This window comes from Euphorbia lathyris, chromosome 9 (genome assembly GCF_963576675.1).
Source record: "Euphorbia lathyris chromosome 9, ddEupLath1.1, whole genome shotgun sequence".
NCBI classification, from domain to species: Eukaryota; Viridiplantae; Streptophyta; class Magnoliopsida; order Malpighiales; family Euphorbiaceae; genus Euphorbia; species Euphorbia lathyris.
The window spans coordinates 80,428,391-80,500,479 of NC_088918.1; the positions used below are offsets into that span (position 1 = coordinate 80,428,391).

At 34.3% G+C, this 72,089-nt stretch overlaps 3 protein-coding genes and 1 non-coding gene across 5 annotated transcripts; 2 read left to right on the forward strand and 2 right to left on the reverse strand.

Annotated features, from left to right (window-relative positions):
* Window positions 1–3,936: 3,936 nt before the first annotated feature.
* Window positions 3,937–4,043, reverse strand: LOC136207562 (small nucleolar RNA R71). Its single transcript, XR_010676698.1, has one exon. It is a non-coding gene; the product is annotated as a small nucleolar RNA R71 (small nucleolar RNA).
* A 22,498-nt stretch (window positions 4,044–26,541) lies between these two features.
* On the forward strand, window positions 26,542–33,121 carry LOC136206109 (DEK domain-containing chromatin-associated protein 4-like). The gene is made up of 4 exons (XM_065997034.1): window positions 26,542–26,658; window positions 26,850–29,501; window positions 31,654–31,850; window positions 32,996–33,121. Exons 2-4 carry the CDS (start codon window positions 27,324–27,326, stop codon window positions 33,111–33,113), a joined length of 2,493 nt encoding a protein of 830 aa, XP_065853106.1. The 5' UTR covers window positions 26,542–26,658; window positions 26,850–27,323; the 3' UTR covers window positions 33,114–33,121.
* A 2,813-nt stretch (window positions 33,122–35,934) lies between these two features.
* Window positions 35,935–43,441, forward strand: LOC136205649 (uncharacterized). 2 transcript variants are annotated; one of them, XM_065996331.1, is made up of 7 exons: window positions 35,935–36,145; window positions 37,064–37,131; window positions 37,215–38,364; window positions 39,014–40,306; window positions 41,205–41,241; window positions 41,772–41,830; window positions 42,289–43,441. In XM_065996331.1, the coding sequence occupies exons 1-7, from the start codon at window positions 36,016–36,018 to the stop codon at window positions 43,320–43,322; spliced, it is 3,771 nt and encodes a 1,256-aa protein (XP_065852403.1). In that variant the 5' UTR covers window positions 35,935–36,015; the 3' UTR covers window positions 43,323–43,441. The 2 variants fall into 2 exon arrangements, with proteins under 2 accessions (XP_065852403.1, XP_065852404.1); XM_065996332.1 differs by having other exon boundaries at window positions 42,298–43,441.
* Window positions 43,442–57,015: 13,574 nt separating this feature from the next.
* LOC136205336 (uncharacterized) lies at window positions 57,016–62,971 on the reverse strand. Its single transcript, XM_065995881.1, has 7 exons — window positions 62,812–62,971; window positions 62,498–62,565; window positions 61,796–62,414; window positions 60,006–61,196; window positions 59,269–59,305; window positions 58,689–58,747; window positions 57,016–58,175 (listed from the first exon to the last, which is right to left on the reverse strand). The coding sequence occupies exons 1-7, from the start codon at window positions 62,939–62,941 to the stop codon at window positions 57,124–57,126; spliced, it is 3,156 nt and encodes a 1,051-aa protein (XP_065851953.1). The 5' UTR covers window positions 62,942–62,971; the 3' UTR covers window positions 57,016–57,123.
* Window positions 62,972–72,089: the final 9,118 nt, after the last annotated feature.

Sequence of the window (72,089 nt, forward strand, 5' to 3'; positions counted from 1 at the left end):
TGCTGTTAACTATTTTTGTTTTCTAATCCAATTAACACTAGAATCTATTGAATCTATGTGTTACGAGTCGCTCTCGTATAACTAACTATGTGATTGTTCATACTCTTTTCCTCTGTTATTGGTGCATAACTCAAGCTCATGCTTATTAACTGCATATATATTTTAGCCTAGAACCTTTACTGATCTAGCAATGTTCATGTGATGACTCAATGTTCATAGGGGGGAGAGAACGTTGATTTTCACACATTGGCATTTGAATTCCGGTTTTGATCATATGGACCTTAATGACCATGAAGTATTTGGTCATTCACTGTTCGATCTAGATTTATTAGAATCATAGATTTATTAGAATGATTCTAAGTCAATTTCCTTATGTAGTTAGTGTGACTGACTGGTTTTCTTTTCATTAGTTTCTTTCTGCAACAATTGATTTGGTCATTTCGAATTTCAATAATGTGAGCTATAAAACGATTTCAATGTCATTAATTTTGGGTTTTTCTTTTTGGAAGTGTTTTTGTATATGCAGGCAGCATGTCCTTTGTTATTTTCTCTTTGCTTTATTTGCATATTCGTAATGTAGGTTGTTGAATTTCTATTTTGTTACATGAAAAAATCCTAGATTTGATAAGTGTGACTGACTTGTTGTGATCTTCATAAAATAAAAAACCCTGATTGTATTTCGCTGTTTTGAATTGAGTTTTCCTATTTGTGGAATTCTAACTGAATGTCTGTATATATTTTGGAAGCTGAAAGAAATGCCTTTGCCGGTGATAGATTGAACTAGGGATTTATTTATTTTAGGGTCAATTTTGGATTCATGAAGCTTTCAAGTTTGATATCATATGCAAGTTTTGCTGCTTTGTTTTTATTGTTTGGTAGATATATATTGTATTCTTCATGCACTGCTGGTTTGATCTCGACTCAGACATCTTGAGTTGCTTCATTTTACTTGCTGTCAAAACACTTGTAGCTTTTCTAAGTAAGTAAACTGAATTGTAATGCATTTGCTTACTTGACTTGTAGCAGCTCTGCAATTTACATATGCTGCTGCTAATCTAAAAGTGAAACCTGCTTGCTGCTGGCTAAGCATTATTGATTTTTGGTTTCTAATCCAATTAACACCTCAATCTATTTGAATCAGGTTTCTTATGCAAAATAAAATTATTCATGAACTTAATATCTGTTTTGGAGTCCATTATGGGGGATAGCAGAAATTGTCTCCTCTTGTGGCTTCTAATGAAGATTGGTTAGATATAGACTCTTTAAACAACCACACAAGTAAAAGCCTCATCATCTTGTAAAATATCAGGTGGTTTAGATACACAATTTCTACATACAAGTCTGTATTACCATTCTGATGATCAAATTCTGAGAGACTCTTTAAACAACTTAATAGAGAGACGAATTAAAAAACAACAACATTATGGCCCTATTTGGTAAAGAGCGTTTTGGGATAAAAAGAGCGGTTTTAACCAATTTTAGCGGTTTGACCACTGAAACCGCTGATTGGAGTGTTTGGTAGAGAGAGTTTTGGGATGAAAACGCTAATTTAGAAAAAGCTCCTTTTATGAGCTTTTTCAATTAGCGTTTTGCAATATTAAAATTAATGGACTTCTTTAACAAACCGCTATTATCAATCAGTTAGTTTTTACCAAACAGGTCTACACAAACAGCTAGTCAAATCAGCTATGTAATCAGCTAACAGCTAATTCCCAAAACATGACCTATATTCCTAAAAAAAAAAAAAAAAAAAACAACATTATTTTTCTTTGACCAATCCATGCAACCCTTCTCGTAATCATTCATATTATCATACTCTCTATTTTTATTTTTATTTTGTATTTTTTTTTGTGACTAAAGAAAATCGTATTTTTAATGGCTTTTTAAATGAAAACAATAAAAACCGTGCGAAAATCAGAAAATTGTAGAATTGGAGATTGCAGATTTAGACCACATTCAGAAAATTGCAGATTGCAGAGTTAGCCAATTCGAACACACAGAATCATCCAAACAAAGAGAATCCCATAAATAAGTTGAACTTGCAATCAATTTGAAAATTCATTAATGCTACTTAAAGTCATAAAACTATATTTTCATCCAACAGCTAAGAGCTAACAAAATATGATAAAAGAATACCTTAAATTAAATTTTGGGGATGTCTATCAACTTCATTTTACGCCCAAAATATAAGATTAAAAGTTAGAAGTATACACAACAACATACTAGTAAAAACTTTTGAACATTTCAACATATTTGACATCCTAGTAGCTACTCAGAATATAACTCAACAATGACATAGTGGGAACATCGTGGGAAGCTTGACACTTTCTGTAAAACAGTAAATGCTAAATCTTTTCCTCCATATTTTGATATCATCAAAACCAATTTTTCTAGCACTCTTGCATTCTTAAGTAGGAATTCAATAAATTTAAGCACAGACTTACAATTAACATCTTGTTTCGAGAGGCCAATAATCTCAACAGTTTTCAAATGCAACAGCAAACAATTGAACATTCATGAAAATAATCTCAACAGGTGAGCTACGAAGTGCACACAGAATTCCAGGAAGGTGCTCAAAATTAGGAGCATCCATAGTCAATATTTGTTGTTAGACCATGGATAAGATAAACCTTTCGTCTCTACATATGATAGAATCTTCAAGCATAATGAAAATGAAAATTTTCAGAAATAAAACTAAAAAACATAATTAGCTCTCAAATATTTGTCTATTTTACCTTGATAAAGTAACTTCCTATTGATAGTTCCCTAACATTTTTAAGCTGCGCAAGGATCTGCTCATCCATATGTTCACGACGCCTCTTCAGGTGTGGAGGAATCTCAAAATCAAGATCAAGAGCAGCACAAATTAAAGATGGAAAATTCACCACTTTAAATATGCCATTACCCAAAGCATACAAGTATAATTCCTCAAGGTTTGGACATGAAATTTCAATTGAACTTCTTTGAATGACTTATCTTAAGCTTAACTTTTTCAAAGACTTTGAAGCAATAATAAGGCAATCAAAGTTACAATTCTCTAATTCTAACGAACGCAGCAACCGACAACCATATACAACATTTACAATTGTTTCATCAGCTAAACAACCATTAAAATCCGCCTTGACAGATAATTCCTCAAGATTTGGGCATAAAATTTCAATACAACTTTCATTCTCTACTGCAATAATCAATATTTTCAATGATTTGGAAACAAATAAATAGTCACCTCCACCTCCTCCCCTATTGAGGTTTATTTCCAACAATTCAAGTGAACGAGTGCCCAATAAAACATTTAGAACCAACTTCCCACAAGTATAACCTTCAATCTTTAAAGCCTTGAGAGATCCCCAATTTACAGGGCAATCATCGTCAAAAACACAGTTAATCATCTCCAATTTAATCAAAGTATCATTGTGCAAAGGGAATTTCGGCAGCATGTAAGTAAATCCCGAATCAGACCAACAATCCAAAATTAGCTCCTCCACATGTTTTCTTGTTGCAAATCGATTAGATGAAAAATTAGTATCCCTTTCAGAGTCATAAGTAAGATGTAATTTCTTAATCTTCGAGCAGTCATGGTGAAGTAAGGTACTGTCAATTAATTTAGCAAATTCTTCATCGAAGTAATCAGAGTACATACCAGGATTGGAAATGAGAACGGGAACACAAGTCCATTGATTCTGCCACCGTTTTGATAAAATGCCAGTTTGAATAGCTTGTTTGGTTGAAGTAAAAAACGAGAGGATATGCTGAAGGATTGAATCCCATAAATCACTGATGCCTGATTTGATGAGTAAATATGTCTGAAACCTAGGATCTACTTTGAAGGATAAAGCCAAAGCTTGGTTGAATTCATTGCCACCAGGATCTATTACAATTTGGGATCAATTGGCACAATCATTTTTATCCAAGTATTTTCCTTTGGCAAAAACAACCAAGTTGATAAAGGAAATTACTACATTTACACAATTTGATTCTGAATCATTATATGAAGCATGGGAACGCTTTAAGGATTTGCAGTGGAGTTGCCCCCATCATAACCTTCCACGAGAGTTACTTATGCAGATTTTCTACAATGGAGTTAATCCAGCCACTAGAGGTACTATTGATTCAACATCTGGAGGATCACTTATGAGGAAAACTACTACTGATGCCTATGATTTATTGGAAGAAATGGCTACTAACAATTGCACGTGGCCAAGTGAGAGAGCAAAGGAATCATCTTCTCAGCCTATGAAAGGAATTATTACTACTGACCCAATGACTGTTTTGCAGGCACAAATTTCAGCATTAACTAATAAGATTGAGAAAATGAGTATGGATAATCAACCAACTTGTACAATGTGTGGACAAAGTGGACATTATGAACTTGAATGTCCATTGGGACAACCAAGTACAAAGGAGCAAGTTAATTATGTCCAAGGACAAGCACGCGGAAATCCATATCTTAATAATTACAGTTCTAGTTGGAGGCATAATCAAAATTTCTCATGGTCAAATAATCCAAACGGTGGGCAAAATATCCAACAACCACAAGATCGGTTCGGATTACTTGAAATGAAGATGGATAAATTCTTAGAGGGAATTAATAAAAAAATAAATTCCCAAGATGAGATCACTAAAAGCCTGGAATCCAAGTCTGATCAAATTGCAAAGAACCATTCATCATCTATTCATAATCTGGAGGTCCAACTTGGGCAACTAGCCAATGCTATTCCATCTCGAAACCAAGGAAATCTCCCAAGCAACACTGAAGGAAATCCAAGGGACTTGAAAGCTGTTACTTTAAGATTCGGTAATCAATATATATTTCACAATAATTCAAATGATATATTGCCAGATGATTCAAATGAGAAAACACAAATTCAGTCACCAAGTTCTAGTGAAGATACAGGGAATTCTGAAATTCTCAAAGTGACTACTAAAAAAGGGGCTGAAAATGTTATATCATAACCACATCAATTCATCAACCTCAACCACCTTTTCCTCAAAGGCTCAACAAGAAGAATATGGATAAGCAATTTCTAACTTTTCTTGATAAACTGAAAATTTTGAATATTAATTTATCTTTTATTGAAGCTATCACACAAATTCCAAATTACACCAAGTTTTTAAAAGACTTGATTTCAAAGAAGCGTAATTGGGAAGATGTATCTACTATCTCCCTAACGAAAGATTGTAGTTCCATTATCACAAGTGTTATGTCAACAAAACTTAAAGATCCTGGGAGTTTCATTATCCCGTGCAAATTAGGAAATATAGAATTCCCTAGATGCTTATGTGATCTAGAGGCAAATATCAACCTGATGCCCCTTTCTATTTTTAAAAAACTTGGTTTGGAAGATGTTAAACCAACTTCTATGGTTCTTCAACTAGCGGACCAGTCAATTAAGAAACCTTACGGCATAGTTGAAGATGTACTTGTGAAAGTGGACAAGTTTATTTTTCCTGCAGATTTTGTGATTCTGGATTTTTCTTTTGATGCTAATTGTCCACTGATTTTGGGTAGACCATTTATGAACACTGGAAGAGCATTAATTGATGTCTCTGAAGGAAAATTGATTTTGAGGATTGGTGAGGATACTGTGGAATTTCATATAAACAAAGCTCTAAAATATCCCATGGATGAAAATGTGTGTATGAAAGTAGATGCGGTTGACAACTGTGTGAAAGAGGTATTTGAAATTAGCACACAAGAAAATGTTCCTAATGAAAGTGAAGGCATTGAAGAAGATGGTGAAGTTAGTCTAAAGCCAGAAGTTCTACACCGGAATGAAGCCCCAATTCCACCATCCATTGTAAGTCCACCTGTTGTTGAATTAAAACCATTACCATCCCATCTGAGGTATGCATTTCTTGGTCCTAACGATACTCTTCCTATCATCATTTCTAACAAACTTAGTAAAGATCAAGAATTGAAACTTTTAAAAGTTGTTAAAAAAAGAATAAAGAGTATAGGTTGGCAAATTTCAGATTTAAGAGGAATAAGTCCTAATATAGTAATGCATAGGATTCATATGGAAGAAAAACACCAATCTAAAGTGGATAGGCAAAGAAGACTAAATCCAAACATGAAGGAAGTAGTTAAAAAAGAAATAATTAAACTACTTGATGTTGGCATAATATATCCCATATCAGATAGTGAATGGGTTAGTCCAGTGCAATGTGTACCAAAAAAGGGTGGGATAACAGTTGTAAAAAATGATAAAGGAGAGTTGGTATCTACACGAACCACGACTGGATGGATGGTTTGTATAGATTATAGAAAATTAAACTCAGCAACTAGGAAAGACCATTTTCCCTTACCATTTATTGACCAAATGCTAGAACGAATTGCTTGTCATGCATTTTATTATTTCTTAGATGGCTTTTCTGGGTACTTCCAAATCTTTATATATCCAAATAACCAAGAAAAAACAACCTTTACATATCCCTACAGTACCTTTTCCTATAGGAGAATGTCGTTTGGATTATGTAATGCAACTTTTCAAAGGTGCATGACTTCAATATTTGGGGATATGATAGAGCATATTATGGAGGTGTTTATGGATGATTTTTTTGTCTATGGTGATTCATTTGACTCATGTTTGTCTAATTTAGCTAAAGTATTGGCTAGGTGTGAAAAAACCAATTTGGTCCTTAATTGGGAAAAATGACATTTTATGGTTGAAGAAGGGATTGTGTTGGGACATAAAATATCAACCAAAGGCATAGAAGTTGATAAGGATAAAACAGATATGATAGAAAGATTACCCCCACCTAATTCAGTAAAAGGTATCAGAGCATTCCTAGGACATGCCGGATTTTATAGGAGATTCATTAAAAACTTCTCTTTAATAGCAAAACCATTAACAAATCTCTTGGTGAAAGATGCTAAATTTGATTTTGGAGATGATTGTTTGAAGGCCTTTGAGACTTTTATGATTGTTTGAACAACGGTTTCATCATCGCTTTTATTATTGATATAGATAACTGAACAAATGTTTCATCCTGATTATGATTTCAGTTCTTCAGATTTCGATTCTAATTCTTCTGAATATTATCTTAATAGTACCACTCACAACTGTTCATTAGCTGAGAGGCCAAAGATATTGATATCGTTGATTATGATTTTGGTTCTTGTGATTTCAATTCTAAGTTTTGATTCTGATCCCGATTATTATAGGGTTAAGTGCACCATTGATCACTGAACTTATATGGTTGTTTCCAAATGGTCACACAACTTCAATTTATCTTAATAAAATCACTCAACTTTGAGTTTTGTCTCAATTAGGTCACTCTAGCGATTTCAGTGATTAAAAAGTATCGGAATGATGACATACATGACACGTCTGCATGAGTCAACTCAAATCTCTGACTGAAACGACACATGACATCCACGTGTCGGTTATTTTTATGGAAAAAAACTAAATTTTGTTCTTTTATAAAAATAACCGACATGTGATAGCCATGTGACGCATACGTGCATGTCATGTGTTGTTTCGGTTAGAGATTTGAGTTGACTCATGCAGACGTGTCACATTTATCATCATTCTGATGCTTTTTAATCACTGAAATCGCCAGCGTGACCTAATTGAGTCAAAACTCAAAGTTGAGTGATTTTATTGAGACAAATTAAAGTTGAGTGACCATTTTGAGATAACCATGTAAGTTCACTGACCAATGGTACATTTAACCTGATTATTATATATACGAGGTTAATGAGATAGACATTATTATTCTGGGATTGGAGTATGACTTCATTCTGATTTTCAATTAGATACTTACTTTACTCAATTAAGACTTATTAGACGATATTATATACTTTTTGATAACATTGTGATATTATCCCAAACCTTCATAAAAGGTTCACATTCTTAGATACGCCTTTTAGCGGAGCTTCATTCTCCTTAGTTGAGGTTACCATAGCAGGAACAGTGCTGTCAATCACAGCAGTATCAGCTTTGTCACTCGTCTCCTTAGACACATCATCAAAATCTCCTGATTCAAGGTGATAAAAGCACGCCTGGGAGATCAAACGCCCTAAAGGGCATTCTCAGCATTTTAGGGGGGCTTCTGATAACATTGTGATATTATCCCAAGAATCAAAAAGGATATTCGCCAAGGACCTACCACAAGAGACCCGCGGGCGAACCTATGAGGCGAATCTCCATGAACCCTCGATCCGCCATTAGAAACGGCTGGGCCGCCCCGGCAGTAAAGGCCATTAATGAGCTATCAATTAGCTAACCGCCAACTTAAAGGTAACTAGTAACCGCCATTAATGGGACATTAATGGAGACTTTCTAGTTACTACAAGTTACAACTTCATGACTATATATATAGCCTATAAATCAGGCTATCAAGGTACACACATTCACTTACTCTTTGTCAATTCAGTTTGCTCTCTTGTTCTACCTTACTGACTTTGGCATCGGAGCTTCCTCCCGTCGAACCCAACGACGCCCCCACAGAGATGGAATCTAATCTAAAATTCTCCACGAGTTATCACTTTTTTTTTGAAAGAATGAATTGAATTAGATTAAATTTGAAGCAAGAATATCGAAAATGAACAGTGGTGGACATTCACACTTACCAAAATCAGAACTAGAACTAACAGCCTTTGCTAATAAATGAGCTGCTAGGTTCGCTGACCTTTTAACGGATGAGATCGAAACTAGGTTCAAATCTCTTAATAAAGAACAGCTATCATGTATCACATCATAAAAATAGGAAAAATTGAATTTTGATGTTGAATTGCTTGAACTACTTCGTAGCAATCAGATTGGACTTCCACATTAGAAAGATTAAGAGATTTAATCCAACTAAGGGCCCCTTTTACTGCTACCGCCTCAGCTAGCAATGGGTTAATCATGTCCGGGAAACCCACCTTCCGAGCCCAACAACGGTGTCTCCTATGATCTCGGATCAGCATACCAACCGAGCTGAATTTCACCATTACATTCATACATGCATCGACGTTGCAGATTAAGGAATCTTGTTACAGTTTTCTCCATTTTGTATGTGGTTCAACTGGTTTCGTTTGCTGTCCCTCTTTCACTCGAATGACCGACTTCCAATTATTCAGTTTGCTGTATGATGCTGATACCACCGATTCTGCGATACTGTACTTCTTCTCCCATACCGCACGGTTTCAGTTTTTCCACAGCTGCCATAAGATTACTGATATTATCTCAATTGATGCTGGATTTGAGACCAGTAATTGAGTAAACCAACTGAAAAGGTCGCTTATTCCATCCATTCGACCATCAGAAAAGAAATTTCCCAATACCTGTCTAGCAAAGAAACATGTTAAAAAATGCGGGTCTCATCCTCACCCGACTCATTACATAACGGACACCAGTTAGGCGGAGTGTTGTGTCTCGCATTGAGGTTCGACAGAGATGGGAGACAGTGAGATAACACACGCCAGAGGAAATTCTTGATCTTTGGGGCCACCTTGAGGATACACAGCTTCTTCCAACTATCTGCACTTGCTAATACGGTTTCGTCTTCAGTAGCACTACTCATCTGAATATACCCGCTTTTCGCTGAGTACGTCCCGTTGGAGGTATGTTGCCATAGCCATTTATCACCGAACCAAGGTCTACCACCAAGAATTGAGAGAATGAGTCTTTCGTCCCTTTCATTGAAAATTCTGTGAATTAGCAGCTTATTCCAATTGCCCGACAGATCCATCAAATCCTTCACCACCTCAACTGGTTCTTCAAGCGACGGGGCACTAGTAGTATAAGGATTCGTGTTATCTGGCAGCCAAGGGTAGCTCCAGACTTTTGTATTCGAGCATGCTCTGATTTTTCCGACGTAGACCTGATGTCAGCAGCTCGCGGCTTGCGAGGATACTTCTCCAAGTGTATGATGTGTTATGACCTAGCTGTGCTTAGAGAAAGTCTGAATGTGGGTAATACGATGCTTTCAATATTCTTGCAACCAATGAAGACGGATATTTTCTAAAATTTAATAATAGAATTGGATATTAATATTTATAAATTCGACGATATATTTTGAAATTTTTTTTATCCAACTTGTATAAAAGACAATACATTTTTTATTTTATTTTTTAAATTTTTTTCACATCTAATCATATGTTTATGGTCTGTTACTATTGAGTGATAAAATGAATCACATGTGAAATGTAAATGACAAAATTCATTACCAAAAAGACAGCTTGATGAATTATTTTTCAAATTGACCCAACTTGACAAGGTAAGAGATAAAATTGCTTTTGTTTGCCAACGTTAGAGGTAAAATTGCACAATTTTAAACATTAGGGGTCAAATTGTTTCTGGCAGCAAACGCTAGATGTATTTTTTTTTGCACCTTATCCCTTTTTTATTAGACGATGTTTTAGAGATTTACAAAGATAACTCGTTTGACTTTGTTATCATTTTTATTTGTACCGTCATATATAAAATTCTTCTCGCTCCTGAACTTGTCCAAAAAACTCATAACAAAACATGCACACACATCAAGAGACCGATTGATAAATTTTAAGTAAGTCCAAAGAATTATTAAAATACTTTAAAAGTTCATGGGTTAACCAATATTTTTGAACAAGTTCAGAGGCCGGATGATGTATAAGCCTATATAAAATCATGTTAAATATACATATCTGTATCATATAAAACATTATTATGATACACCTGTAATACATAAGTGCTTTCCATTTTCAAGAACATTCATTAGTATGTGACACATTCCAAGTTGATGATATGGAAATCTAGTACCCATGAGCGGTAATTCTACCACCTTTAATCATTACCCGTTAGGGTAATGGGACGGGTATGGGAAGACCCCCTAGGGTACCCGGTACCCGTCATAATTTTTTTATATATTAAAAAATATTATTGCGTTTTAGATGTAAGATGTGAGATTTGAACACCAACTTTTATTTTTCGACCATTAAGTGATACCACTAAGTTACTTTATTTTTATTGACTAAGGTTTAATTTGTTCAATTTCTAGATGGATGATTTATTAAATTTATATTTGTTAAATTTGTAATATGTTTTGTTTTATTTATTAATTTTTAACGAGTAAGGGTATCCATGGGTACCCGTGAATTAAATGGGACGGGTATGGGATGCAAAACATATATATGGGTAATTAAAAATAAACGGGTAAGAGTTTGGGATTGACACTACCCGCGGGTATCCTACCCGTTGCTATCCTTACTTATATGAGCTGGGTTTGTGATTTCATTTTTGGGAAAACTACACAGAAATTCATTTTTGAAAAACTATTTACAACTATGTTAAATCATAATTTTGGATTATGTCAAACTAGTAAAATCATTACTTTTAATATACTTTAAGGATTGAAATTTATAAACTAAAAGTCTAGAATATATTTTTTAGGGTTTATGATTTATAAATTGGAGTCTAGAATTTCTCCAATTTATAAATTACAGTGTAAAGTCATAATATATAGACAATAATGACATATTAAGAATTAAGTTTGGTGATATGATTTAGTTGTAATTTTGTACTTAATTATGATATTCATGTATTTGATCCTTGATTTTTAAATCTGAATCCTGTCTAGACTGAGCCCAACCTGAGCCCATCTAAATAACAATGGGCTGGCTAGACTTGGATTAAGCATTTTTTAGATAAAAGCCCACTGAGTCCCGCCCGAGCCCGGTTGTGAACACTTCTATTTACAACCACAACCCTGCATGTATCGTCGCTGTATTTATTTCTTAACTGTTCCGTATTCACGTACAATTGACGGGGTTCGCCTTTCCCCAATTTATACTTCACTGGTATTTCTTCTCCTTTTCTAATGAACGAGAGTATTGGAGCTGAGGGAAGATGAAATAAAATCAAAAATCAAATTGGAGGAGAAAGAAGACCGAATCAGTGATTTGCCAGATTCAATCCTTCAGCATATCCTCTCGTGTTTGCTTTCAACCAAACAAGCTATTCAAACTGGCATTTTATCGAAACGGTGGCAGAATCGATGGACTCGTGTTCCTGTTCTCGTTTTCAATTCTGGTATGTACTCTGATTACTCCGATGAAGAATTTGCTAAAGTAATTGACAGTACCTTGCTTTAACATGACTGCTCGAAGATTAAGAAATTACATCTTGCTTATGACTTTGAAAGGGATACTAATTTTTCATCGAAGATTCGATTTGCAACTAGAAAACATGTGGAGGAGCTAATTTTGAATTGTTACTCTGATTCAGGATTTACTTACCTACTGTCGAAATTCCTTTTGCACAATGATACTTTGGTTAAATTGGAGATGATTAATTGTGGTTTTGTCGATGATTGCCCTATAAATTGGGGATCTCTCAAGGCTTTAAAGATTGAAGGTTATCCTTATGGGAAGTTGGTTCTACATGCTTTATCGGGCACTCGTTCACTTGAATTGTTGGAAATAAACCCCAATGGGGGAGGAGGTGGAGGTTACTATTTAATTGTTTCCAAACCATTGAAAGTATTGATTATTGTAGTAGAGAATGAAAGTTGTATTCAAATTTCATGTCCAAATCTTGAGAAATTATCTGTCAAGGCGGATTTTAATAGTTGTTTGGTTGATGAAACAATTGCAAATGTTGTAAATGGTTGTCGGTTGCTGCGTTCATTGGAATTAGAGAGTTGTAATTTTGATCGCCTTGTTATTGCTTCAAAGTCTTTGAAAAAGTTAATCTTAAGACCAGTCATTGAAAGAAGTTCAATTGAAATTTCATGTCCAAACCTTGAGGAATTATACTTGTATGCTTTGGGTAATGGTTTATTTAAAGTGAAGTATTTTCCATCTTTAATTTGTGCTGCTCTTGATCTTGATTTTGAGAGTTCTCCATACCTGAAGAGGTGTCGTGAACTAATGGACAAGCGGATCCTTTGGCAGCTTAAAAATGTTAGGTAACTATCAATAGGAAGTTACTTTATCAAGGTAAAATAGACAAATATTTGAGAGCTAATTGTGTTTTTTAGTTTTATTTCTGAAAATTTTCATTTTCATTATGCTATCAGATTCTATCAGATGTAGAGACGAAAGGTCTATCTTATCCATGGTCTAACATCAAATATTGACTATGGATGCTCCTAATTTTGAGCACCTTCCTGGAATTTTGTGTGCACTTCGTAGCTCACCTGTTGAGATTATTTTCATGAATGTTCAATTGTTTGCTGTTGCATTTGAAAACTGTTGAGAATGTTGGCCTCTCGAAGCAAGATGCTAATTGGCCTCTCGAAACAGGAGTATGAAGAGTTGTAACTTACGCTCTTGTGATGGAAAACTTGTTGTGCTTCCTAGAAGAATCTAGAAATACATTGGGCTTCACGACATTTAGCCCAATGTCACAGACAGGGCCATCAGATGCGTATTCATAGGCTATAAGAGAGGCACAAAGGGTTATAAACTATCGAATCTTCTTCCGTTTCTTCTGCTCCCGCTTCTTCTTTTTCTGATTCTTCTTCAATTTCTGATACCAATCGTTAGCGATTTTTGAAGTATCATGTTCAATTTTCCATAGAAATATTATGTTTTTAGCTTATACGTCTATTTTTCTCGTTGGTCTTGCCTCTTTCTTCATCTGTAACAGAAGTAGAAACAGATGAGGATAATTATAAAATGCATTTTGGATAATATAAAATACATTTTTATGAGGATAATTAAATTCAAACACCTACGGGTTATAAAAGAAGGAGAAACATCCTTAGTCTTTCTCTCTCTTTTTCGACCAACTTCTTTTTCCGATTATATATAGATAGTTACAACCACCACTTATATTCCTAATTAATTTCCAATTCCCAGATTCTTATTATCAATTTCAACTTATTTCTTAATTAAATACCTAATTGATGGATTCATCATCCAGAATTCTAAAAATCACAGTTTTATCAGCAGAAAACCTTCATCTAAACGAAAAACTAGTCAGAAAAGATGTCTTCGTCGTCGTAAAAATAGATCACCTCAATTCTAGATCAACCAGAGTAGATCACGAAGGAGGAAGCAATCCTATTTTGGAGAGAAATAACGGACACAGATGAAAAGAGAGGGACAATTTTTTATGAGTTATGTTTTTCCACGTAATTTACTCAACTTTTAAGTTAAGTTGCATATTATCAAACCATTAAACATTTAATAATATATTAAGAGGCCCTTAAAATAATAATAATAAGAGGAAATTACATATGTTAAGAGGAATTTAACAAGTCAGATTTAAGGTTGTTCGAGTCTTGTTGTCAGACAGATTTAAGTTTGGAATTGCTCTTTATTTGTTTATTCTCTAGTTAGAGTTTGTATTTAATGTGTTAACTAAATAGCAATATATATATATATATATATATATTGAAGAAATCTAAATTGCATTATTTTAGACGTTAGAGGTAAAATTGTTCATGTCCGTAAACGTTATGGGTATTTTTGCACCTCATCCATTTAATAAAGGACCAATAAATTGGGATTGATATTACGATTGAACTAAAAGCTCGAGCTGATAGTTAAAGGTCCACTCCATATTAATATCTGATACATCCCCACACGTGAAAGCTCACTTGAGCTTGAAGCGTGACAACGCAGGCCCATATTACTATATTGGCTCTGATACATGCTCGAGCTGATAGTTAAAGATGCGCCCCCATATTAATATTTGACGCCTATTGGTTGCCATCCCTAAACCCTAACAAGATCTTCAATTCAATAATGGCGGCTCTTCCGGAAGAGCTGAGGGAGGAGATACTGTCAAGACTTCCGGTGAGATCTCTTCTCAGATTGAAAATAGTTTGCAAAAAGTGGTACTCCTTAATCTCTACTAATGATGAATTTGCGAAACTTCAATTCAAACAATTATCTGCAGCTAATAACCTAACCTCTACAATTATTCACGTAGAAAAACGTCACTGGTCTTTTCAATCTAGGGATTGCGATGAATCACCCAATTTGGGTTTGGGTACTCGTATTCTCAATTTTCCTAATCCTTTTCAATATGAAATAGGATGCCCTTGTATCGTAGGTTCAGCCCGTGGATTGATCTGTGTAGCCCCAAAAGGCTGTGCTTGCTGTTACATTTGGAATCCCTGCACATGTGATTGCAAAAGAATACAATTAAAACATGGTTTTAGGCTACATGGATTTGGTTATGATTTGTGTGGTGATGATTACAAAATACTTGGAAATTGGGATTCCAAATTCCTAATTTTTTCCTTGAAAACAAATTCATGGAGGATGCTTGAAAACAAGGGGTTTTCTTACAATCTGGCCACATCTGCCCTTTACTCAAATGGAGCTCTCCATTGGTGTTTGTATAGAAAAATTATGGCTTTTGATTTGTCAGATGAGATGTTTTTTGAAATAGGGATGCCGGAAGAAATTATTGATGTCGAATGCTCCCGTCAATTGCTGCTGCTGTTCGACTTCCAAATCTGCTTATGTGTATCACATGGAAGGAAGATGGATGTATGGGTGTGGAAAACAAAATCTTGGACTAAATTGTTTCAGATTTTGCCTCCAATACCTAGGAACCCACTATATATTTCCAGCATTGGCAATGTAGAATGTGCACCTTTCGGAATCGGTGGTGAATGTGTGCACACAGAGTCTCTAATTTCGCCCAACTGTTTTGATAACGAAAAAAACAAATTAATATAATGTTATGTAGTTGAATGATTCTAAGTTATTATTGCATTTTGTATGAACGAACTTATGTGTTCTAAGTTATTATTGCATTTTGTACGAACTTATGGGAAGTTGCAATTGCAATTTCAATTTCCTTATGTAGTTAGTGTGACTGACTGGTTTTCTTTTCATTAGTTTCTTTTTGCAACAATTGATTTGGTCATTTCGAATTTCAATCAGTATTTTATTTTCTATCTGAAATCATCTGGTAAGTTCCTCTCTCTCCATCTGTATTTTATTTTCTATATGCTTAGATCTGCGCGACTGTATCATTATGGTCATTAATATATTAGAAACTGAGAATTTAACTTTAAGATATCATTAGACAATGATATGTTTTTATGGTGTTGCAACCAACATCATGACGTGTATAGTTCAGTTCCTTAACGCATATATAGATATAAACTTGATGCTCTATCTATACCTAGATTACACATTGAAATGTTTGTTTCGGCTTTAGAGCATCCTGCTGTTAAGGTATTTATCTGTTTCGTACGTACCCGATCCTGGTTTATTTATGGTTAGACATAAGTAATACAGCATATGGTTCCTTAATTTTGCTTCCTTAATTTGTTGCCTCCAATAACTAACTGAATTCTATCTAAGAAGCTGATTGAAATATATATATATATATATATATATATATATATATATATGCTAGATATCTGTACACTGCTGGTTTGATCTCGACTTGACATCTTGAGTTGCTTCAATTTACTTGCTGTCAAAACACTTGTATCTTTTCTAAGTAAACTGAGTTGTAATGCATTTGCTGACTTGACTTGTAGCAGCTCTGCAATTTACATATGCTGCTGCTGTTAACTATTTTTGGTTTCTAATCCAATTAACACCAGAATCTATTGAATCTATGTGTTACGAGTCGCTCTCGTATAACTAACTATGTGATTGTTCATACTCTTTTCCTCTGTTATTGGTGCATAACTCAAGCTCATGCTTATTAACTGCATATATATTTTAGCCTAGAACCTTTACTGATCTAGCAATGTTCATGTGACGACTCAATGTTCATAGGGGGGAGAGAACGTTGATTTTCACACATTGGCATTTGAATTCCGGTTTTGATCATATGGACCTTAATGACCATGAAGTATTTGGTCATTCACTGTTCGATCTAGATTTATTAAAATCATAGGGTGGAAATTCAAAACATCATAAGGCATAGATTTAATAAGTCTATATCTAACGGTGAATTAACAAATTCATTTGGTCATTAGAGTGCATGTGAACATGGCTGTTTAAATTCATAAGACTCATGTTTTTACAGTGAATGTTTATTAAGATAAAAGGTCATTTTACTGAATGCTTTTTCTTTGAGAAACTGATTTGCTTATTATATTTAGATTACAATCTACAACGTTCACATAATCAACTAGGACTGAGTTGTTAAATGACTTGAATCATTTTAAGTACCGAGTTAACTCTTTGTTCTCAATGTACATGTATATGAGAATCATTTTTCATTTGATGGCATAAGGTTTATTAGGTCCTGACAAATGTTTTTGTCGGAATTCCGTCCGAAATTACATGGGAAAATCATAGACGAAATTGTGAAATTTTACAGTATTTCTGGAGTAATATTCCCGACCAATGAAAATCGTTTTAACTGTCAATTTGAGAAGTTAGGTAAAGCTGAGTGGTTACCGTTGTTAAAAAGTGTAAAGTTCAGTGGTCATACCGTTAATGTTAAAATGGGTAAATTTCACCAGCCATGGGTGTAATTTACCCTTTATTTTTTAGAACCGATTTTACCAATTCAAAATAATAATAACAATAATAAAATTCCAACAATTTCTACTTATCATTTTGTTGGGTATTTAGTATCGGAGATTAGAAAAGTTTGGACAATGTTCTCAAAATGTCATAAAAGTTTAATTTATCACAATAAAATCATTTAAATTTATTTTTATCCCAATAAAATCACTTTAGACATTTGCTGATACCTTTTTTCACTAGAGTTGATTACGTGACATCTAATCAGATGTCACAACATCATGTGACATAATGAAAAAAATTAACCACATTTAACTTAAATAAATAAGGATTTTCAATTAAAATTTTAATTATAAATTAAGTCACGTCGTATATTGATTGTCAATTAAAATATATAGTTACATTTTTTTAATGTCATGTGGTGTTGGCGTGATGTTGAGATGTCATGTTATCAATTCGGAAAAAAGATAACTAAAAACGTCCAAAGTGAATTTACTGTGACAAAAGCAAATTTAAATGATTTTATTGAGACAAATTAAACTTTTATGATATTTTGGGAATATTAACCAAACCATTGTGACCATCCGTACTAATTACCCTCATTTTGCTTTTCTTTCTTTAAAGATAACTTTAACAAACCATGTTTACGGTTTGCTTTGCTTTGTTTCTTGTTGTTTTTTCTATAATTTTTCGTTTCTCTTTTTAATAAACCGAGTTCTAGTTTTCGGTGGTTGTTTTGAAGGTACCAACCTAATTGGAATTCTCGCAAGTAAAGGTGATAAAAATATTGTTATAGAAAATTATATATATTATGTTAATGAATGGGGTCAGTTTACAACGTCAGTAAATTTTATTTTGTTCCAACGCAATTGTTATGTCACAATTCAAGTGTCTGAAATGGTTTGAGTGACTTTATTGGAAAAAAATAATTCAATAACTTTATTGAAACAAAATGAAATTCCATGACATTTTTAAAACTAACTAAGAACTTTGATTACCATTTATGCAATTAATGCTAAACGTGTCATATAATCCGAGTCTAGAAATTGTGTTTAAAGTACTCCGTTAGTGGATTTATTCTCGATTTTTGCATCTTCCCACAAGTTCGCGTTTTCCAAATACATTTATCTTCCCCTCTCTTTGCAGTCTGTTGGGGAGTTCTCCGTCAAAGCTCGAGCTTCTCTTTTTTCCGTGTCTTTCTACTTCACCCTAGGAATGTTAATTTCTAATGCGACAGCGCGATTTATAAAGACAAATCGTTTAACATGATTTTTCACATAAATTATATATTTTGAACTTCAATTTTTTTAAATAATCAATTAATTGTGTTATTTTATTGAAAATCTGATGATAAAGATGCTAAAAAAATATATCACTTTTATGAGATGATAAAAATATGAACCATACAACTATAAAGTCGCGCCGCGAAAACATTGTTTCAAACAAATTAATGTAAAACGAAAGTTATTCTAAACAAGACGAGGTCGTCAAAAATCGGCTTAAGCAACTTGAGGAGTCGAATATAAAAATCGGGTTAAGCAACTTGACAAGTCGAATACATATTAATTGATTTATCATATCACTTACACATATTGTTATTTATCCAACAAATAATAAATATAAACTTGTGTCAATTAATACCTAAGATGTCCATGAACTTAGCCAGCAAAACTGATTGATTCCCGTATATTTTAGTAGTGTCTCGTGAGTATCCTAAAATTGCTTAAAATATCTCATTAGCCCTCTAAGTCCACATGGTAGAACAAATAGAGATATATACAGTTAAAATGTGTATCACTTTAAACAACTACAGGAGGATAATAGAGCATTGTGACCATTCTAGAGGGGCAAGATATCGTTCTAATAAGCAAGGGGCATCTAGATCATTTTAAACAAGTTAAGGGGCCTAACGTGAAATCTTTAAAGTTCACGGGGCAATCAGCTTTTCTGGCCAAGTTATGGGTATCGTTATGTATTAAGCCAACCTGTGTAATATGAAAGATAAACTATAATATGAACCATAAACCATCTAAACTAATGTTGAATTGGATTAACAAATAAATAAAAATTGCAGATTTATTATGAAGGCATAACACCCATTTTACTCCGTAAATTAAAGCTTCAAAGTCTGTTAGGACCTTAAACTATCAATATCATCAATCATGTCCATGAACTAAGCAAAAATCATCAATTGAGTCTTAACGTTATCCTAAAATTAGAAACTGTGACTATTTGATATGAACTGTAATGATTTCTATGTTTGTTCAGAATGTGTTTGGAGAAAATGATCTAAAACCATTCAACCGAATGATTTTCGATGAGGTCTCAATTGATTATTTTTGCTTAGGGAGACTCAATTGGTGATTTTTGTTTAGTTCAGAGACTAATTGATGATTTTGATAGTTTAAGGTACAGACTAAGTTTGGGGATCTAAACGAGTATTATGTCTATTATGAAAGAAGATATTCATGTACACATAGGCGAAAAAACCCAAATTACAGAACATTATTACTCGCAAGGAGTCGATCCAAACACGTGCTTTAAGGGTCAAACTGGTCCTTAGAAGTTGACAGAACAGTTTAGCCAAAACAAATTTAAGTATCAATTCTGAAGTTGACAAAACTTTGATAAATTAACATAAATTTGACAAACTTTAGATATTAAAACTGATTTTTTGGGGACTACTTTCTCAAATTTTGTCCATTTCATCACTGAGTTGGTATTTAAAATTCGATTTGGACTAAACTCGTCCTCTTAATTCCCAAACACACATAATCATCCAAACAAAGAAAATCAACTAAGTTAAACATACAATCAGTTCACCAATTTAAGGCTTGTAATCACTTAGGTTTCAGATTCAATTCCTAATCTATACAGAAAATCTTAATTGAAAAAACTACCACTTAAAGAGTGAATGTACAACCTCAAACCGATTAATCGGATTAATTAAAACAGAAAAAAAACTTAGATTGAAAATTCATTGATGCCTCAAACCTAGAAAGTTGAAAAATTAAAGTTACTTGAAATATCATTTAATTCTCAAAACTTTTCATTTTGAGGTCGTTATCGTCCAAATATGGCAAAAGTCAACAAAAAATGAAAATTTTACAAACCACCAAGTTCGGTTAGTAATAGAAAAAATGCAAGTACCGATCTGCAAAAACGTGAAACCACAGAGCATTTATTTGAAATTAACTCTAAAAGAATACCTAAACACTATATATATATATATATATATATATATAAGATAAGAAGCACAACAAATAATAACATAAATTGTAAGCTTAGAAGCATACACACACAAAAAAAAAAACATACTAAAACTTTATTTGACATCCCAAGTAGTTACTCAAAAAATAACAACTCACCATATTGGGTAGCTAAACACTGAAAAAAAATTCAATAAAAAATTTCCTTTATCTGGAAAACAAACTGAGAAAAGTGGCCTATCGATAAGATTCAAGAGAGATAAAAACTACTAGAAGCATAAAAAGGCAAGAGCCAACGCTAGACAAGACAGAACGAAGGAACCCCGTCCCCATCCCGTACCGACTTCATCATAACTTATCAATTCTTCCACAAAGAAGCTTGACCTTGAAATCCCTTCCTAAATATTCTACCTTTTCAAATATTGGTTATATGTATGTGACAGTATGCAAACTGCGGTATAGTCAATTTCAAACAGATGGTAGACTTCATGAATATGAACTTTCAGAGCTTTACATTCATCAATCTGATTAACTACTCATTCAGCAGATTGGCAAGAAAAAAGATACGCAAAAAAAAAAAACCAAAATTACAAAATATTACTCGCAAGTAGCCAATCCAAACTAAGAGCATCCCTTAAAATTGCAGATTGCAGAATCCGAAAATTGCAGAATTGCAGATTGCAGATTTAGCCAATCCTAACACACAGAATCATCCAAACAAAGAGAATCCCATAACTAAGTTGAACTAACAATCAATTTGAAAATGCATTAATGCTACCTAAAGTCATGAAACTATATTTTCATCCAACAGCTAAGAGGTAACAAAATATGATAAAAGGGTACCTTAAATTAAAATCTGGGGATGTCTATCAACTTCATTTTACGCTCAACAACATACTAGTAAAAACTTTTGAACATTTCAACATATTTGACATCCTAGTAGCTACTCAGAACATAACTCAACAATGGCATGTTGGGAACATCGTGGGAAGCTTGACACTTTCTGTAAAACGGTAAATGCTAAATCTTTTCCTCCATATTTTGATATCATCAAAACCAACTTTTCTAGCACTCTTGCATTCTTAAGCAGGAACTCAATAAATTTAAGCACAGACTTACATTTAGCATCTTGTTTCGAGAGGCCAATAATCTCAACAGTTTTCAAATGCAACAACAAACAATTGACAACGGTTCCATTTGAATTCCAATAGTTCTCTCCCGAAGCATTCAAATCCGAAAGATCTACAATCGCTCCAACCTAGAGATATAGAACTTAATTAATAATTCTGATTGCAACAAACACCATTGAAGTTAAGATTGGTTCCAACAAATTTTACCTCGAAAACGTTCAACTTTATAACTAATCTCTCAAGCACAGGTGAGCTACGAAGTGCAAACAGAATTCCAGGAAGGTGCTCAAAATTAGGAGAATCCAGAGTCAATATTTTGTTGTTAGACCATGGATAAGATAGACCTTTCATCTCTACATCTGATAGAATCTGATAGCATAATGAAAATGAAAATTTTCAGAAATAAAACTAAAAAACACAATTAGCTCTCAAATATTTGTCTATTTTACCTTGATAAAGTAACTTCCTATTGATAGTTCCCTAACATTTTTAAGCTGCGCAAGGATCTGCTTGTCCATATCCATATGTTCACGACACCTCTTCAGGTATGGAGGAATATCAAAATCAAGATCAAGAGCAGCACAAATTAAAGATGGAAAATTCATCACTTTAAATACGCCATTACCCAAAGCATACAAGTATAATTCTTCAAGGTTTGGACATGAAATTTCAATTGAACTTCTTTGAATGACTGGTCTTAAGAGTAACTTTTTCAAAGACTTTGAAGCAATAACAAGGCGATCAAAATTACAACCCTCTAATTCCAACGAACGCAGCAACGGACAACCATATACAATATTTGCAATTGTTTCATCAGCCAAACAACCATTAAAATCCGCCTTGACAGATAATTCCTCAAGATTTGGGCATAAAATTTCAATACAACTTTCATTCTTTACTGCAATAATCAATATTTTCAATGATTTGGAAACAATTAAATAGTCACCTCCACCTCCTCCCCAATTGGGGTTTATTTCCAACAATTCAAGTGAACGAGTGCCCCCATAAAGCATTTCGAACCAACTTCCCACAAGGATAACCTTCAATCTTTAAAGCCTTGACAGATCCCCAATTTATAGGGCAATCATCGACAAACCCACAATTAATCATCTCCAATTTAACCAAAGTATCATTGTGCAAAAGGAATTTCGGCAGCAGGTAAGTAAATCCCGAATCAGAGTAACAATTCAAAATTAGCTCCTCCACATGTTTCCTAATTGCAAATCGAATCTTCGATGAAAAGTTACTATCTCTTTCAAAGTCATAAGCAAGATGTAATTTCTTAATCTTGAAGCAGTCATGCTGAAGCAAGGTACTGTCAATTAATTTAGCAAATTCTTCATCGGAGTAATCAGAGTACATACCAGAATAAAAAATGAGAACAGGAACACGAGTCCATTGATTCTGCCACCGTTTCGATAAAATGCCAGTTTGAACAGCTTGTTTGGTTGAAGGCAAGAACGAGAGGATATGCTGAAGGATTGAATCCGACAAATCACTGATTCGGTCTTCTTTCTCCTCCAATTTGATTTTCTTTCTTCTTCCCTCTGCTCCAATACTCCCGCTCATTAGAAAAGGAGAAGAAATACCAGTGAAGTATAAATTGGGGAAAGACGAACCCCGTCAATTGTACGTAGATACGGAAAAGTTAAGAAATAAATACGACGACGATACATGTAGGGTTGTAAACAGACATGTTCATGGCCGGGGTGGGCCTAGATTTTATCTAAAAATGTTGAACTCAAATCCAGTGCAGCTCGCTGTTAGTTTAGACGTTCAGGTCGGGTTCGGACCTGGCCGGATTCGGATTTAAAAATCAAATTCCAAGTCGAGTCCATATAAACCCATCTAAATATATGTATAATTTTTTATGATAAAAAATAAATTTATACTTAAAAATAAATATTAATATATAATTTTTTTAATTAATATTAATAGGCAGGTCAGGCTGGACCGGCCCGTACTATCTTTATAAATCATAATTCCGTTTAAAAGAAGAGACGGGCTACCTAAAAATAAATTTTCATGTACAAACTCAGCCCAAGGAACACGGGTCTAGGTGGGTATCCGCGTCCGTGAACATGCCTAGTTGTAAATGACCCTAGTTCATGAACACGATTTAGAAGCTCGATTTGTAAACGAGTTGAGTTTGAGCATGATAAAACCCGGCTCGAAAGCTCGTGAGTAGGCTCGGTTACAGGCTCGTTAACTAGTTTATGAACAAGCTTAATTATAATATTCACGAACAACTTCGATAGAGGCTAGTGAATAAGCTCGGTAGAAGCTCGTGAATAGTATCAAATATTATTTATATTTAGTAATTATAATTAGATATATGGCTCATTCAAAAATTCTTTTATTTGATATTATAGTAAAATATAAATTAGATTAGAAAGATAGGGAAGAGATTTAGGTTTTTTTTTTGAAACATTGTCAGATAAACGAGCACCTCGCGAGCTAAGTTCGTGAACAAGATAAATGAGTTGGTTCATGGACAACTCGTGAACAAACGAGCTTCAAAATGAGCCGAGCTCAAACACAAATTTGAGTTCGAACAGAGCTCGAAGCTCGGCACGAGCTTGTTAATATTATGACGAGCTGAGCCATAGTAGACCAAAGCTCCGCTCGACTCGACTACGGTCCTGAATATCTGATAACATTGTGATATTATCCCAAGGATCAAAAGGGATATTCGCCTAGAACGCCACGTGTTGATCATCTGATACCGGAGTATCACGGCGTATTGAGCAAAGAGATCCGACAGGCGGATCACCAACACCTCACCACCAGAGATCTGCGGGCGAACCTATGAGGCGAACCGCCATAACCGCCCAATCCGCTATTGAAACAGCTGAGCCGATCCCGCAATAAAGACCATTAATAAGCAATCAATTTCCTAACGGACATGCTTAAAGGAAATCAGTAACCGCCATTAATGGAGCATTAATGGAGACTTTCTAGTTACTAAAGGTTATAACTTCATGACTATATATATATATAGCTAGTATCACGAGCTATCAAAGTATACATTCACTCACCCTTTGTCAATTCAGTTTGCTCTCTTGTTCTTCTATACTGACTTTGGCATCGGAGTTTCCCCCCGTCGAACCCAACGACGCCCCCACAGAGATGGAAGTCGATCGGAAATTCTTCACTAGTCATCAATATCTAACCGGATATAATCTTGAAAATAATAGTTTTTTTATTTAATTACCTTTTATAAAAGGTATCAAATAATTAAAGTTACACTAGCTACAAAAATTTGTTTCCATGTGAATTGTATTTCCAATTTGGCTACTTTTTAATCATGTCCCTAGACCATCGCACTTCTAGTCTATGTCAAGGATCAACTATAATCATGAGAAGGTGGCTAAATTACTGCTCGTGGGTACTAGATTTCCATATTGTCAACTTGAAATGTGTCACATACTAATGAATGTTCTCGAAAATAGGAAAGCACTTACGTATTGTAGGTGATCATAATAATGTTATATGTGATATGATATGTATATTTCACCCGAGTTTATATAGACTTAATGCATTACCTGTATTCTAAATTTGTTCAAAAAAATTAATTGACCCGTGAACTTTCAAAGTGTTCTAATAATTTCCCCAACTTGTTTAAAATGTAATAATAGCTCTCTGAACTTGCTTAAAATTTATCAATCGATCTCTTGGTATGTGTGAATGTTTTGTTATAAGTTTTTTTAGACAAATTCAGGAACAAGTGATATATTAAATATTTTATATATGACAGTACAAATAAAAATAATAATGTTCTCTTTGTAAATCTCTAAAACAATTTCTAATAAAGAATGGAGGGGAGACCCTTTTTCTTTTTTTTTACTGAAATTAAGTAAACTAAACGGAATGCTATTGAACTGAAATAATAATTTTAGACTTTAAAAATAGCAATAAAATAAATAAGCTTGTAATAATAATAATAATGGTTCTAATAATAATAATAATAATAATAATAATAATAAATGACTGAGTTGATTAAAAAAAACAATAATAAATTACTGAACTGAATGCTACCAAACTGAAATTAAGTGACAAAAAATATGGACTAATTTAACTAAGTTGGAACCATACTTTCAAAAAAAAAAAAAAAATTGAAAACCTTTTTTTTTTGAAGATAAGGTACTAAAATAGATCTATGTTTTTTTTTTTTGAAAATATCGATTATGGCTCTACATACAAAATAACACTAATATAAATTTAACGTTTAAAAAAGGTACCAATAAGACTTAGTAACGGAACGTGACACGTTATTTATATTATTCCGTTAAGTTCTATATAATTGACAGAACTTAACAGAGTAATATAAATAACGTGTTACGTGCTGTTACCGAGACCTAAATTTATATATTATTTTTTATGAAATTTTTTATATATTTTTTAATTGTGAAATTTATATTAGTACTATTTTGTAGGTAGATCATAACTTTTAAAGAAAAAAACCAACCTTTATTAACTTAGTGAATGGAGCAAGGAATGAAATTGTGGACTTAGATATGAATAGTTAATTAGAGAAAAATCGAAAAAAAAGAAAAATTAAAAAGAAATGCAGAGGATGATGTAATTAATTTTTTTATTATTATTTTAGAGTTCGTTTGTGATAATTAGATAATAAAAGAATTAATTTATAAAAATAAATAAATATAAAGAATTTTAACCCATTTGACCTGTTAACAGAATATACCTCAATAAACCACCCTATAAATTTCAGGTGAAATCATAAACTTTATTTTCGGCTTCCCCTTCACTAAATTAGTGGCTATTCATTTATAATTAAAATAAAATATTTTTTTTTGGATAAAAAGTAAAATAATTTTTAAATTATGAGGAGAAGTTGAAATGTCAGATTGATTGCTGCACCGAAAATTTGGCGGGTTTGAGAACGGGAGGCCGAAACTTGCAAGAATACAGAGCAGAGTATAAGGCTGATGACGAGGTAATTTCTCTACTTACATTCTCGATCTTCCTTTCAATTCCAATGTCAGCAAGAAGATGAAGAAAAAGACAGTCACATCTCCCTATTTTGACACCGGAAAATATGAGGATGACTGTAGAAAACGGAAGAGAAATGGGGTTTCGAAATTGGAGATTGACGACAATTCTGCAATTCGTGATGCTGCTTCTCAGGATTTGGGGGAAGTCAAACCTAGGAAGAGGAATAAGAAGAAGAAGATAGTAATTTCACCTTATTTCGACAAATCAAAAGACGCACATATTAAGGAATCTCCTTCAACTATTCTTCCTGGTAGTGCTTCAGATTCTATCCAGAAGCGGAACAAGAAGAAAAAGGTAATTGTTTCTCCCTATTTTGCAAAACACACTGAATCTAAGGATGAGGAGAAACAAAGTGATTCTCCTTTTGTTCATACTTACCACGAATTTTCAACAATTCCTGCTATTGATTCAGATTCTGTCCAGAAGAAGAAAAAAGTAGTCGTGTCTCCCTATTTTAAACAAGTAGAAATTGAAGGCATAGAATCCAAGGATGATAAATTTGCTGATTTGAAGAGGAAAAAGAAGAAAAATGTAGTTGTTTCTCCTTATTTTAATCAAGTAGATGTTGAAGGAATAGAATCCAAGGATGATAAATTTGCTGAATTAATGAGGAAAAAGAAGAAAAAGGTAGCTGTGTCTCCCTATTTTAAACAAGTAGAAGTTAAAGGCATAGAATCCAAGGATGATAAAGTTGCTTGTGTTGCTATTAGTTTGGAAGGTAAAGAAGAGAAATTTGGAGGTGCTGATGTGTTTTGCCAGGCTGATTTGAAGAGGAAAAAGAAGAAAAAGGTAGTCGTTTCTCCCTATTTTAAGCAAGTAGAAGCTGAAGGGTTAAAATCCAAGGATGATGAAGCTGCTGACTGTATTAGTTGGGAAGGGAAAGAGGAGAGAGATTGGGTTGCTGATGCAAATAGGAAGACGTCAAAGAGGAAAAAGAAGAAAAATGTAGTTGTTTCTCCCTATTTTAGTCAAGTAGAAATTGAAGGGTTAAACTCCAAGTATGATGAAGTTGCTGATTTTATTAGTCCGGAAGGGAGAGAAGAGAAAGATTGTGGATCTGATGCAAATGGGAAGGCGTCGAAGAGGAAAAAGAAGAACAATGTAGTTGTTTCTCAGTATTTTAAGCAAGTAGAAGTTGAAGGATTAAAATCCAAGGATGATGAAGTTGCTGATTTGAAGAGGAATGAGAAGAACAAAGTAGTTGTTTCTCCGTATTTTAAGCAAGTAGAAGCTGAAGGATTAAAATCCAAGGATGATGAAGTTGCTGAGTTTGTTAGTTTGGAAGGGAAAGAAGAGAAAGATCGGGGATCTGATGCAAATGGGAAGCCGTCGAAGAGGAAAAAGAAGGAAAAAGTAGTTGTTTCTCCCTATTTCAAGCAAGTAGAAGTTGAAGGGTTAAAATCCAAGGATGATGATGTTGCTGATTTGAGTAGTCCAGAAGGGAGAGAAGAGAAAGATTGGGGATCGGATGCAAATGGGAAGGCGTCGAAGAGGAAAGAGAAGAAAGAAGTAGTTGTTTCTCCGTATTTTAAGCAAGTAGAAGTTGAAGGATTAAAATCCAAGGATGATGAAGTTGCTGATTTTATTAGTCTGGGAGGGAGAGAAGAGAAAAATTGTAGATCTCATTCAAATGGGAAGGCGTCAAAGAGGAAAAAGAAGAAAGAAGTGGTTGTTTCTCCGGATTTTAACCAAGTAGAAGTTGAAGGATTAAAATCCAAGGATGATGAGGTTGCTGACTGTATTAGTCTGGAAGGGAAAGAAGCGAAAGATTTGGTTGCTAATGCAAATGGCAAGGCGTTGAAGAGGAAAAAGGAGAAGAGAGTAAAAGTAGAACAGATGAATTCCAAGGATGCGGAAGTTCAAAACAGTGCTCATGATTGCAAGAGGAGAAGGAAGAAGATTGAAAATGTTCATGGTACTCTTAATTTGGAAGGGGGGAAAGAAGAGAAAGATCTGGTTGTTGATGTGTTATGCGAAGCTGATGGCAATGTAGAGGCGTTGAAGAGTAAAAAGAAGAAAGACTTAGTTGTTTCTCCCTATTTTAATCAAGTAGAAGTGGAACAAATGAAATCCAAGGATGAGGAAGTTCATAACAATGCTCTTAATTTGGAAGAGGGAAAACAGGACATTGTCAGCCAGGAGAAGGCAACAAAGAAGACGAACAAGAGTAACAGGAACGGTCATATGGAGGCAGAAATGGAAGTAAGAGATGCAGAGAAGCCGACAGAACAAAATGGTGTCCTTGAGGATGATGGACATTTGGCTAAGAGAAGAGCTCCTGCAAATGGAATGAGTTTTGAAGATGTGCTAGCCAAATATACATATAAAAGTAATGGTGGGTTGCTGAATTTTAGGCAGAAGAAAACTCTGAACCCGCAAGTTAAGAATGAAGAACAAAAGTTAGCAACATATGATGAAAAGCCTAGCATAGAAGTTTGCAAGGTTTCTCCTTATTTTCATACTTCCATTGGGCAACAAGTTGGAGTGAATGAAAGAGAGCTCGAGGGAATGAAACCTCTGAAACCATGTGAAAGAGCAGGTCTTGTAGTTGGAAAAGTCCCGACTAACAGAAAACAGGGGAAGAAAAAGAAATCAAAGCAGAGACGAAAGGCAATAGTTCTTTCTGCTTCGCAGAAGCGAAGTGAGGCTTATCGAAGAAAAACTGAAGATAACACATGGAGGCCACCGCGATCTGAAGTTGGACTTCTGCAAGAGGATCATGCTCACGATCCTTGGAGGGTGTTGGTCATATGCATGCTCCTTAATTGCACATCCGGCAAACAGGTACTCTCTTGGTCTGGTCCTTCTGTAATTGATTTGTAGCAATCAAGCATTAGAACCTAGAAATGTTTGTTTCTTTTTTCTTTTTAACTTATTAATTAATAGAAACTACGACACCAAGCACGTAGAAGGTACTTTGTTATCTTATTTTCTTACTTCCTTTGTAACCTAAGAAATTCTAATGTGATAAGTAAATGGAAACTGAAACTGAAAATGAAGCAGAAACCAGGAAACGTTATTTCTAATAAAATGTGGCTAGGAAACAGCAATGGACTCCGAAAAGAAACTAAATGGAAACTGATATGAAGCCTGAAAGTGCTAATGAATAAGTGTTTCCGTGCAACATAGCTAATATGTTGAAACCTGCTTCTTTTTCCACAATATTGTGTTCTTGTACTGTTGTATGTTGAATGCTTTGTAGCTACATTTTGGTATATTGTAACAGCATGTTTTGCTTCTCTACTCCCTCAATTCGTTATTTCTTTCGAACTCTTTTTCTCTTTTAGATTGTATATACTTTCTACCGTGCCATATAATGCTATTTTCACTGTGCCATATAAAAATTGACATTTTTATTGCTGATTTCTGCAATCAATTACTTGCTATTTTCCGAATTTTTGCTTTGTTTCAACCTTCAACTCATGTTGTTTTATTTGATATTTACAAATCTCTAAGATTTTTCAGTTTTGCTCAGCTGAATTGCGTGAGCATAAGGTTTCCTTTTATCACATTATAAAACTACAAGTTGAACTCCTCCACCTAAATGTGATGGAGTCTTGATCTCTGTGATTGACGTTCTCGTTATTATAGCCATTCCTCTAAATGATGTAAATCTGTATTCGAGTCGTGATACTCTTATTTAGCCTTGTTTAGCTAACTGTATTATTTCATTTACTATCTCAATCTCCTATGACTTACTCTTTGTGGACTTTTCTGTCAGTATCCAATTTAATTGATCACCCCGTCGTTCACGTTCACTGCTATGAAAAATATCCGAGGAACAACACAATTTTATATTAGACATAAAAAGGTGGGTATGGCAGTGAAAACTAATCATAATTCTGTTCACTTCCACATTATTTGTTAATGTCTTTTAATTGGCCTTAATGTGTTATTATTCTTAAGTGATTAACCTGCAACTTAAACGAATTGATGGGTTTTGACAGCATCTTGATCTTTAAATGTAAATTCAGATTTTTTTTTTAAAACTTTTGGTTTTGGTTGAAATTAGTTAAATGGGTTTTATGAATTGGTAAAGAGTATGATAGAGAACACGCTAATAGGCATAAAGGGTAATATGGGAACTAAGGAACACGCGGTTTGGAGCTCTGTGGAGGTTAGTTACAGGAGAGAGAGAGCTTTTGTTAGTATACATATAGAATGTACAGTGAAAAGAAGGGTATTACTGAGAATTATGGTGATTTTTCTGTTTGGCTGCTTAGTGTCACGGCCACAGTCTCTCACTACCTGTCGACAGTGGCATTTTGTCTGTTGAAGATATACGGATATACATCAGTGAGATTTTCTTTCCTTTTCGTTTCGGACCCGATATACATCAGGACACAGCGAAACCTTATTTCTAAAAAAATTATAGCTAGGACTCGGTCATGGAAATGGACAAGAAACTGAAACGGAAACGAAATGGGAAACGCTAATGAAGAAGAGTTTCCGTGCAACATAGTGGACAATCTCTCACTAACTGTCGACAGTGGCCTGTTCTGTGACATTAGGTAGAGGCTCTGCCTGCTGGTAGAGTGGTGATTGGGTTTACCTCAATTCATTTATCTTCTTTCCTTTTTGTTTGTTATCCATTAGTTCTTTATTTCATCTATCTAATATACATTAGCGAGATTTCGGATTTATTTTCTGTGTGTTTGTGTATCGGTTTTCTTTCCTATTTTCTGCGTGTGTTTGTGTATTTGGTTCATTGATACCAATCAAATACACAAACACACATGGAAAAAATGTAAAGTATGCGGTGGAAGGGGAGGGCGAAGACTGATTTGTTTAGTTTTGGAGCAACTCGAACGGATTGGCTATGTAAATTAGGGTCTCATTGTATGGTTGTATCAGTTTCTTAAAGAAAAGAATTTAACATATATCTCCTGCCGGTGGACGTAGGCAAAATCACGTAAAACTTTGTATTTCATTGCAGGTTAAGGGAGTTATAGCAGATTTTTTTGCTTTGTGTTCTGATGCAAAGGCTGCAATTCAGGCAACACCAGAAGAGATTGAGAAGATTATACAACCTTTAGGTTTGCATAAGAAGCGGGCAATGATGATACGACGCATGTCGGAGGAGTATTTGGGGGATGAGTGGACTCATGTCACTCAGCTTCATGGTGTCGGAAAGTAAGTCCTTTGTTTCTCTCTTTCCATTGATTGACATTTTTGGCCCAATCCACGGGTTGGGTTCTCGACCTTTCATTTTTGAACATTTGACCTTAGACCTTGGGAAAATGTGTGGTTGATCCCTTGTTGGAAGGAACCTTGTCTGAAATTCACAACGCCATTTTATAACCCGGACATCGCTCAACAAGGGTTCAATCCAAACATTTTGCCAAGGTCAAGGGGTAGATAAATGCATTTTTCATTTCAATATTGCTCCCATAGTTGTTAGGCTCTCCTCGCCTGGGCCTCAGAGCCTGAATCAAGGCTCGCCCTGTGTTTTACTGTTTTGTGTAAAACAAATGTTTGATCTCAATAAGAATATCAAGACATATAACTAGAGAGGGATTAAGAGGTCACATAAAGAAGAGACTCATCCACTCCACTCAAACAGAAACTGCGACATACATACAGAAGAACACACAAAATAATATCAAGTAACAATGAATGGTTATTAGTTGGGATAAGGTACCAAAATAGGTCTATGGTTTTTACAGAAGTATCAATTTAGGCTCCACGTACAAAATAGCACCAATATAGGCTTAGTGTTTAAAAAATGTATCAATTTAGGCCTCGAGAACGGATTGGACACGTCATTCCTATTATTCCGTTAAGTTCTGATTTCTCCCTCCACGCGTAGTAATATCAATGACGTGTCTCGTTCCGTTATCGAGGCCTAAATTGGTAAACGTTAAGCCTATATTGGTGCTATTTTGTACGTAGAGCCTAAATTGATACTTCCTCAAAAACCATAAGCCTATTTTGGTATTTTATCCCTTATTAGTTTAGTAGCATTAGTCAGGTACTTAGGTTAAGACGTTAATTATATGTTAATATCTCTACGAGGTATGAATTTAACTTGGTGTTCCTGATATTTCTGTGTTTTTGTTTTGTTGGCGTGGTCATAAGCTTACTTTCTTGGTTTATGCTTTAACCAGTAATAGAGTGTATATATATATATATATATATTTATTTTTTTCCCCTGTGCGTCGTGTTTCTCAGACGCACGCCTTGAGTCTAGGCTCGAGGAGCCTTAGCGCCTTTAACAACTATGATTGGTTCCAATATGATATAGTATGAAGCTTATGAAGTAATTTTTGAATGTTCAGGTATGCAGCTGATGCATATGCAATATTTTGTACAGGAAAGTGGGATGAGGTTATTCCTAATGATCATATGTTAAATTATTATTGGGATTTTCTTCACAAAATCAATCAACCTTCCTAGTTTTTATTTTGGGTAATTTATAGTTTTTATTTTGGGTTAATTTATATGTTAATTAATTTATGGTTTATTAATTGTCGAGGAAATGACATTTAGGACATCCGTCTCGGCGAGACGGGCTGATGGAAAAAATATGTTTTCCTTCTATTGCCTCGTCTCGGCGAGACTGGACCACGTAGAGGTGCTAAAAGTACATACGATTCGATTACACGATACGAAATCAACACGTAATTTTAATGTTTGGATTTAGCTTAATAGGTAATGTTTCATTTTTGGGTTGGCACGCAAATTTTGGATAGGGTTTCGGAAACGACACGAATATATAAAATTATTGTTATATTCTCTCGTGTTTTTATGTCACTTTATTAATAAAGATAATAAAATAATAATTATTACTTGCAAATATGATTCGAACTTTCTAAATTATTATAAACACATTTCGTACGGATTTTTGGATGGTTAGTGTTAACAAATTAATCTAAAAATGACAAAGTATTTAAAAATAGTATCATATCTTATATTTTTTTTAACAGTTATAATTAATATATATGTGTAATGAAAGTATATGTAACCCGAAAACACGACATGTAGGTTAACACGATTGTGCCATGAAATTTTTTAGGTTCGGTTTGTGGTTACTCTTTTTAACACGAATCTGAAAATGACACGAACACGATTCAAACACGGTAATTGACAGGTCTAGGACCACGTCTCGGCGAGATGTGTCCTGATCTCGGCAAGATGCAGTCCTGAATGTCATTTTCTCGATGCTCATACATCCATATTACTATTTTCTACGTTTTTACCTTTTTTGTTATTTTTTATATGAAATGCGAAATAAATGATCAATAGATATGAGAGAAATAAATGATCAATAGATATGAGAGAGTAATTTTGAAAGCAAAGAAAGTATCAGTGGAATACAAATTTAATGGAAAAATAATGAACCAAATGGTGGATATAAATTTTCTAGTAGTAACTATTTTATTACTAGTCTATTCCATGAACCAAACGATAACCAAGTCTCGTTTCTAAAAATAATTTAAACAATTCAGATTTTAGCCACACTAAGATAGATATTTTCTGTAACAATACTCTTTATAATAATTATTATCTATTGATATATTTACCAATAAGGATATGAGAGATGTTCCTCAATAATAAAAAGAAAATGAAGACTCCGTAATTAGGGGTGTGCATCGGTATAGAACAGAACCGAATCGAAAAAATCGAAACTGAAATGATCAAAATAATTCATACCGACACCGAACCGAAATATGCAATTCGGTTTAAACCGAACAGACCTAATTAAATAACAAATAACAAATAACAAGTAAAATTGCGCTTAGCTGCCAATATTATGGGTAAAATTGCACAATTTTAGACTTATGGATAAAATTACTCTGACTGTAAATGTTCGGGGTATTTTTTCACTTTATCCCATTTGAATGGATAAGGTGCAAAAATATCCCTAACGTTTACATCGAGTAGCAATTTTACTCTCAACGTCTAAAATAGTACAATTTTACCCCTAACATTGATAGTCAAGAGCAATTTTATCCATAAGGTTGGTAAATTTGGTCAATTTTAGACATTATTATAAAACATGGATATTTTGTTCTTTATTCTACACCAATTGCATATCAGTTGGTTCTAAAAAAAAGATTTCATATTTTTGGTGATTTAATTTGTACGATATACAATATATATTTAGTATTTCCAAATGACTTAATTATTAGATTTTTAAGTTAAAATTTGAGGAGTGTGTGATAAAATTTAGAGGGATAAGGTGTAAAAATATCCCTAATGTTTATACCGATGAATAATTTTACCATTAACGTCTAAAATAATGCAATTTTGCTCATAACGTTGGCAGCTAAGCGCAATTTTACTCCTAACGTTGACAAGTTGGGTCAATGTGAGAAACTATTCATCAAATTATCTTCTCGGTCATGAATCTTGTTATCTATGCTTCACATGTGCGTCATTTTATCACTCATTAATAATAGATCATAAACATATGATTAGACGTAAATTTTTTAAAAATATAATGTCTTTTGTACAAATTGGACAAAAAAACTTTAAATATTTCGCCAAATTTATAAATATTAATCTCTAATTCTATTATTAAATCACATAAAATATGATATATTTTTTTAGAACCATCTGATATGTAATTACTGTAGAATAAGGAACATAATATATGTGTTTTATAATAATATCTGAAATCGACCCAAGTTATGAACGTTAGAGTGAAATTACTCTTGGCTGTCAACGTTAGAGGTAAAATTACACCATTTTAGTTTTAGACGTTAGAGGTAAAATTGATACTCGGTGTAAATTAGGAGTATTTTTTCACCTTAATCTCTTTGGTTATTAATCTTATTATCTATACTTCTTGTATGCATCATTTTATTACCAATTAGTAACATATAACAAATATATATGATTAGATGTGAAAAAAATATATAATGTCTTTTGTACGAATTGGTTACCGAATTTATAAATATTAATCTCTAATTCTATTATTAAATTACAAAAAGATATTAAATCTTTTTTAAAAACCAACTGATATATGTAATTAGTAATAAAATATTTGTGTTTTATAATAATATATGAAATTGGCCAATCTTATCAATATTAGAGATAAAATTAATATTTAATATTAATATTAGGGATAAAATTGCATTATTTTAAGACATTAAAGATAAAATTACTTCATGATGTAACATTAGGGGTATTTTTACAACATATCTCAATAAGTTTAGTGACTAAAAAGGAGTTTAGTCAGCACCCGTACAGATACCCTCACCATTTACCCGCGAAAACCACACTTCTTCTTCACGACTACCCAAACCCAAACCCTAACCAGAATCAATTCCACGAAGGTAAAACACTACCAGTTATGGCGACAGAGCCTTCCATCTCCGGTTCCGATGGAACACCGGACTGCAGTACCGTCTTCATAGACACTAGCATCGGTACTCAGTTCGTTAGCACAGTCTCCTCCTCCGAAACGGTTGCCGATTTTAAGAGTAATCCTCTTTCCTTTTACCTTAATGCAGCATCTCGCATTCTTTCACTGATTTTAGCTTGAACTCCTTACCTTAATTTCCTTCCCTTGTAATGTAAATAGAGGTAGTTTAAAATTGCCTCCCTTTTTTGAATTCGGAATCGGAAACCCGTATACTAGCACAGGGGGTGGGAAAGGGGGGCCGAAAGAGTAAGGGGGCTCTTACCGCTTCCTTACGAAACACTTTAGCCAAGCCTTTATTAGGGATAGTATGTATGGAGCTTTTAATGGAAAGTTGGGGTTATTTGGATAGTTCTAGTTCTAGTTCTAGCTTTCTTACTCTCTCTTCTTTAATGGTTAATTCCTGTTTTTCATCGAGGGACATGTCAGAAATGTGGAAATCGGTGATCTCGCTATGGCTAAATCACTACTTTTTTGCCTCTTTCAGGGGTCGGTTGTTCCTGAAGGGAAATCGGCCATTTGAACCAGGATTTTTAGCAATGATCGTAGTTTCACTCATAGATGATATAAGCCTTTTGCACTATGCTAGATGAAAGTTTTCACATTTGAGATAGAGTTTATTAGTGAAAATGGATTGACAACGAAAAACACAAGGTTTTTGCAACTTTGTCATCTTTTCATTGACTCTATTAAAGGAAATTCACTTGCTGCCCAAAATACCGGAGATTTGTAAAAAAGTCATATTTGTTTGGTGCTCTATTAAGGGTGCGTTTTAACTAAAATAGTATCATCTCCATTGATTATCTCATCTTCACTTCAATTATAATGCGCTAATTAACCTTAATCCTGTTTATCGATTGATTGAATGTGCTAATTAGTCTTAATCGTTTATCGATTGATTGAATGCTTTAATTAATCTTTAATCGTTTAACGTTTATCTCAAGAAAGCTTCACGTATTTTTGTGGTTTTTTATTGCAGAGAAATTGTTGCAAGAACATGTTCTCTTCTTTCCTCATGTTGGGGGAATTAAAATTGATGGTTTAAAGGTGTGGTATTTGATTATAAATGCAGTAAAAATGTGTTAAGTATGGTCGTGTGAGTTTATGAAATGTTCTTATAAATTTTGCAGGTAGAGCGCAGAGGATTTTTTTATTATTTATCAGAATCTATGTTAGTGAAAAGTGTGTTCCAGGGGGTGAATAAAAGTTGGTTCATTAGTGTTGATGCTTCTAGTTTAGAAGAGCATAATAGAAATAGGAACTTTCTTAATCCCTGTTCTAATAACCTGTTAGCTCCTGTGGGTATGATGAATGTTGCTTTGGATGATAAGGGTTTAGATGTTGCTAGAGGAGATGCTTCAAGGAATGTCGAGTTAGGGACTAAACGTGTAGAGAAAAAGCGTAAGCCTAGAAGGAAACGGAAACGGAACCGGAACCATATTGTTGATGAACTTGCTCCAAGAGAAGACAATGATGATGTGCCTGAATCTGGTAGGCATAGATCACAGAAGGAGACTGAGTCACCAGACAGTTTTCTGGGAAATGGAGTAGTGTCGTGTGGTGATGATGCTGTTGAGGGAGGAGGCGCCATTGTGCAAAGTTGTAATGTTGGGAGTGAGAGGACTAGAGAGCAAAAAAAGCATATTGAACTCAATAATGCTAAATCAATGGAGAATAGGGATCAATCTTTGGAAGTCAGTCCGAAATCAGAACCTGAAGCGAAGAAAAAGCCTAAGCCTAGAAGGAAACGGAACGGGAACCGGAACCATATTGTTGATGAACTTGCTCCAAGAGAAGACAATGATGATGTGCCTGAATCTGGTAGGCATAGATCACAGAAGGAGACTGAGGCACCAGACAGTTTCCTGGGAAATGGAGTAGTGTCGTGTGGTGATGATGCTGTTGAGGGAGGAGGCGCCATTGTGCAAAGTTGTAATGTTGGGAGTGAGAGGACTAGAGAGCAAAAAAAGCATATTGAACTCAATAATGCTAAATCAATGGAGAATAGGGATCAATCTTTGGAAGGCAGTCCAAAATCAGAACCTGAAGCGAAGAAAAGGCGTAAAATCAAACATTCAACAATCTCTCAGAAATCTCCAGTTGACAAACAGCATACAAGATATGCCACTTTAGATGCTTCAGAGGCTGTTAATCAAGAAATTGCTGCTGCAGTTCCTTCAATTTGGGTGAAAAATGTTGGAGTTGAGCATGTTGGGACGTTTAGTAACTCATCCAATTTGGTTGAAAAACCTGCTGCAATCTCTCCAAAAGATAATCTAGGTAAGTGAAGTGGATTGTATTGAAATTTAAAAACACAAACTTACATTTTCTTTACTCATATCATATCATTGTCTCTTTTCTGTCGTGTTTCCTTCATTCCGGGGTTGGTTGGGCTTAATTGATCTGCAGTTAATCCCTAATGAAACTCTAGGCAATCCATGACACAACATCTAGAATGGTGCTATTAGTATCTAATTTGCTTCTCTTGATTTTGCACCTTTATGCATTAGTATCAATTATTGAAATGACCTTTATAAACTCCACCTCTTCCAGAAGTTGTATATGGCAGCATCAACTCATGATCAACAAGATTTCAGTTTTCATCTGGACTAGACTTTTTGTAATGATTATGGATAAGTATGACTACCATACAACAAAGAATTGGTGATTCTTTATCATGGATTTACAGGTTATAAAGTACTTTGTTTATTTTCTTATGTGCTACTCTTTTTATGAATTGTACAGCAAAATGTAAAAATGCATTAAACAATTAATTAGGTGCAAAATTGTTCTCATTAGACTTAATTATACAAATGTATATGTAGGTGTTTATATTAATAATACTCAAACCCAGCTCGGCCTCGTACTATATATTTGTTAGATTTATACATAAACATATCTAACTCTTGTTTATTTGTTATGTTTGTAGAAATTGGTATGAGGAACGAAGAGGCTGATAATGTGGAAGGTGGTCATGAACTATCTGAAGCAGCAATTACATCAAATATCAATAGAAAGAGAGCCCATGCTATACTTGCAGAGGAGAATTCTTGTCTTGAGGTCCAAGCATCTGATAAGACCGATAAAGAGAACAAAGTTTCCAGGCACGAAAATGAGAATGATGGAGCAGAAGAACACCAAAATCATGTTTCTGGTACCGAACATGTGAAAGGTTTTACAAGCAGCATATCTCCTACCAAACCTCAGAAAATTGCCAAGGCGGATCACCTCAGTGATACTTTTAGTAAAGAGGAGATGCTTGTTGATGAAGAAGTGACTAGAAAAAATGGTGCTAATGATATAGTGAAAGCTAAGAAGAGGAAGCAAAAGAAGAAGAAGCCTGATGCAGATTCTGATGTAGAGAAAGAGTTGGATAGGGTGAGTGCTTCTTTTGTATACACTGATGCTGAAATTAATAATGTGATTCAGAATGTGGTGAAATCAGTCAAGGAGATGGGAAAAGATTGGATCACTTTGGAGTGTGGAAAGGATACCGCAGCTGAAAATGATCGATGCATTCAACCTGCTCAAGTTCTAGCACAAAATCTGGAAAGTAACAGTAAGAAGAGGTGCCCTGAAGCTGTTATCAGTGGTAGCCCCTCTAGAAGTGGCAGTGCAAATGAAGTTGCTGATTCCTGCGAAAGAAACGGGGTCAAGTTCAATGATTATTTTGCGCCTAGAAAGCAAGATGTTGAAACTGAAGGTTCCAGTGAGATGCTTGTTGATGAAGAAGTGGCTAAAACAAATGGTGCTAATGGTATGGTGAAAGCAAAGAAGAAGAAGCATGATGCACATTCTGATGGTCCTCCATCCGACTTAAAAACTCCGCTGATGTCAAATAGCAATCATGTTCCTGAAGAAGCTCTGAGATCTAATGATGCTCCTCCAAACAAAGAGCCTTCAGAAGTTTCTGATAGAGGGGCAAAACCTCTGGTGTATAGCAAGTCTCAGGAAGTTTATGCTGTTCCTGAAGAAGCTCCGGGATCTAATGATTTCAGTGGTTCAAAGAGTAAAAAGGCTGAATCGAATCGGGAAAGCTCTAAAAAGTTAAGTTTAGGAGGAGTATCAGGTTCAATATTCAAGGATGATAGCGCTGCTGAGGCTTCTTCTAAAGAAGATAAGAATTCAAATGCCAGCACCAGAACTCCATCAGCTGTTCCATTGTCTTCTTCTGGCTATCCGGATGGAGAAAGCAATGCAGATTATGACTCGTCACAAAATGGTAAATTTTGGTCATTTTTGCTTTTGCATTCTGCAAAAAGAGGCATCAAAACTCATACATTGCCATGGTTTTCATTAGAGGTGGAAAATTCGGGTTTGGTGTCAAAATTGTGTTATTTCATATATATGTTCCATATGTTCCATATGGTCATATATGATATAAATGCAAGAAAAATGAATTCCATGTTAATCGTGTCTTGTAAGTCGTATTGTCTCTCTAAATCGTGTTTTCGTGTCTGAAATTGCCACCTTAAAATTTGTATTAAGTTTATTGCCCACTTACTATTTGGTGAACTGATAAGAATTCTCTCTTTTACTATCGTTTACACTTACAGTAAATTATTTGCTTCTTAATTTTTTTAAGCAATAAATTCTTCTGAGTATTTTCTAAGGTTATATTTATCCTCTAGTAGTGCGTATGTAAACTTGATTTTTAGGATAGAAATGAACATTGGATATGCACCGAGCAGGTAGTACCTAACTAGTCTTCTCATAGCCAAATTATGGCGAACTTTTCGACATCTTGTCTGTTATTTGTTGGTATGTCTGGTTCAACTAATCCTCGAAACACAAATGGCTCCGAACCTATTAAGCACCTATACTTGTAAGAGGTTGACGTGCATATATCGGATACTCCAGAGATACGGATACATCGGGGATATGCAAGGATATGTAGTGTGTGTATATATATATATGATATTATGTATCCTACCGTACTCGTATCTCATATTTTTTTTAAATTCCTTTTGCTGTACCCATACGCTTATACGTACTCATACCCATATGCGTACCCGTATCGGTGCTTGATAGCTCCGAACTGATAATGCATCTCTCTATTTTGCTTTGTTTTCATTAATAATATATGTGCTGATGTTTTCTTTGAATTGAAATTGTCATAGGAACTAGCAGCCGGAAAAGAGAGGAAGGGAAACCGATGTAAGTGAGAAAAGAACTGAAATTATGAATTCATTGTTATTGCTGCTTGTTAGGAACAGATTCTAGGCATATATAGATAACCATCTATGTTGCACGGAAACGAAAACAGACACCGGAAAACGTTATTTCTAAGTAAATTTAGCTAGGAAACAGAAACGAACACGAAACGCGAAAATGCTAATGAAAAAGCGTTTCTGTACAACATAGATAATCATTAATCTGCTGCATTTTACATGAATGTTTATTTATATACTTTTCTCTTGTGATCCTTATAGCTTTACTATCTACGTTTAATGACAGCTGTTCCCGCATGATTCTAAATAAAATTCACAGAAGTTCAAGACATTCTATGTATGAAATTTTTATCGCGATTGTGTGATTGAGGCCTAACAAATAGCTTACTTAACCTTACAGGTTAATCACAAGAATGGCCTAAGTGAAAATATATCTCGAGTAAATAAAATACGTTAATTTTGATTAACTTTTTTTAATAGCTCTTCTGATCAGTTGTATTGTTGTAATGAACACAGGAAACTAATTGAGCATTCTCCGGTTGCTGTCGAAGGCAAAAATATGCAAGCAACTTCTAGTAAGTTTTCTAAACATTTAGGCAGCCTGACAAATTAACCAAATATATATAATAACTTGTCGGAAACTAAATACTGAATCCATTTTATTTTTATATATATAATCTTGTGTTTATCTTCTAGCTCTATATATTGTTCGTAATTGATGATTGCTTTTATTTCCGAAATTTAGCTGTAATTGTTGAAAATATTGGCATATAATGTGTTAAACAACCATTTAATAGAAAAGGAGTATTTTAGATTGCACCCGGACCAAACTGGTTCGGGACTGTTGTGATCATGTCATGTCAGCACCACTACTGATGTGGAATGAAAACAACAGTCCCAAACAAGTTTGATCCGGGACAACTATAGAAAGTCTCTTCACTCTCACATGCAAATGTTCCTTATTAAGTTTGAATTGTATACAATACAGATACACTCTTATATCGTGTGTTGAACTTTTATAAAATTGCGTCAGTATTGTCAGGTTTGTTGACAAATGGTGCTAATCTTATGGAGAAAGCTAAGAAGAGGAAGAAGACGGAGAAGAAGCATGATGCATATTCCATGTTCGAGTATGATGGCGCTGAGGGATGCTCTAATGAATATAATAATTCATTAGAAGAAAAGAAAGACGCAGCAGTAGTAGATATTGACAACGAAGACCCGAATGATGATTTGTGTTGGATTTGCGGAGATGGTGGAGAGCTTATCTGTTGCGATACTTGTCCTTCAGCCTTCCATCTCACCTGCCTCGGGATTAAAACATTCCCTTCCGGCTGTTGGAACTGCATATATTGTTTATGCAAATATTGTCACAAACTTTCTCCTAACCATACTTGTTCTTTTTGCCACCAGAAATATCACCCGTCCTGTGTTAGTAATCCATCCTTAGCTTTCTGTGGCGACAAATGTGAAGAGCTACACCGCAAACTGCACGAACTTATAGGAGTCAAACACGAACTCGGAGGAGGGTTTACTTGGAGTTTCATTCGCAACGACGGAATTGTGTTATCTCCCAACAGTTCAAAATTGGCTGTGGCAGTACAGATAATGGAAGAGTGTTTTCTGCCGATGTTTGACGATAAAACTGAAGTCAATCTGATTCGTAATATCGTCTACAATCACGGCTCCAACGTGCATCGACTCAACTACTCAAGTTTCTTCACTGCAATTCTAGAAAAGGGAGGTGAAATGATATCAGTAGCATCAGTAAGAATACATGGGAATGAATTAGCAGAGATGCCTTTTATAGGGACACGTGAGGAGTATCGCGGGGTAGGAATGTGTCGGCTGCTTCTAACCGCAATTGAAACCAGTCTATGCTCTTTAAATGTCAAGAAATTGGCGATTCCTGCCGTGTCTAAGGTTAAACAAACTTGGATTTCTGCATTCGGTTTCAAGCATTTTCAAGGTCCCGCCAAGAGATTACTGAGAAGATTTAACATGGTTGTGTGTCCTGGGTCTCTTATGTTGTATAAACCTTTGGCTGTTTCAGGAAGTCAAATCTGATATTTCTGCAGAATCTTAAAAGGTATCTACTGAATCTTAAAAGGTAAAATTCTACTGAATATTATGTACATATCTACTGAATCTTATGCATATATATATATATATTTTTTTTATTTCAAGTGAGCATGTTTCATATATTTTCTTCTGGTTTAGGACTAATTATGTCGATATGTTGAATTTGTAAGTGGGTCAATCTGTAATTGTACAGTATAGAAATTAGGGCGATGTTCGGTTCGATTACTAATCGAACTGAACTGTTTGTTATAGAAACTGCACCGAACTGAATAGAATTAGTAACTGAATATTGTTCTATTGATCTCTATACTTGTTTAAATAAACGGTTAACCCTCTAAAATGCACGTGACTAGGGATGTAAATGGGGTGGGGATTCCCCATCCCCATTGGTGACTCGTCCCAGCGGGGACGGGGAATTCTTGACAAGGATGGAGATAATTTTGTCCCCCGTGACGGGGATGAGGACTGCCCCGTTAATCCCTGAAGGGGATCCTCGATTATTCCCTATGATAATTGATTTTTTTAGATGATTCAAGTACATTTTAATTAGGTGATTGGTTGCTATCAATTTTTAGTTTTTTTTTTTTTTTTTTTTTTTGTGATTTGAAAAGTTTAAGAATGATTGTTAATGTTTGGTATTATTATTAGCTACCTGTAAACGGGGAATGAAGATCCCCGTGGGGACAAGGATTCCCGCGGGATTGGGATAAGTTTTTCCCCATTTAGCTACGGAATCTTATGCATAGATTTTTATTGAAAGGGAATATTTTCTTCTGGTTTAGGACTAATTATGTCGATATGTTGAATTTGTAAACGGGTCAATTTGTAATTGTACAGTATAGAAATTAGGGTGATGTTCGGTTCGATTACTAATCAAACTGAACTGTTTGTTAACCGAATCCATATATACTTTATTTTAGAAACTGAACCGAACCGAACAGAATAGAATTAGTGACCAAATATTGTTCTATTGATCTCTATACTTGTTTAAATAAACGGTTAACCCTCTAAAATCCACGTGACTAGGGATGTAAATGGGGTGGGGATTCTCCATCCCCATTGGTGACTCGTCCCAGCTGGGACGAGGAATTCTTGACAAGGATGGAGATAATTTTGTCCCCCGTGACGGGGATGAGGACCGCCCCGTTAATCCCTGAAGGGGATCCTCGATTATTCCCAGTGATAATTGATTTTCTTGGATGATTTAAATGCATTTTAATTAGGTGATTGGTTGCTATCAATTTTTAGTGTTTTGTGATTTGAAAAATTTGAGAATGATCGATAATATTTGGTATTATTAGCTACCTATAAACGGGGAATGGGGATCCCCGCGGGACGGGGATGGGAATAAGTTTTTCCCCATTTAGCTCGCGGGGATGAGGATGGGGTGGGGAACGGGAACGGTGATGGATTTCCCGTCCCGCCCCGTCTCGTTTTGGAAAAGTTGAAATGTGTACATTTTAAGCAAGTTCAGCTGGCTGATAGATTGCTTCCTTTCAGAGAGTCAATTGAGGACTTTAAACAAATATGGGAGTCAGTATAATATTTGCTCAGTAGATTCTTTAAAGGTAGATGAATTTCAAAGAATATTCTATTTATGTGACATATCCACTGAATCTATAATTTTTTTTTTTTTTTTGGTTTAGGAATAATTATGTCAATATTGAATTTGTAAATGTGTAAATTGTACAGTATAGAAATTAGCGGTGAGCATCAGGTTGGTTCGGTTACTAATCGAATTGGGCTAAGGGTAAACTGGTTGAGTACAAATTGCTCTTGCTATTCTTGCTCTTTCTCCTTCTATTCATGCTTTTCTCGGGCAGAATTGACCGGTGGTGGTTGGTCGAAGCTCCAGTAGGTAGCCACTCCCTTCTCAGGGAACCGTACGTGAAACTTCCGCCTGTCTGTTAACTACATAGAATTGACAACCGAATAATTGTTAAATCGAAAAATTACGATTCAGTTCGTTTCAGTTACTGACCGAATACTGAAATATACAAATTTTTGATTTAAATGTCCAAAATTACAAATTTGTATACAATAAAAAAATACTTTTTGTGATTCAATAATAGAATTAGAAATGATGCAAATATAAAGTGTAGATGACATGATTTACGACCAAACTCTCAATTAATCCAATTTGTCACGTTAGATGTAAAATTTCACCATTTTAAACGTTAGGATTAAAATTACTCACCCCTAATATCAAATCCAAATAGAATTCATTTATCCCTAATATCAATAAAGGCACTTTGACAAATTTTTCGGCAGCTTCAAGGAGAAATTCTATAATACTCATGAATAACACACCCGATCAATCAATTGATGTCATATGCACGCATTTATTTTTGAGGAAAGTACAAAAATAAATCATGAGGTTTCGGCCATTTTTAAATACAATCTCGTGTTTCAAAACTTGACAAACAGAGACATTGAGTTCATTCTGTTAGCAAAGACAATTCAAATTAACGTTGACGTGACAGTCAAAGTCAAATGGTAATGGGGTATTTTTGTCTTCTATTTATTTCTTTTAGAATTTATTTTTTATTTTTTCATACCTAATCACTATCTTACACCTTACTATTTATTGGAATTAAGGGTAAGCAAAATAACCGGTAACCGATTACCAAAGCGATAATTGAACTAAAATTTTAGTTTGGTTCGGTTCAGTTTTAATTTTGGTTTAGTTTAGTAATTGGTTGTTGGATCGGTTACTGAAAAAATATATCCGTATAACCGATAATCGAACCAATTTTAATATATAAATATAAAAAATATAATTTTATATATATATATATATATATATAAATAATTTATAAAATATAAAATTCAACCCCTAAAAAATATATTTTTATCTTTATATATATAAATTTTGGTTTACTAGCCTTTAATTTCTTCAATTGTAACTTTTATACAAAGACATTATTTGAAAACCAATGAAACAAAAATTAAATATTATAAGTTTTTGATTATTCGATCAGTAACTGAATCGAAAATTTTCTATTTAATAATATTCGGTTACTAAACTTATCTATTTCGGTTCAGTTATGAAAATAGAACAAATTTCGATTCGGTTAACCGAATCGAACCAGTTAGGAATTGGAATAAGACTTTTGTTAGTTTTTGGTTTAATAATTTCGTCCAAATGGAATCGTAACCCTCCAAATACTCCAATGTGGAGGGAAAAATTACATCCACGCTATTGAATTTTACACGTTTTTACAGAATGATCACTAAACTTTAAAACGTAAAATAAAGAGCACCCAACTTTACATTTTCTAACATTATGACCAATATACTTTATCTAACATTTCTAAATGACAGTTAATGACCTCAGAGTAGAAATGTTCAAAAATTAAAGTTCTTTGGAATGACTTACCACGAAACGACATTTTTTATTTTAAAAAATCACCATTTTCTGAAATTTTCTCTCTCCTAACATTGGAACCCTATTTTCAACGGAAACGGACCAACGGTAAGAACCCACAGCCCAAAGGTCAGTGGACCCCACCCTCTTTTGGTCCAATTCCACCGTCTAGGGCCTCGAAAAGGCGATTTAGTGATTTTCACGTGCGCTTTTAACCTAATTTTGCATGGATTATTTATTTTTATTTTTTTGACCTATTTTTGTATGGATTTGAACCATTTAATTTACTTCTTGACCTAATTAATTAATTTTTGAATATTAATAATAAGCTCTAATATTTAGCGGATCCAAATTCACTTGATACCGAAAAAACCGAAAAATGCCAAATTAGGGTTAGGGTTTCGGCGTTCCGGATTCCATTTTCATCGGAAACGGGCCAACGGTCAAAACCCACAGAAAAGATGTGGGCCCCACCCCTGTTTGGCCAAATTCGGACGTCTAGGGTCTTAAAAATGCGATTTAGTGATTTTCGCGCGGTTTTAACCTAATCAAACAATATAAATAATCAGGTATAGACACAATATTTGGGACGTTAACTACTACCTGAAACTAGTTCATACTTTTCCATTTGGTCATAATCATAAACTGACTTAGGTATCGAAGCAGGTTTGCTGGACTTCGGCCCCCGTCTGACTTGCATACTGTTTTGTAGGATTATTACGACATCGGATCATCATCACAGCTTGAACACGTAAGTCGAATCAGGTAATAAGTTATCACACTCAAAATCGAAACTAGAAAAAGAGGAAAATTAGGAAGAAAATAAATAAAATTGAATAGAACAAAAGTTAAAAATTAAACAGTATATTATTAAAATACGAATACTAAACAGTGTTAGATAAAAATATAGAAGCTAATAAATTATTTACCTTAATTTAAAGTATCGCCATACAAAATCAGAAACTAAATAAATTAATTGTCTCCTTTTACAAATTTACGGTTACTTCCATTGACGATACAATAGCTAGAGGAAGGTAGTTCACTTAATTTCCCAAATCTGCTTTCATAGTCCTTCAACAACTCGAACCTGTAAGCAAATTTTTTAATTTATATTTTCAAAAATATCTTAAACTAATACATATTACTAAAAGATTATACATACCAATACGCCAAGCTTTGGAACGATTCATATTTACCATAAATTTCTTTAGTATATTTTTCTATATTCTTAATATTGCAGTCCTCCTTGCCATGTACCTTATTAATTGCAAAAAAAAAAACAATAAAATGTTATGAAAATTATGTAATAATTTTAAATTGTATTGTTTAGAAGAGTAATTGGTAATTAATTACCTTTTTTACCAGGCGAACAGTTTCACTGTCGATCGGAACTTGATGATAGAATCCAAGGCACATTAGTATATTTGAATTAGTGAACGGACCAATTCCTTTAAGTTTCATAATTTTCTTGCTTACTTCCACGTGTGATATTTGCTTATCAATTTCATCAAGCTTTAACTTTCCATTCTCGATCTGTCTTACTAGATTAAGTATAGTTCTAGCTCTATGACCGAGATTGCATTTTTTCTTCAGATATTCTTCATCAACCATACTCAATTCTTTTGGGGTAGGAAAATTTTGTGGTGATGATAATATTGAGTTCATTTCATAAAATTGACTATCGAAATTTGATACCTCGTGGTTTATTTGCTTAACATGTGATTTCTTCCTCTTTTTTCCTACTGTTATCGAATTATCCATTCGATCTTCTAACATACTAGCTAGTAAAGGTTGATTCTCACAGAGAGAAGCGGCCATTTTTAATATCATGTTCCACCTATTCGTGCACAAAAAGAAACCAAATATGTATATAAAAAATGTAATAGAAAAAAAAGAAATCAAATATATAATGTAAAAAAAGATTACGAGAGATTTTACTATACATCCGATTCGCAAATGATGTGGTGTGTCAGATCAATAATTTATTGTCACGCAACATGTTAACTAATAAAACATGAACATTATGTAATTAGTTAATTATATATTTTTAGTTAGGAATAAAGTACAAAAATACCCCTAATATTTAGGGTTAGGAGCAATTTTACCCTTAACATTCAAAATGGTGTAATTTTGCGCTTAATGTTGGAAGCCAACACTAATTTTACCCCTAACATTGTCAAATTAGGTCAATTTCAAATATCATTATAAAATACAGATATTTTATTCATTATTCTGCGCTAATTGCATATCCGTTTGTTATAAAAAAAAGTTTTCATATTTTTTATGATTCAATAATAGAATTGAAGATTAATATTTTTAAATTCGGTGAAATATTTGATTTTTTTTTTTGTCAAACTCGTACAAAATACAATATGTTTTTTTTTCACGTGTAAACATTTGTTTGTGATATGAAGTGTATATGACAAAAAATTCAGATAGTTTGATAAATTATTTCTCAAATTAACCTAACTTGTCAATGTTAGGGGTAAAATTGCTTTTTACTACCAACGATAGGGGTAAAATTGCTCCAAGCTACAAATGTTAGAAATATTTTTACACCTTATCCCTTTTAGTTAATTATTTATAAAATATTGGGATAAGATCTAAATTTGTCCCTATCGTTTTAGGAAATTGCAGATTTAGCCATAACATACGGAATTGTACAATTTTAGCTCTACCATTTTCAAGCAAGATGAATTTTAACTGTTATTTGACACACTATTTAACTATCAGACTAGACTGGACATTCCAAAAACTGGATATTCTAAACAACAACTTAAAATGTCAATTTTTAAGTTGACGTATACAAACTTTAAATTCTAGATCTTAAAATATAAACTTTAAATTCTAAAAAATAAACCCTAGATACTAAATTATAAACCCTACAAAAATATAACATATTGACGACGTATAATCATAAAGAGAACTTACGTGCAATTGCAAAGGAGAATCGACTTGACAAGATCTTCGAAGAGAGAAGGTGATCTAAATAGACGACCAAATCCTCTATCCTTAGCTTCTTCGTGTATATCATGAAATTCTCTAACATCTTTCTCATCTTTCTCCGACAGCCGTAGCATTCGTCTCACTTGATGCTAGTAATCATAACCCAGCAATTTAAGAGGATTCAAATCTGTCGATAAGATACTAAATCATAAATAAAAAAAACGAACCAGAATAGTGCGGCGATATGCAGAAGTAATAGATTGAGCATGGACGCGAATGAGAAGCAACGGGATGAGATTGGACGGTTGAGAGATGGAAATCACAAGAGATTCATAAGAATTCTGTTGAAGACGTATTGGACGTTGAAGAGTCTTTGTTTCGGGAAACCATTGATTCGGTGCCATCATAAAAAAGCCATGATTGCAGACGGCTTTTTCTAAATCAAAGTTCAGATATTCAGTAATATCCAACTCTATTATAATAGAATTCTTCGCCATTGTTTAATGTTTTTCGTATCTTTGATTAAGCAACCTATATATAGTTATTTAAGTTTTATCTTTTTGTTCTGATTATTTCATATTCGGATTAGGAAAAATTTCAAAAATTTCTGTTATTTATTATTATTATTATTTGAATGATTTTTGTGAAGTTTAATTAATGAAACTCCAACAGACGTTAAAAGATCTTATTAATAAGGAAAAGGATTCTAAACAACTTCTCAAGGAAGATTAGAATTAATTTGTTAAAAGATCTTATTAATACGGAAAAGGATTCAAATTACTTCTTAAGGAAGATTAATAATTAATTTGTTAGAGGATAATATCAGATTTAATTTTTAAAGTTATTTAAATTTAAATTATTTTTTTTAATTCTTTCAGTTTAAGTGATTAAATATGTTCTAAATAGTAGGGACGGTAACGGACATTTGATACTACCCATACCCTGTATAAAAAAAGGTATGGAACGGGTATGGAATCAAAACCATTACCCATGACGGGTATAAGAATACTCTCTAGGGTACCCGGTACCCGTCATAAATCTTTTATATATTAAAAAATATTACTGTTTTTTAGATGTAAGACATGAGATTCAAACCCAACCTTTTGTTCCTCAACCATTGAGTAATACATTAAGTTACTTTATTTTTATTGATTAAGATTCAATTTGTTCAATTTTTAGATGAATGATTTATTAAATTTGTAATATTTTTTGCTTTATGTATTGATTTCTAACGGGTAAGGGTACCATGAATTAAATGGGATGGGTATGAAATGCAAAAAAATATACCATTCGGGTAATTAAAAAAAATAAACGGGTAAAGGTTTGAGATTAGCACTATCCGCGACACTACAAAAAAAAAATACCCTATGCCAACACATTTTTAAATGCACTTTTAAAAAGTGTCACTAAAAATATCTATTTATTTACTTCAAACTAAATGGATTAACTAAGTAATTACAAAGCCCATTAAAATTATGCTACTCATTTGTTGGCTCATCACAACTCAAAGTCCTTGAAATGCCTTGTTACTATTACCAGATATCAAAAGGCAATATGATTTCTGTCTGTTAAGCAGCTTCCTCAGCCTAAGATATCAAAAGGTACCCGCGGGTACGGTTTCACTTGGACGAAGTAGAATAAGATGTAAAAATAACTCCAACATTGATAATTAAGAGTAATGGGATAAGTTGCAAAAATACTCTAGTACGAGCAATTTTATCCTTAACGTTTAAAATTGTGCCATTTTACCTCAAATGTTGGCAGCTAAGAGCAATTTTATCATTAACGTCTAAAATTGTGCCATTTTACCTTAAATGTTGGCAGCTAAGAGCAATTTTACCTATAATATTGACAAGTTGGGTTAATTTCAAACATTATTATAAAACACTTGTTTTATAACGATATCTGAAATTGATCCAAATTACCAATTTCAAAGGTAAAATTGCATTCGGCTAAAATTGTACAATTTTAAACATTAAAGGTAAAATTGCTTATAAATGTCAATCTTATAAGTATTTTTGCAGTTTATCCCTGACGAAATTATTAAATCAAAAACTATTTAAACTCTTATTCCAATAAAGACATTTTGGTAAAAAAAAATATGCGATTTTAGTAACAAAAAAATTGTAATCAACTTGTATGTATCAAATCAACCTTTTCAAATTTTTGGTAATATAGAGTTAAAATTGATCTTGTTTAAAAACATGAAGGTAAATTTGAATCATTTCGTACATTAAGATCAAATATACACTTCACCAAAAAAATATTATGATCGAATTGATCCTTATCCCATTTAACCAAATGTTGAAATTCAAATTTATAAAAAATACAATATTCTTTTTTCAATAAATATTTTTTTTATTGTATAAATATTCGTAATTTTAAACATTTAAATTAAAAATTTATATATTTCAGTATTCGGTCAGTAACCGAAACGAACTGAATCAAAAAATTTCGGTTTAACAATATTCAGTTATCAATTCTATTTAGTTAACACACAGTTCAATTCGATTAGTAACCGAACCAATATTTCAGTATTCGGTCAGTAACCGAAACGAACTGAATTGAAATTTTTTGGTTTAACAATATTCAGTTATCAATTCTATTTAGTTAACAGACAGTTCAATTCGATTAGTAACCGAACCAACCCAATTTTCACTGCTAATTTCTATACTGTATAATTTACAAATTTACACATTTACAAATTCAACATATCGAACAAAATAGATTCAGTAGATATGTCACATAATTTTTAAGATTCTAGTGGGATTTGAATTATAAAAATATTCTACTGACCCCTATACTTACTTGCTTAAAGTGACCAAACTTTCTAAAAAGTACATATTAGCTTCCTAAACTTCCATAAAATGATCTATTAGCCGGCTGAATTTGCTTAAAGTGTACACATTTCAACTTTTCTAAAAATCTCTCATTACTCCGTCACATTTAGGGATGTAAACGAGGTGGGACAGGACAGGAAATGCATTTTCCATCCCCGCCCCAACTAGTCGGTCGGGGATTCCCCATCCCCACGAGCTAAATGGGTAAAAACTTATCCTCATCCCGTCCCGCGGGGATCCCCATTCCCCGTTTACAGGTAGCCAATACTGCCAAATATTAACAATCATTCTCAAATTTTTCAAATCACGACTAAAATTGATAGCAACCAATCACCTAATTAAAATGTACTTGAATCATCTAAAAAACTCAATTATCACGGGGAATAATCGAGGATCCCCTTCAGGGATTAACGGGGCGGGGATACCTTTCCTCATCCCCACCATGGGCGACAAAATTATTCCCATCCCCGTCCCATGGGATCCTTGTCAAGGATTCTCCGTCCCCGCTGGGACGAGTCACCAATGGGGATGAGGAATCCCCACCCCATTTACATCCCTAGTCACGTGGATTTTAGAGGGTTAACAGTTCATTTAAACAGGTATAGAGGTCAATAGAACAATATTCAGTTACTAATTCTATTCAATTCGGTTTGGTTCCATTTCTAAAATAGAGTATATATGGATAACAGTTCAGGTAATCGAATCGGCACTGATGCTCACTCCTAATTTCTATACTATACAATTACAAATTGACCCATTTACAAATTCAACATATCGACATAATAATTAGTCCTAAACCAGAAGAAAATATTCCCTTCCAATAAAAAATTATGAAACATGCTCACTTGAAATTAAAAAAAAAAAAATCTATGCAAAAATCTATGCATAAAAAATTAAAATATTTACTGCAACTTATTATTAAGGAATACTAGAACTCTAATTAAAGTAGGAGAGAAATTAATGGCAAACGAACCAATAAGATTTAAATTAAACAATAAGAAATAAAATTATCATAATCATTTAACAAATCAAAACATAATAGAACGCGACTTTCCAATTTCCATACGGCATACTCCCATCCCTTCCATCGACGTCCTTGTTCTTCCATGTCGAGATGCATCAAATGATCAGAAATAATTTTTATTCATCGTGGTTAATCCAAAAACATCACAGAATACATATTCTCAAACTCTCCACGACACTAACTACTAAATTATATTGCATAGGAAAAGGATACCAAAAAACGTTATTTCTAAGAAAAATTAGCTAGGAAACGGTAATGGAAACGGAAACGCAGAAACACTAATAAAAAAGAGTTTCCGCGCAACATAAATACTAAGCAACTCAACACTAGAATTTCTTAGGTTACAAAGGAAGTAAGAAAATATATGATAATGAAGTACCTTCTACATTTTCGGTGTCATAGTTTCTATCAATTAAGGGTCTGTACCATTCATTTTCGGTGTCATAGTTTCTATCAATTAAGGGCCTGTACCATTCAAAATGCATAGACAGTACAGAAAGTCACCATACAACAGTATAAGAACACAACACGATTCAATTCGATTAGTAACTGAACCAACCCGATGCTCACCGCTAATTTCTATACTGTACAATTTACAAATTTACACATTTACAAATTCAATATTTCGACATAATTAGTCCTACACCAAAAAAAAAAAAAATCATAGATTCAGTAGATATGTCACGTAAATAGAATATTCTTTGAAATTCATATATCTTTCAAGATTCTACGGACTCCTATATTTGTTTAAAGTGGCCAATTGACTCTCTGAAAGGAAGCGATCTATTAGCCGGCTAAACTTGCTTAAAATGTATACATTTCAACTTTTCCAAAAAAATCTCTCATTACTCTGTCACATGTAGGGATGTAAACGAGGCGAGGCGGGACAGGGAATGCATTTCCAATCCCTGTTCCCGTTCCCCACCCCCATCCACATTCCCGCGAGCTAAATGGGGAAAAACTTATTCCCATCCCTGTCCCGCGGGATCCCCATTCCCCGTTTATAGATAGCTAATAATACCAAATATTAACGATCATTCTCAAATTTTTCAAATCACAAAACACTAAAAATTGATAGCAACCAATCACCTAATTAAAATGCATTTAAATCATCTAAAAAAATCAATTATCACAAGGAATAATAGAGGATCCCCTTCAGAGATTAACGGGGCAGTCCTCATTCCCGTCACGGGGGACAAAATTATCTCCATCCTTGTCAAGAATTCCCCGTCCCCGCTGGGACGAGTCACCAATGGGGATGGGGAATCCCCACCCCATTTACATCCCTAGTCACGTAGATTTTAGAGGGTTAACCGTTCATTTAAACAGGTATAAAGGTCAATAGAACAATATTCAGTTACTAATTCTATTCAGTTCGGTTCGGTTCAGTTTCTAAAATAGAGTATATAAGGATTCGGTTAACAAACAGTTCAGTTCGATTAGTAATTGAACCGAACCGAACTGTATACAAATTGACCCACTTACAAATTCAACATATCAACATAATTAGTCCTGAACCAGAAGAAAATATTCCCTTTCAATAAAAATATATGAAACATGCTCACTTGAAATAAAATAAAAAAAAATCTATGCATAAGATTCAGTAGATATGTACATAATATTCAGAAATATCAGATTTGACTTCCTGAAACAGCCAAAGGTTTGTACAACATATGAACAATAGGACACACAACCATGTTAAATCTTCTCAATAATCTAAACTAATGTAGAATTGGATTAACAAATAAAGGAAAATTGCAGATTTATTATGAAGGCATAACACCCATTTTGCTCCGTAAGCTAGAGCTTCAAAGTCAATTAGGACCTTAAACTATCAAAATCATCAATCAGGTCATGAATTATGCAAAAAATCATCAATTGAGTCTCAATGCTATCCTAAAATCAGAAACTGCGACTATTTCATATGGACTGTAATGATTTGTATTGATTCAAAATTGGTTTGGAGAAGAGGGTCTGAATGATTTACATTCGATGAGGCTGAGATGCTTGATGATTTTTGCTTAGGAAAACTCAATTGTTGATTTTTGTTTAATTCAGAGAACTAATTGATGATTTTGATAGTTTAAGGTACATGCTAAGTTTCGGGAGCCAAATGAGTATTATACCTATTATGAAAGAAGATATTCATATAAAAAAAGGCAAAAAAAAGAACCCCAGATTATTCAACATTACTTGCAAGGAGCCAATCCAAACACACGAATTAATGCGTTGAAACTATATTCTTCATCCAATATAAGAAGTAGACACAAATGTGATAAAAGAATGGATTAAATTTAAATAAATGTCCTGTGGTTTCATGTTTTTACGGATCGACATGTGGATTTTTTTTTTTTGTTACAAACGGAACCATATGGTTTGCAAAAAATTTCATTTTTTATTGACCTTGCAAATTTGGCCGATAATTCAAAATGAAAATTTTCAAGAACTAAAGTTGTTTTGTATCATATTTACTATCAAAACCACATTTTTAATTTTTCAAATTCATTATTTTTGGAGTTTTCTCTCTAAACATTAAATTTCTCGCCCATAAAAAATACCTAAATAACCTCAAACCTAAAAAATTCAAGAATTAAAATTGCTTAAAATGTCATTTAATTCTTGAAAATTTTCATTTTGAGGTCGTTATTCGCCAAATTTGGCAAGATCAAGAAAAAATGAAAATTTTACGAACCACGGATTCGGTTTGTAACAAAAAACACAGATACCGACCTGCAAAAACGTGAAACCACAGAGCATTTATTTGAAATTAACCCTAATAGAATATATATATATAAAAGATCGAAGCACACAAATAATGACTTAAATTGTATTCTAAGTGTCAATTGCCAAGCTAAAAAAACATACTAAAACTTTATTTAACATCTCCAGTAGCTACTCAAAAAATAACAACTCCACTCCACATATTGAAAAGCTTGATACCTACTCTAGACAAGACAATGCGGGAAAGGAACCCCGTCCCCGTCCCCGTCCCGTACCGACTTCATCATAACTTCTCAATTCTTCCACAAAGAAGCTTGACCTTGAAATCCCTTCCTAAATATTCTACATTTTCAAATATTGGTTATATGTATGCGACAGTATGCAAACCGCAGTATGATCAATTTCGAATAAATGGTAGACCCATGATATGAACTTTTACATTCATCAATCTGATTAACTACCCATGGAGACGGCAAATCTCCACCCTATTTACATCCCTAGTCACGTGGGTTTTAAAGGATTAATTGTTCATTTAAACAAGTATAGAGGTCAATAGAACAATATTTGGTTACTAATTCTATTCAGTTCGGTTCGGTTCAGTTTCTAAAATAGAATATATATGGATTCGGTTAACAAACAGTTCAGTTCAATTAGTAATCGAACCGAACCGAACATCACCCTAATTTCTATACTGTACAATCACAAATTGACCCATTTACAAATTCAACATATCGACATAATTAGTCCTAAACCAGAAGAAAATATATGAAACATGCTCACTTGAAAAAGAAAAAAAAATCTATGCATAAGATTCAGTAGATATGTACATAATATTCACTAGATACCTTTTAAGATTCAGTAGATACCTTTTAAGATTCTGCAGAAATATCAGATTTGACTTTCTGAAACAGCTAAAGGTTTGTATAACATATGAACACCAGGACACACAACCATGTTAAATCTTCTCAGTAATCGGCTGGCGGGACCTTGAAAACGCTTGAAACCAAACACAGAAATCCAAGTTTGTTTAAATTTAGATACAGCAGGAATCGCCAATTTCTCTACATTTAAAGAGCATAAACCAGTTTCGATTGCAGTCAGAAGTAGCCGACACATTCCTTCCTCACGATACTCCTCACGTGTCCCTATAAAAGGCATCTCTGCTAACTCATTCCCATGTATTCTTAAAGATGCTACAGATATCATTTCATCTCCCTTTTCTAGAACTGCAGTGAAGAAACTTGAGTAGTTGAGACGATGCACGTTGGAGCCGTGATTGTAGACGATATTACGAATCAGATTGACCCCGGTTTTATCGTCAACCATTGGCAGAAAACACTCTTCCATTATCTGTAATGCCACACCCAATTTTGAACTGTTGGGAGATAACACAGTCTCATCATCATGATCGTCATCACACCGGCGAATGAAACTCCAAGTAAACCCTCCTTCGAGTTCATGTTTGACTCCTATAAGTTCTTGCAGTTTGCGGTGTAGCTCTTGACATTTGTCGCCACAGAAAGCTAAGGATGGATTACTAACACAGGATGGGTGATATTTCTGGTGGCAAAAAGAACAAGCATGGTCAGGAGAAATTTTGTGGCAATATTTGCATAAACAATAAATGCAGTTCCAAGAGCCGGAAGGGAACGTTTTAATCCCGAGACAGGTTAGATGGAAGGCCGAAGGACAGGTATCGCAACAGATAAGCTCTCCACAATCTCCGCAAATCCAACATAAATCATCATTCGGGTCTTCGTTGTCAATATCTACTACTGCTGCATCTCTCTTTTCTTCTAATGAATTAATATCTTCATTAGAAGATGCCTCAGCGCCGTCATACTCGAACACAGAATATGCATCATGCTTCTTATTCGTCTTCTTCCTCTTCTTAGCTTTCACCAAAAGATTAGCACCATTTGTCAACAATCCTGACAATCCTGACGCAATTTTATAAAAATTCAACATATGATATAAGAGTGTATCTGTATTGTATACAATTCAAACTTAATAAGGAATATTTGCATGTGAGAGTAAAGAAACTTTCTACGATTGTCCCGGATCAAACTTGTCTGGGACCGTTGTTTTCATTGACATGACATGATCACAACGGTCCTGAACCAGTTTGGTCCGGGAGCAATCTAAAATACTATTTCTAAATTTTACTAATCAACTTATCCTTTTCTATAAATGGTTGTTTAACACATTATATGCCAATATTTTCAACAATTACAGCTAAATTTCGCAAATAAAAGCAAGCATCAGTTACGAACAATATATAGAGCTAGAACACAAACACAAGATTATATATATATATATGTGTGTGTATACACACACACACACACACATATATATATATATATAATTAAGATGGATTCGATATTTAGTTTCCGACAAGTTATTATATATATTTGGTTAATTTGTCAGGCTGCCTAAATATTTAGAAAACTTACTAGAAGTTGCTTGCAAATTTTTGTCTTCGACAGCAACCGGAGAATGCTCAATGAGTTTCCTGTATTCATTACAACAATACAACTGATCAGAAGAGCTATTAAAAAAAGTTCATCAAAATTAACGTATTTTATTTACTCGAGAGATATTTTCACTTAGGCTGTTCTTGTGATTAACCTATAAGGTTAAATAAGCTATTTGTTAGGCCTTAATGATACAATCACAATAATAATTTCATACATCAAATGTCATCAACTTCTTTGAATTCTATTCAGAGTCATACAGGAAGAGCTGCTTAAGTCAGTAAATGTACATAGTAAAGCTATAAGGATTGCAAGAGAAAAGTATATAAATAAACATCCATAAAAAATGCAGCAAATTAATGATTATCTATGTTGCACGGAAACTCTTTTTATTAGCATTTTCGTTTTTCGTTTCCGTTACTTAGCTAAATTTTCTGTTTCTGGTGTCTGTTTCCGTTTCTGTGCAACATAGATGATTATCTATATATGCCTAGAATACATAATTCCTAACAAGCAGCAGTAACAAGGAATTCATAATTCCAGGTCTTTTCTCACTTACATTGGTTTCCCTTCCTCTCTTTTCCAGCTGCAAGTTCCTGTGACAATTTCAATTCAAAGAAAACATCAGCATATATATTATTACTGAAAAACAAAACAAAATAGAGAGATGCACTATCAGTTCGGAGCTATGAAGCACCGATATGGATACAGGAATCAATGATCAAGAGCTCAATGTGAAAAAATAATTGATCAGAGGCTTGATTCTTAAAATGGACAAAGTTCAGGAGCTTAATTATGCTTTTGCCTAGAAAATACTAAGAAGAATTTATTGCTTAAGAAAATTAAGAAGCAAATAATTTATTGTAAGATTAAACGATAGTAAAAGAGAGAATTCTTATCAGTTCATCAAATAGTCAAGTCGGCAATAAACTTAATACAAATTTTAAGCTCACCAGTAAAAACAGAGATAAGGTAACAAAATAGGTTTATGGTTTTTGAAGAAGTAACAATTTAGGTTCCATGTATCAAATAGCACCAATGTGAGCTTAACATCTAAAAAAGAGTACCAATTTAGGCTTTTATAACAAAATGTGACACGTTCGTTATTGAGGCCTAAATTGGTACTCTTTTTTAAAAGTTATGCCTACATTGATGCTATTTTGTACATAGAGCCTAAATTGATATTTCCCCAAAAACCATAGACCTATTTTGTTACCTTATCCCATAAAAAATGACAAAATGAAAAGCAATGCATGAGTTTTGACGCCTCTTTTTGCAAAAATGACCAAAATTTACCTGCACTGCTTTCTCCATCCGAATAGCCAGAAGACAATGGAACAACTGATGGAGTTCTTGTGCTGGCATTTGAATTCTTATCTTCATTAGACGAAGCCTCAGCGGCGTAATCATCCTTGAATATTGAACCATTGAAATCATTAGATGGCGGAGCTTCTTCATGAACAGAATAAGACTTGCTAGACACCAGAGGTTTTGCCCCTCTATCAGAAACTTCTGAAGGCTCTTTGTTTGGAAGAGCATCATTAGATCGTGGAGCTTCTTCAGGAACATGATTGCTATTTGACATCAGCGGAGTTTTTAAGTCGGATGGAGGACCATCAGAATGTGCATCATGCTTCTTCTTCTTCTTCTTCTTCTTCCTCCTCTTCTTTGCTTTCACCATACCATTAGCACCATTTGTTTTAGTCACTTCTTCATCAACAAGCATCTCACTGGAACCTTCAGTTTCAACATCTTGCTTTCTAGGCGCAAAATAATCATTGAACTCGACCCCGTTTCTTTCGTAGGAATCAGCAACTTCATTTGCACTGCCACTTCTAGAGGGGCCACCGTTGATAACAGCTTCAGGGAACCTCTTCTTACTGTTACTTACCAGATTTTGTGCTAGAACTTGCGCAGATTGAATGCATCGATCATTTTCAGCTGCGGTATCTTTTCCACACTCCAAAGTGATCCAATCTTTTCCCATCTCCATGACTGATTCCACCACATTCTGTATCACATTATTAACTTCATTATAACTGTACACAAAAGAAGTATCCAACTCTTTCTCTACATCAGGCTTCTTCTTCTTTTGCTTCCTCTTCTTAGCTTTCACCATATCATTAGCACCATTTTTTCTAGTCCCTTCTTCATCAACAAGCATCTCCTCTTTACTAAAAGTACCACTGAGGTGATCCGCCTTGTCAATTTTCTGAGGTTTGGTAGGAGATATGTTGCTTATAAAGCCTTTCACATGTTCGGTAGCAGAAATGGGCAGTGTTACGCTCACTAAATTCTTTATTTTCTTCAACTTCTTTTTCTTGGACAATTTTGGAGGATCCACAGTTTCACCAGCTTCAAGACAAGAATTCTCCTCTGCAAATATAGCATGGACTCTCTTTCTATTGATATTTGATGCAATTGCTGCTTCAGATGCTTCATGACCACCTTCCACATTATCAGCCTCTTCATTCCTCGTACCAATTTCTACAAACATAACAAATAAAACAAGAGTTAGATATGTTTATGTATAAATCTAACAAATATATAGTACGAGGCCGAGCTGGGTTTGAGTATTAATATAAATTCAATTGAAATATTAGATTTGACCGGATTCGAGCCAAACCGAACCACAAGCACCCAACTTACAAACAGGTCTATAGTACGTGTGTGTTTGTGTTTTGCAAGTAAATATGTAAATTTACACCTAAGTTTGGCATGCTATGTCTATAGTCACCCTCAACTTTTTGAGAGAAACTTGGTGCATTTGAATTTGACATTTCAACAGCTTGGCATGAATAAACTTCAATTGTAATTAATGAACATCTTAATCACTTGTGAGGATAAGTAAGATCCGTGACAAATGTGAAAATGGTTATTAAATACAGATAGCAACAAACAAAATTCAAATGCCAGACAAAAGTATATTAATTAACTCTTTGTATTATACTAACAAACAGTTATTACTTTTTGTTTTTCATTCACAGTAATGAAGGAAACACGACAGAAAAGAGACAATGATATGATGTGAGTACAGAAAATGTAATTTTGTGTTTTCAAATTTCAATACAATCCACTGCACTTACCTAGATTATCTTTTGGAGAGATTGCAGCAGGAGATTTCTGAGATTTCTGAGAGATTGTTGAATGTTTGATTTTACGCCTTTTCTTCGCTTCAGGCTCTGATTTTGGACTGACTTCCAAAGATTGATCCCTATTCTCCATTGATTTAGCATTATTGAGTTCAACATGCTTTTTTAGCTCTCTACTCCTCTCACTCCCAACATTACAACTTTGCACAATGGCGCCTCCTCCCTCAACAGCATCATCACCACACGACACTACTCCATTTCCCAGAAAACTGTCTGGTGTCTCAGTCTTCTTCTGTGATCTATGCCTACCAGATTCAGGCACATCATCATTGTCTTCTCTTGGAGCAAGTTCATCAACAATATGGTTCCGTTTCCGTTTCCGTTTCCTTTTATGCTTTTTCTCTACACGTTTAATCCCTAACTCGACATTCCTTGAAGCATCTCCTCTAGCAACATCCAAACCCTTATCATCCAAAGCAACATTCATATTCCTATTATGCTCTTCTAAACTAGAAGCATCAACAGCAATGAACCATCTTTTATTCACCCCCTGGAACACACTTTTCACTAAAGTAGATTCTGTTAAATAATAAAAAATTCCTCTGTGCTCTATCTGCAAAATTTATAAGAACATTTCATAAACTCACACGACCATGCTTAACACATTTTTACTGCATTCATAATCAAATACCATACCTTTAAACCATCAATTTTAATTCCCCCAACATGAGGAAAGCAGAGAACATGTTCTTGCACCAATTTCTCTGCAATAAAAAACCACAAAAATAAGTGAAGCTTTCTTGAGATAAACAATAAACGATTAAGATTAATTAAAGCATTCAATCAATCTGTAAACGATTAAGATTAATTAGCACATTCAATCAATCGATAAACAGGATTAGGTTTAATTAGCGCATTATAATTGAAGTGAAGATGAGATAATCAATGGAGATGATACAATTTCAGTTAAAACGCTAAAATATGATTAAGGTAAAAGGAAAGAGGATTACTCTTAAAATCGGCAACCGTTTCGGAGGAGGAGACGGTGGTGATGAAGTGAGTACCGATGCTAGTGTCTATGAAGACGATATTGCAGTCCGGTGTTCCATCGGAACCGGAGATGGAAGGCTCTGTCGCCATAACTGGTAGTGTTTTACCTTCGTGGGTTGGGGTTTGGGTAGCCGTGAAGAAATAGTGTGGTTTTGGCGGGTAAATGGTGAGGGTATCTGTACGTGTGCTGGCTAAACTCCTTTTTAGTCACTAAACTTATTGTGATATGTTGCAAAAATACCCCTAATGTTACATCATGAAGTAATTTTACCCTTAATGTCTCAAAATAATGCAATTTTATCCTTAATATTAACAGTAAATATCAATTTTACCTCTAATATTAATATGATGGGCCAATTTCATACATTATTATAAAACACAAATATTTTGTTACTAATTACATATATCAGTTGGTTTTTAAAAAAGATTTAATATCTTTTTGTGATTTAATAATAGAATTTGAGATTAATATTTATAAATTCGGTAAAATATATGAAGTTTTTTTTATCCAATTCGTACAAAAGACATTATATATTTTTTCACGTCTAATCATATATTTGTTATATGTTACTAATTGGTAATAAAATGATGCATACAAAAAGTATAGATAATAAGATTAATGACCAAAGAGATAGTTTGATGAATTATTTCTTAAATTGACCAAACTTGCAATGTTAAGGATAAAATTGCTCTTGACTGCAAAGATTACGGGTGAAATTGTATCATTTTAGACATTAGAGGTAAAATTGCTCGTGACTATAAACGTTAGGAGTATTTTTGCACCTTATCCCAAACTTATTAAGGAGAATTTTATTGAAATTTCGTAGTGATTTTCTTTTAAGAGATAAAATGAAAAAATACTCCTAATTTAGACCGAGTATCAATTTTACCTCTAACGTCTAAAACTAAAATGATGTAATTTTACCTCTAATGTTGGCAGCCAAAAGTAATTTCACCCTAACGTTTTCAGATATTATTATAAAACACATATATTATGTTCCTTATTCTACAGTAATTGCATATCAGTTGGTTCTAAAAAAATATATCATATTTTATGTGATTTAATAATAGAATTGAAGATTAATATTTATAAATTTGGTAAAATATTTAAAGTTTTTTCGTCCAATTTGTACAAAAGACATTATATTTTTAAAATTTTTACGTCTAATCATATGTTTATGATCTATTATTAATGAGTGATAAAATGGCGCAAATGTGAAGCATGGATAACAAGATTCATGACCGAGAAGAGAGTTTGATGAATAGTTTCTCACATTGACCCAACTTGTCAACGTTAGGAGTAAAATTGCGCTTAACTGCCAACATTATGAGCAAAATTGAATTATTTTAGACGTTATGGGTAAAATTGCTCTGACTGTAAATGTTATGAGTATTTTTGCACCTTAACTTGTCAGTGTTAGGAGTAAAATTGCGCTTAGCTGCCAATATTATGGGTAAAATTGCACAATTTTAGACTTATGGATAAAATTACTCTGACTGTAAATGTTCGGGGTATTTTTTCACTTTATCCCATTTGAAGGGATAAGGTGCAAAAATATCCCTAACGTTTACAGCGAGTAGCAATTTTACCCTTAACGTCTAAAATAGTACAATTTTACCCCTAACATTGATAGTCAAGAGCAATTTTACTCAAGGTTGGTAAATTTGGTCAATTTCAGACATTTTGTTCTTTATTCTGCACCAATTGCATATCAGTTGGTTCTAAAAAAAATTCATATAGTGATTTAATAATGGGATTGCAAATTAATATTTTTAAATTCGATGAAATATTTGATTTTTTTTTTCAATTCGTACAAAATACAGTATACTTTTTTATTTTTTTCACGTCTAATCATATGTTTATGATCCGTTGTTAATTAGTGATAAATTGACGACACATGTAAAGTGTAAATCACAAGATTCATGACAAAAAATAAACTGTGATGAATTATTTCTCAAATTGATCCAACCTATCAACGTTAAATGTAAAATTGTTCTTGGCTGTCAATGTTAGGAGTAAAATTATACTATTTTAGACGTTAAGGGTAAAAATGCTCATGGATATAAACGTTATGGGTATTTTTGCACTCTTTTCCATTGATTATTAAGTAATTAAAAATAATGAAAGCATTAAAATTTATTTTAATAGTTGGCTTAATACATCACTAGCTCTCTGAACTTGTCCATACTAGTAGTTTGGCTCCCTGAACTTGCTTATTTTGTATCACCATCTCCTTAAACTTGTCCATAAAAATGTATTAGCTTCCTGAACTTTGCAAATGTCCCATCAGCTCCCTAAACTTGCTTATTCCGTAACAACTAAATACAAAAATCATAATACTAACTCGGATTAAGGTGCAAAAATACTCCTAACGTTTTGGGTCAGGAGTAATTTTACCCATAACGTCTAAAATAGTGCAATTTTACCCATAACATTAGAAGGCACGAGCAAATTTATAAATTTGGTGAATTTTTGAATTTTTTTGTCAAATCTGTACAAAAGTCAGTATATTTTTTTATTTTTTCACATCCCAACATATGTTTGTGATTTGTTACTGATAAAATAACGCACGTGTGAAGTGTAGATGACAAGATTCATGACCGAGATGACAGTTTGATAAATTATTTCTCAAATTAACCCAATTTATCAATGTTAGGGATAAAATTGCTCTTGGCTGCCAACGTTAGGGGTAAAATTGCATCATTTTAGACGTTAGGGATAAAATTACTCCTGACCCAAAACGTTAGGGGTATTTTTGCACCTTAATCCGAGTTAGTATTATGGTTTTTGTATTTAGTTGTTACAAAATAAGCAAGTTTAGGGAGCTGGTGAGACACTTGCAAAGTTCATGGAGCTAATCAATTTTTATGGACAAGTTTAGGGAGTTGGTGATACGAAATAAGCAAGTTTAAGGAGCTGGTGAGATACTTGCAAAGTTCAGAGAGCCAATCTACTATTATGGACAAGTTCAGGGAGTTGGTGATATATTAAGCCTTAATAGTTTTATCACATCTCCCGTCTTTTCAAGTTGTCCAAAAAACTGCAGTTGATCCTCTGAACTTCAAAACATTACAACTAACTCTTTTAATTTATTTATTTAGAATAAATAACCTCTTACTTACTTGGAACAAATAAACCCTAAACCTAAAAAACAATTTAGCATAATATTATATTAGAAATAAAAAGATGTCCATAATATCAGTTGTCACATCTAACTAATATACTGATATATATAAAAAAAAAAACTCTAAAAAAATCACAAATATTAACTTATTTGAGGAGTTATTTATTCCAAATAAATAAATTAAATGGGTCAATTGTAACATTTTAAAATTTAGGTGTCTGTTGTAGTTTTTGGACAACTTCAAGGAGCTGAGAATATATTTAGTCATTCTAATAAGTGTTAATGTACATACAAGTTTTTTATGGAAATAAAATGGAAAATTTACAAAATTGAACCAATGGAGAGGTTAATTTACATTTTAGACTCATTTATACATGCTACCAAACTAAGTGACTGTTGTTGAAACACCTTTCCACATAATTTTGATTTGACAAAATTATTTAAGTATAATTGAAATACATATTCTAAAACACACTAAGTTTAAATGCTTTGATTTATTCTACTAATGTGTTTGTTCAATGTTGAGTTAAATTGTTTATAAGACACAAGAATCAAAAGGCCCAAGCCCAATACGGAAGTCAAAGCCCAAGTCAAACAACTCAGTACAACTCGGCCCGCGTTTGTCAAAACGTTGTCGCTTTGGACAAAACGCAAACTCAGCGAAAGAAGGATCTAGAAGACCTTCGGGAACAACTTCAAGATGAAGCTGCTGAGTAGACTCGACAAAGCGTACAAGACAGCAGCTGACTAAGGAAAACTTCCAAACAAAGTATTTCTACTTTGGGTAAAGTTCAGTTGACACAGTATGCTGTCTAGTTGACTTTACCATAAAAGGAGAGACATTTTGCTGAGCTGACCGAGGACAGAAGATACACAAATGTGATTGGCCGAGAGCTCTGAGCAAGTCAGGATGACAACGACAGGAAGCCGTTTCCCTCCAACGGTTATTTCGAAATTCGAAATGACCGATGCCCAGACGTCTCTATAAATAGAGTGCCATCAGAAGCTTCAACACTTACAGAACTTGATCAAGCCATTACGCTGACCAAATCTCTACGCAAAGTTCTGCAAGCAAAAAGCAAAACAATCTTACACTACATTCAATATCTTTTGTGTAAAAGTCTAGAGTGATTATTCAATCATCTAAGGTGTCTTAGCAATCATTGTTTAGGACAAAACACTTATCATTTCTAGAGATTAGAAAGGAGAGGTTGAGTACTCAGTTATAGTACTCAGCGTGAGATTAGGATTGAGTAGAGGTATAGAGGAAGGTACTCTTGTTATACTCATTTGCTAAGATTGTAAAAGGTTTGAGGCTCTAATTTTAAAGAGCTCAGTTGTTAGACGAGGTGTCGCGGCCTAATCTCCCGGGCGGACCGGGGGGTGGACAACCTCATGACGACATAAGCGGTGATTGGCGCCGAAAGCAACCAATCGCGGAATCAAGCTGCTCGGTAGGACCGGAGCTCGGAGATATGGAAGAGTCGCCACCCACGAATGGGAAAATGAACACCGATCCCTTGCGGGAGACCGGTGTGGGTTCGGGAAACTTAGGTACGAGCCGAGAAGGCTAGCTCCTTTCCGGAGAAAGGCTACTAGGCACCCCGACATCGCCCGGTTATGAACCACCGGCCTCCTACTCAGCATGTTAGGCGATAACGGACTAATCGTATACTTCTTTAAGTTTAAAATTCATTTGAAACCCTTTTCTTTCTCTTTTTGGAAACCATTTTGAGCATATGATACCGAAAAGCCACATCAGTAAAGAATCACCCATTTATGTTTATACATACACAGAGAGGGGGAAGAAAGAAGTGATTTATTTACAACCGTATTTAAATGTTATGTTGTGTGTCTATTCTACATTAACTTATTTCCCCAAAACGATGTTTATTACATGGTTCGCACCTTAATCGCCGTTGGAACGATTTAGGTGCGTTTTAAAACCCCGTTTGATGAAGCTTACCCGAATCGCCGTTGGAACGACTCGAGTAATTGAAAACGTTAAAGTAAAAGCCTTTTAATAAGAAAACGTGGTTAAACATACAAGTCAATTTTATTTTGTACAAATTCATTAAGAAAGCGATTCAAAATCTCCATTATTAACAAAGAAAACGATTTTGATTGCAATGTTCGCTTAATCCGTCGTTGGAACGGATTAAGGTTTTAAAACGTGGTGTTTTGAAGACGATTTGAAATATCAACCAAAATGACTCTATTTATCTACATTAGAGATCTAAGAAAGCTCATTAGCTTAAATAATTTAATTGAAAACTCTCTTTTTGTGACTTATTTTCCCCCCCTTATTTAATGGACTCTCTAACTATTATAATTACATCAATAAACACATTTAGGCCCAAAAATTAATTTTTCCAAGTGAAGCCCATTTGAAACATGGACTTATAAATGACCAAAAGAAATAAAGAAAATAATATAGATATATATTTACACATTTTAGCCCAAAAGACATAAAATAAGAGTAAAAGAAAATATACTATCTAATACATATATAAGAAAGAATAATGAAAATAATATATTTATACTTTAAACATAAGAAAATAGTGAATGAAATTCATAAATAAGAAAATAGCATTTATCACTCAAAATAATTTTATTTAACAATAATTAAGATAACCCAAATATACCCCAAAACTATATATATACATAACTAATATAATCCTAATGTCAAAAAGACTATATGTTCATCCCCCAATATCTACTAATTATCTCCCAAAATGCCCAAGTAAATAACATTTAAAATAGAATTTAATGTAATTTAAATGAATAATAATAAAAAGAAAGTAATATGTACATATACAAAAAATTAGAATGAAAATGGAATACCAATCTCCTAAAATAATTATATATGTTAAAGTTTTAAAACAATTTGAAAAGAATATATTACATAATTATATATATATATACTAAGGATTAAAAGTCTAAAAGTTAAGAAAAAGGGACCGAAATGGCATTTTTTACATTTTGGCAGATTTACCGACGGAAAATCCGTTGGTAAACAGCATTTAGTGACAGAATTGGCAAATTACAGCAGCACTCCAATATTTTCCAGATTTATTCAAAAGCTTTAAATTAAATCTAATTCAATCGTTTTGGACTTCCGAACTACCAAAGATGGATCATAGTCGAACACGGAAGTTCCTAAAACGATGTTTTTATTTTAAAACGTTATTTGGAAACCTCTTTTAAATAAAAAAAACTTATAATTACAATATTTTCGATACCCGAACTATCTCTTTATCGGATCACGGTTCGTATTGGGATATCCAAAACGAGGTTTTTATTTTAAAACAAAACCGAATTTTATTTAACACGAAACGAAAATTAAATAAATACGTTAATTAAATAAAACGTGACAAAATAAATAAATAACTAAAGGAATAAAAACTATAGCATAAAAAAAATAAATAGAAGGAGAGAATAAATTAAATAAAATAAAGAGTCTAGTCCTCGGATAATACCTTTAATTTGGTATCTGATAGTCGAAGCCGATTGATTCCACGAACCGCGAGCTCCCGTTTTTTTATGAAAAATTTAGTAAAAATTGAACTTAGGAAATTTAGAGATTTTCAATTTTAGGAAAAAAAAAATGTTTTTTTCCCAAAAAATCCACTTCCTCTCTCTAGATAAAATATCTAGTGTGAGAAAGCTCTCCCAAAAAATCCTCATCTTTTCACCTTGGGATCCGTGCCCTTATATAGGGAAACGGATCCCGGAACAATGGGCGACGCCCAAAAAAAATTTGGGCGTCGCCCATTGTGGTTGGGCGGCCGCCCAACCTAGTGTTAGGCTACCGCCCAACCTTGTTGGGCGAGCGCCCAACGCGAGGTTGGGCGCCCGCGCCCAACCCTCGTCGGGCATCCGCTCGACGCGTTGGGCGTTCGCCCGACGTGGTTGGGTGCCCGCCCGGCGACCCTCGGGGCGTGCCCCGCGCCGTCGGACGCGTGCACTCCGTGGCCGCCGAGCGCGCGTTCCGCGCAGCTAGACGCTCGCACGTTGCGGCCGCCGAACGCGCGCCCCGCGCTGCCAGGCACGTGTGCTCAACGGCCCACGAGGGCGCGCACCGCCAGCGGTCCCAGGCATTGCTCGGGCGTCGAGAGCGTGCCACTCGCGGTGCATCCGACGGACGCCGCGCGCATGTCTCGAGCCGTCAAGCGGGCGTTCGACCATCGTCGTCCGCGTGCGGGATGCCGTTGTGTGCCCGCGCCGTGCCGTTAATTTTCCTCAGCTTATTATTCTTTATATATTTTTCAAAACTTCCGGAATCAATCGCTTCGACCGTCTTGTTTCAGGTTTTCGTCACAGGTCCTCCGACTCGGTGTCTACAGTTGCCCCTACTTTTCTATTTTGACAGTGATGTGTGTGGTTCGAAAACGTTTTTGCTAACGTAACACATGCAATGTAAAACATATAAAAGTAAAAGACACGTAACGAGTAGGAGGAAACATACCTGACCTTTGCGCTGCGCGCTCCGGCGTTGCTCTCTGACTGCATCAGACTCTGCTTCGGGCTGCACCCTAGTTCACGACCGCGGGGATAATGGCTAAATAGCTACCCTAGTTTACGACCGCGGGGATAATGGCTAAACAGCTACCCTATTTCAAGATTGCGGGGATAATGGCTAAATAGCTACCCTGATTTACGACTGCTGGGATAATGGCTAAACAGCTACCCTATTTCAAGATCGCGGGGATAATGGCTAAAAAGCTACCCTATTTCAAGATCGCGGGGATGATGGCTAAACAGCTACCCTGGTTTACGACTGCGGGGATGATGGCTAAACAGCTACCCTGGTTTACGACTGCGGGGATAATGGCTAAACAGCTACCCTATTTCAAGATTGCGGGGATAATGGCTAAATAGCTACCCTGATTTACGACTGCGGGGATAATGGCTAAATAGCTACCCCATTTCAAGGTTGCGGGGATAATGGCTAAACAGCTACCCTATTTCAAGATCACAGGGATAATGGCTAAACAGCTACCCTATTTCAAGATCGCGGGGATAATGGCTAAACAGCTACCCCATTTCAAGATCGCGGGGATAGTGGCTAAACAGCTACCCTATTTCAAGATTGCGGGGATAGTGGCTAAACAGCTACCCTATTTCAAGATTGCGGGGATAATGGCTAAACAGCTACCCTATTTCAAGATTGCGGGGATAATGGCTAAACAGCTACCCCATTTCAAGATCGCGGGGATAATGGCTAAACAGCTACCCTAGTCTACGATCTTAGGTAAATATGGCTTAAAAGCAACTCCAGTCTGCGACCATGAGTCAGATGGCTCAAAAGCAACTCCGATCTGCGACCGAGAGTCAAATGGCTAAAAAGCAACTTCGGTCTGCGACCGTGAGTCAAATGGCAAAAAAGCGGGTTCTGTTTCTGGATTTTCTTACCACACTATTGTCTGTATTTTCTCACTGGAGCTATCATCTCGACGATTCGATGGGCACACGTCTGAGTCCGAAATGAAATAGACTACTGATTGTTTTTCTGTTGACTGTCGTCTGTATTTTGACTGGTGTCACTGTTCTGTAAAAATTAGCTGTTGTCTGGAATTGATGTTTTGACAATGTTAGTCACTGTCTGGGAGAAATGCAGGCTGAAACGGACTGCAAATCGGAGGTCTGTGCACCTGGTAATTAATTATTTACTTTTTACCTTTATGTCAAATCGTACTTTTTCACTATTTACGGGAATGTCATTCCCTTTTCCTATATAAGGTGGTGGGGTTTCATTTCAACCCCACACCTTCTCTCTCCTCTTTCTCTCACTAGACTTCAATTTGGATTATTCTCGGGATGGATTTAGACGAATGGGATGGCACCAGAGGCATGGACGAGGTTTACGTAAACCTGGATAAAGTGGATACTTTCCACGACCCTACGACTCACTTGAGCAGGACACGCTGCAACGAGGTAAGTGGTTTCTCACTTTTATTTGATTTGAACTCTAGGCTTTAGCACTCCTATACGAACATGATTTGCATGCTAACTCTTAGACTACCTTAGAGGACCTTAGCTAGAAAACGTGAATTCCTTTATTTACACGTAACACCTGTTTGTTTTTGTAAGAATGCGCGCTATATGCATGT

Excerpts from the sequence above, each read along its gene's own strand:
- LOC136206109 (XM_065997034.1), top strand. The coding sequence starts at position 27,324 with ATGAGGAAAAAGAAGAAAAAGGTAGCTGTGTCTCCCTATTTTAAACAA. Across the intron at positions 29,502-31,653 it reads ATTGCACATCCGGCAAACAG|GTTAAGGGAGTTATAGCAGA; the intron begins GTACTCTCTTGG and ends ATTTCATTGCAG. Across the intron at positions 31,851-32,995 it reads CAGCTTCATGGTGTCGGAAA|GTATGCAGCTGATGCATATG; the intron begins GTAAGTCCTTTG and ends TTGAATGTTCAG.
- LOC136205649 (XM_065996331.1), top strand. The coding sequence starts at position 36,016 with ATGGCGACAGAGCCTTCCATCTCCGGTTCCGATGGAACACCGGACTGC. Across the intron at positions 38,365-39,013 it reads CTCTCCAAAAGATAATCTAG|AAATTGGTATGAGGAACGAA; the intron begins GTAAGTGAAGTG and ends TTATGTTTGTAG. Across the intron at positions 40,307-41,204 it reads TTATGACTCGTCACAAAATG|GAACTAGCAGCCGGAAAAGA; the intron begins GTAAATTTTGGT and ends AAATTGTCATAG.
- LOC136205336 (XM_065995881.1), bottom strand. The coding sequence starts at position 62,941 with ATGGCGACAGAGCCTTCCATCTCCGGTTCCGATGGAACACCGGACTGC. Across the intron at positions 61,197-61,795 it reads CTCTCCAAAAGATAATCTAG|AAATTGGTACGAGGAATGAA; the intron begins GTAAGTGCAGTG and ends TTATGTTTGTAG. Across the intron at positions 59,306-60,005 it reads GGATGGAGAAAGCAGTGCAG|GAACTTGCAGCTGGAAAAGA; the intron begins GTAAATTTTGGT and ends AAATTGTCACAG.